Source organism: Arachis hypogaea, unplaced genomic scaffold (genome assembly GCF_003086295.3).
Source record: "Arachis hypogaea cultivar Tifrunner unplaced genomic scaffold, arahy.Tifrunner.gnm2.J5K5 arahy.Tifrunner.gnm2.scaffold_54, whole genome shotgun sequence".
Taxonomy (NCBI): Eukaryota; Viridiplantae; Streptophyta; class Magnoliopsida; order Fabales; family Fabaceae; genus Arachis; species Arachis hypogaea.
The window spans coordinates 12631-74856 of NW_027255483.1; the positions used below are offsets into that span (position 1 = coordinate 12631).

Here is a 62226-nt window from a genome sequence, read left to right on the forward strand (position 1 = left end):
TCCACGTTCACAATTCACATTTCCATATTTATTCACTTCTTCCTCTCTTCTTTGTTTTCTTTGAAGCACTTTGATGAATCATGATCGTCACGGATTCTATTGGTTCACTTTTAGGAGCATCATCATATGATTAATTAATATATATCACATCAACAAGCTAAGGTAGTTAGGGCATGCAATGAATTAAGATATTATAAGTTTTTAATGTATCTCATCACAATATGAATATATGATAAATATAAGTTGGAGTTCTTTCTTGCTACTATCATGAAATTACTCTTTTTGAAATTTTAATTTTTTGAATTTATCTAAAATTTGAATATACTTTCTTTTTTTATATATATATACTGAATTTTTTTAAGAATTAACAAAAATTAAATTCTAAATTTTTTTATTATTAAAATTCTAATATTATGTTATGAAATTATTTTTTTTCAAAAGGTTAAATGAATAAGAAAAGACATGCTTGAATAGTTAAATATTTAACAACGACTACGTGTAAAAACTTTTTAATTAATAAGCTAAATGATTTATGACTTTTTTTTATATAAATTAAACTCATTAAATTATATACATGTAAAGTGTTATATATTGCCATTAAAGAAATTAAAGATAATTTCAAATTCGTTTTTTACTACAACCATTCCTCTTGGTTAATTATTTCTAACAAGTACACTATAAAATTGTGGGAATAATTGAAGTCATAAAAACAAAAAAAGAAACACCTCCATGACCATGAACCAAATAGATAATTATTAGTTTTAAACTTTGCAAGGAATAATTGTTCTTGAACATGACATGTAGAGAATTATTGAAGGCAATGCATGCAAAAAGGTTTACACTAAACAGTTCTATAGGATGGTCGGTGGGCTCCAATTCCTGAATCAATAATTCCTCTTTAATTTCATACTCAATTCAAAATTGGAAGATTCAGTTTGTTTCACATTGGAAACTAGTTAAATTAAATTTAGCTGATCAAAGTGCAACTTAATTATCATCAAGAGTTACTTGATTTAAGATTCCTAATAAATAATAATCATTACTTCATCAGTTTCACTACAAATTAAACATATGTATCTGAGTAAGTGTGGATTCAAATAAAGAAGATAAAAGGGAACTCTTTACATAACAATTAATCACTTAATTAATTACATGTTTGAGTTTCCGTACACACACATATAAATATGAGTTTAACTAGGGTTAAGTAGTTAAAATCAATAATTTTTAAATTTTTTTATTTTAAATTCTAAATTTTAAGTCTTAACTTTAAATTCTCTAAAGTGAAGGTTAAAAATAATTTTATAATAAAAAATAATTATATTAACTAGGGATAAGTATTGTTTTGATCCCTCACGTTGAGGGTCGGAATTGAACCCGTCCCTGATCTAATTTTCGATTTAGAATCGTCCTTAACGTTTTTTTCGTATTAAAATCGTTCTTTTTATTTTTTTAACAAAAATACCCTCCCTTTTCCCCTCTCCCTCTCCCTCCCCCACCCCCAACCCCGGTCTCCCCCCCCCCTCCCCTCCCCTAGTCTCCTCTCGGTCTCCCCTTCCCCCCTCCCCCTCCTCCTCCCCTTCCGCCCTCCCGCCTCCCCCTCCCCTCCCCCCACCCCCGATCTCCCCTTCCCCCCTCCCCCTCCCCCTCCTCCTCCCCTTCCCGCCTCCCCCTCCCCTCCCCTCCCCCAACCCCACCCCCGCCCTGTCTCCCCTCCCCTGCCCACGCGTGTTTTATTTTTTTTTAATTTTATAATTTTTATTAAAGTAAGGGTAGTTTAAGAATAAAATTAAAAATTTTATTAAAATGACGATTTTAATATGAAAAAAACGTTAAAGACGATTCTAAATCGAAAATTAGATCAAGGACGAGTTCGATTCTGACCCTCAACGTGAGGGACTAAAACAATACTTATCCCTATTAACTAATTAAAATTTGGTAATATTATATAGTTATAGCTTAGGTTAAATATTTGAACTTTTCATTATACTTTGCCACAAACCCTATATATATTTGTAAACAAAGAAATAGTAAAACTATTTCCTACTAGAGTGAAATATAATGAGTTTAATAACGCAAATAAAAGGTTCAATTTGCTAATAGGATCCCTTATGTGAGATAATAATATATTGCAATTGTAATTTATTGCAAGTGGATGGTAAACATACATTGGCTTTTTCTAATTAGTCAATACCCTAATAAGTAATAACCCTTTCAAAACGGCAATAATAATATGGTTTTTGTCACCTATTGCTATAGGCCTATAAACTAAGAAGCTAAGGTAATGATATGATGCATTTTGATTGATGAACATAAACATCGATATCATTAAGAGTTTAATAGTTCTTCTTATCTATATTATATTATCTTCTATATAAATTCAATCTTTTTTTTTTAATTATTATTATTATGACAACTTGTCTTTACTTAAGTAAATTCCTTTACTAAGACTTTCACTGCCTTAGAATATTATTTTTGAAAGTATTGTTTCTCGAAATGTTGTTTATGTAGTGATGAGACAAATACATAATCAATACTTAGTAGAGTTAAGCTCCAATTTGGTTTCTATTATTAACAAGTTCCACTAATTTAGTAATTAATTTTTTAATTATTATAATTTAGTCTTTTAAATTTAAAAAAGTATATCAATATAGTTCTTCGTATATTTTTGTCACTAAAATTCAATGTCGTTAGTGACATACCTCAAACCTTGACTAAGGGACGAATTTATGTGTAGGGGTGTGACGATAATTATTTCATTGAACTTTCAAAAAACTAATAACAAGTATATATATGTGTAGAGAATTACCTCATTACAATAATTTATTTACCCCACACTTCAAAAAAAATTATGTATAAGAAATATTTATATTATTAAATATTAATACAATAATAAAAATTATTGTATTATATAAATTCAAAACAAATATTAATAATAACTAATAATAATCTAATTATTTAATTACCTAAAGTTAAACTTAACTTTTTAAATATAAATGAGATTATTAGTATTTAATATTTTTTTATAATATATATCATTTATTTAATTTTTATTGTTTTGTTTAATTTAATTTTGTTTATACATACATATAATATTATTTTCGTTAAAAAAATTATTATAATATTATAAAATATCAACTTTGCAATTAAATATCAAAAAATTATTTGATATTTTTTAATAGAAAAAAATATATTATTTTGTCTATACCTGCGTATAAAGATAATTATGATTGTTTAATTTGAATTTTTATTTTTCCCTAATTTTTTTTGTCTCTTTCGCATAACTTTAAAAAAAATTCAAACATCAAAATTAAAAATAGTTAAAATTCTAAATTAGTTCATTCCAGTTATATTCCTTATAAATTTTTTAGTATTGAGTTATAATTTTTTTGTATCATATAAAAAATAATCAATATAAATGTAATTTGACGGATATTAAATGCTTGAATAAGCACAAATATTAATAATAAATGTATTACTCATGCAATATTACCGAAATATTGAAATGAGAAAAATATTTTTAAATTAAATTACTATACTTTTAGATGTATTAATATTAATATATATTTTTTATTATTTTATTATATTATTTTGCCTCCACTTCTAAAATTTTCTGGATCCGTCACTTAGCCTTGTCGTCGTACGCATTTTGGCGCTAAAAGGTATTAATAAACGGCACTTAAAGGTTTGAACAATTTTGTCATAATCAAATTTCTTATCATACCTCTTAAACGACGTCATTTTATGTCTTCTTTAACACCAAAACACATATGATGTCGTTTTAATATGTCTAGTGTGTCAAAGTTTGAGCCACATCTCTACCAGCATTGAATTTCGGTGACAGAAAATATACAAAGAATTACATTAATGTACTTTTTTTAAATTTGGAGAATTAAATTGTAACAATTAAAAAATCAAGAACTAAATCAATACAACTCATTAATTTTAAGAACCAAATAAAACTTAACTCATATTCGGTGACCACAAATTCAAGCAAATATAGATTTTAATATATATATATATATATATATATATATATATATGGTGAGTTCTATGGTGTAGAAAGAAAAAAATTTCTACACCTATAGATATGTGTTGGTTCATTAGAGAATTTGACAAGTGTTTAAAGAAAGAGACAAAGTTTATACTCTTTGTAGGAATGATATAAAAAAATTCTCTTTTTTATATAGAATTTAAGTGAGTAATTATTTTCATTATGACTAATTATGTTGACATAATAATAGACCTCATCATAAATTGGATTTCTGTTTTATTATTGTTCGAAAAATAACGACTCAGTTTAAGTTATTAACCATTTAATCTAAATTTATTTTTTATTTACAAAATATATAGTAAATTATTTTATATAGCAATATTGTTTAAAAATAAAGGGTTGTATGATATCTAATAAAAAAAATATTTGTGTCATAAGTTTTATATTATTAAATTGTCTTAAAAGTATGTTTACCGTCACAAAATTAAAAAATTGTAAATAACAATATAATAAATAATATTTTTTATTGTTAACTTTTAATTTAATTAAACGTATTTAGTGAATTTAGATGCTAGCAAAAATTAGTGTAATTTATTTTATTTTAATAATAAAAAGATCATTAAGTATGTATTGCTCATAATATAAAAAAAAATAATTACAAATGGATATTGTTAGTATCACTAATTATGTAATATGTGAGTCATATTTCTGGAATACATTACAATTGTATTTTGGCTTACAATATAACACAATGAATATATTTTTTATTTGGAACTTATTTATTCCATTGATTTCTATAATTTTATGAAATTTTTAATTAAGTTTTTATATTTTTTTTTTAATTGAGTCTTTGCTCTAAAGTTTTTTTAATTGAGTCTCTATACGGTAAAAAAGGACCTAATTAAAAAAAAATTAATGCAAAAACTAAATTAAAAAAATATAAAGACTTAATTGAAAATTTTGTAAAATTATAGAAACCAACAAAATAATTAAATTTTTATTTGGATTTAACAAAGTTTACTATAATAGTAATAACAATAATAAATATGGATTAAAAATAAAAATAATAAGTTAGTTTATTAAAAGATTAAAATGATTCAAAGTTCAAACAAAATAAAATATATAAACTGAAGCCTTTTATTGTAGTTGTTAAAATCGATAAAAAAATAATTTTGTGGTGAGATTTATCATCTTACTAAATTTAATTTTAATTAGTATAATTAGTCAATCAAAATTTTGACCTAACCACTTGCAGAAAAAACAAGGCCCTTGTATTTTTCCTGCAAAGAGTACAGATTTTGTCCCCCTTTAAACACTTGTCAAGCTCTCCAACGAACCAATACATATCTATAAGTATAAAAAATTTTTTCTTTCTACACTGTAGAACTCACCTATATATATATATATATATATATATATATATATGCCTATGAATATGACCGTTGGATATATTTATATAGCTGAAGTTTATATTTATTTAATTTGATCTATGGATCGATCGGATCATTATATTTTAAATTTATATTTAAGTCTTTCTAAGTTTTTTCAGTCGCTAATCACTTAACTAATTGTCTTCTATATAATAACTACCAAACTAACGGGATGCTTTATTGATCTTATGCAACTAAAATATGAACTTAGGGTATGTTGATTATTATTGAAAGCTAAGGTTTATTTTTCTATTATATTATAAATAAAATAAAAGTATAAAATATCGTTTTTGTTTTTAATGTTTAGAATAAATTATATTTGTATTCTTAAAGTTTAAATCGTCTTATTTGTATCTTTAATATTTATAAAAATGATTTAATGTTATCTTGTCATTAATTATACTAACGAATTAGATTGTATTTTTTAATTATTCTTATTTGAATATATTTATTTTCAATTAGATTTTATTTGGATGTGTTTGATTTCATTAATATTATACTCTCTATTTATGTTCAGGTTTAATTATATTATATCTTTAAAAAAATAAATTATATAAATATTATAAGAATTAACTTTAATTTTTGATGAGCTATTATTTAAAATAAATTATTAGTTCTGTTTCAAATATTTATATTTTAATTTTAAGCAGAGACTTTTAAAATTCTAACTAAAACTCATGACGTATAATAAAGAATAATATTAAATTATTTTTATAAACATTAAAAATATAAATAAAACGAATTAAACATTAAAAATATAAATAAAATTTATTTTAAATATTGAGAACAAAAACGATATTTTATTCTAAAATAAATCTACCGTTATTTTTTTAAACGAATGAGATAAGATATTGATGATATAGTAGAATCAAGATTCCCTTTTAGCAGACAGGAGGACAAGTAGATTTTATTTCAATTAAAAGCATCATAGAAAAATAAAAGCACATGACTTTATGGTTTGGAATTATATGCTCTAATTATTTATGTGCAATCTCAGAAGAGAGAAAGAGACCTTGCCAGCGCATATTTATTGTTAACCAAGCTGAAGTAGTAGCACCAAAATCAATGTACCATAAAAAATAATTGGCTCATGAATAAAAATACAGTTACTCATTTGAACCATCATCGTACAAGTACAAAAGTCCTCACAAGATAAACAGTAAATATAACTATAGGATATGCACACAAAATTATTCTTCAAACAAACATTAAAACAAAAAATAGAGCATCTCAACGTACACTCATGCACACACTAGCTATTCTTATTTCAATAGTGATAATTTTTTATTTTTTATCTACAATCCTATATATACACATAATTAATAACTCGCTAACTAACTATTTACTAGTTACTATATTATTAGGTTTGTAACATGTTAAAATTTTTAATTTGTTATTTTTTTTCTCTCTCTAAAATCGTATTTGATATCTCAATTCTTAAAAAATTTTAATCGAACATTTTAATTTTTCATAAATTTTAATTATTAAATCAATCTGTATTAGACAAAATCAATACTCATGCTAAAATTAAATATATCAATTTCTATCATTATTTAATAATAACTTAATCGTCTTTAAAAAATTTTAAAATTGTTAATTCAGTTTATTCAAGTAAAATTTGTTGAGATTAAATTATTTGATTAAAAAAATTTATGAAACTATTATAGATATCATGCTCATCTAATTTAGTTTGAATGCCTCTTGACATGCTACCATGTGTTGAAAACGTACTATGATCATGACACGTGTCATTTAAATATATTTTATAATTACTTTAAATATTTTGTATAATTTAACAAAATATTTCATTAATTTTAATATTTTTGTCACCATAAAAATTTAGTTACAAAATCTAATATAACATAGGAATCTAATTAAAAAGAAAAAAAATAAAAAAATTTAATTAAAAATTTAATAAAATTATAAAAATCAACAAAATAATTAAACCAAATAATTAATACGGTACAATTCAAAATCCACAAACCATTTTTAAAATAGAAGAAATTTTGAGAGCTAATATTGTAATATTATAACTAATATTTAACATAAAAAAATCACTCAAAATTCTTAAAAATAAAAGTATCCAAAATTTAATTAAAAAAATTGCAAATTAAACTCAACAAAAGTTTATTTTTAATGAGCTTCATAATAGATTTGTTTAATAAGTTTTATTTTTTAATCAAAAATAAAGATATTCGAATCCACAATTTTTAAGATGAGTACGAAGAGACTATGTCATTTGAATTATAACTCATTGACTTAGTTTGCTAATACTACTCTTTAGAATATCAAAAACTAAAAAAAATGATACTTACAAAGCTGAGGTAAAAGCAAAATGAAGTTTCCTAATGGTTGAAAAACAATGGTTGTGAAAGAGAAGGAACGTGTAGGGTGTAGGAAGAGGGTGTAGGACACGACAAAGCCTCCTCGTTTGGCAGAAAGACAAAAGGGCCATGAGATGAGATGAGCCTTGTATGTTGTAATGTGGTGGCACATTTTGTCAGTAGCTACTACCCATCTTTGTTGGTCCTAAATTGTTTCCTCACACTCACGGACTTCACTAACCAAACACTTCCTTATATTTCATTACATACCAATTATTCACCCCTTAACTACCTTTCTTTTCTTTGACCAATTTGGATTGGTCTTGCTCACTCGTCCGCTTAAGCAGATGTTAGAAATTTAAATCCTATTTTATGCATGCAGCAATGTATTAGTCATAGAGTTCAGATCTGCAACGGATTAGCCTTAGACCTGTTGAACGGGTGGATACCGTGGACAAATAAAAAATAAACTACCTTATTCTTTAATCTCCTTTAATTTCTCTCACACCATTTTTGTAAAATCATATCATCACATTATTCCTCTATCTTCTCGTGAACACTTCCCTTTGTAACATCCTTTTCATTCATCTAGCTATATACTAAGTTTTAATATCATACCATATATTATCATAAATAAACCATGATGCTGTAGCTATAAGCTAAACTACCAAAGAACAAGAATAATGGCAAGTTTTCAGTTTCTGAGTTTGCTGATTGTTGTTTCAGTTTTGAGTTTTTGCTATGGAGACAGCAATGACATGAATAATGTTCAGCTGAATGATGATGTTCTTGGCCTAATTGTGTTCAAATCAGACCTCCATGACCCTTCTTCATCTCTTGCTTCATGGAATGAAGATGATTCAAGTGCTTGTTCATGGAACCGGGTTCAGTGCAATCCAGCAACAGGAAGAGTCACTGAGATCAATCTTGATGGGTTGGGATTATCTGGAAGAATTGGAAGAGGCCTTGAGAAGTTGCAGCATCTAATGGTATTGTCTCTTTCTCATAACAATTTCAATGGTAGCATTACTCCTTCACTTACACTTTCCAGCACCATTCAGAGTCTAAATCTAAGTCACAATGGCTTCTCTGGTCAAATACCAACTTCATTTCTTAATATGAGTTCAATTAGGTCTCTTGATCTTTCTCACAACTCATTCTCAGGACAAATCCCTCAAAGTTTCTTTGACAGTTGCAATTCCCTTCACTACTTTTCTTTGTCCAATAACATGTTTGAAGGACAAATTCCTAGCACAATCTCTAGATGTTCTTCATTGAATAGCATTGATCTTTCGAATAACCATTTCGCCGGTTATGTTGATTTTGCTGCTGTTTGGTCATTGACTAGGCTTAGGCAATTGGATCTTTCCAGCAATGCCTTATCAGGTTCTTTGCCTAATGGAATTTCTTCAATTCATAACTTGAAAGAGATCTTGTTAAGGAAAAACCAGTTTTCAGGTTCATTGCCTAATGATATTGGACTCTGTCTTCATTTGAATAAGCTTGATTTGAGTGATAATCAATTCAATGGAGTTTTACCAGAGTCATTGAACAGGCTTAAATCTCTGAGCTATTTAAGTACATCGAAGAATATTTTCGACGGCGAGCTTCCTCAATGGATTGGTACCATGACTAGTCTTGAACACTTGGATCTTTCCAACAATCAGTTCATGGGAACTATTCCGGATTCCATTGGAGAATTGAGATCATTGGCATATCTGAGTGTTGCGAATAACAAACTTGAAGGGAACATTCCGGCTTCATTAGTTTCTTGCACAGAGTTATCAGTGATCAAGCTTAGAGGGAATGGTTTCAATGGAAGCATACCAGAGGGCTTGTTTGGCCTTGGATTGGAGGAAATAGATTTTTCTCATAATCATTTAACAGGTCCAATCCCAGCAGGGACAAGCAGGCTATTGGAAAGTCTCATCAAATTGGATCTCTCAGAGAATAATCTTCAGGGGAATATCCCTGCTGAAATGGGGCTACTTTCAAAGCTTAGATACTTGAATTTGTCTTGGAATGATCTTCATTCTCATATGCCTCCAGAGTTTGGTCTGCTTCAGAATCTAACAGTCTTGGATCTTCGAAACAGCGCCTTGATCGGCTCAGTTCCATCCGATATATGTGATTCGGGTAACTTGGCTGTTCTTCAACTTGATGGAAATTCATTGGAGGGGTCTATTCCAGAGCAGATTGGAAATTGTTCATCTCTTTATATGCTGTATGCCTCCTGTTTCTCAACCTCTATTATCATTTCTTAATCATGTTTATGTCAGAACTTATTTAAACTTTTTTTAAAGATACTAATTCCTCTCTATCTTTTTATGCAGGAGTTTGTGTCACAATAATTTAAGTGGTTCAATCCCAAAGTCCATGTCAAGGCTAAGCAAGCTCAAGATTCTGAGATTGGAGTTCAATGAACTGAGTGGAGAGATACCAATGGAGCTTGGAATGCTCCAAAACCTTCTTGCTGTGAACATATCATACAACAAGCTCACAGGTAGGCTTCCAACAGGAAGCATATTTCAGAACTTGGACAAGAGTTCCTTGGAAGGAAACTATGGTCTTTGTTCACCATTGCTGAAAGGTCCATGTATGATGAATGTACCAAAGCCACTAGTTCTTGATCCAAATGCTTACAACAACCAAATAGGATCTCCTAGGCAAAGAAATGAATCATCTATGGCTACTGGCCTAAGTCATCACCACAGATTCCTTAGTGTTTCGGCCATTGTCGCGATTGCAGCTTCATTTGTGATCATATTAGGAGTTATTGCTATTAGCCTACTCAATGTTTCTGTAAGGAGAAGGTTAAAATTTGTGGACAATGCCTTGGAAAGCATGTGTTCGAGTTCTTCAAGATCCGGAAGTCCAGCCACAGGGAAGCTAATTCTGCTTGATTCGCAGTCCAGCTCGCCGGATTGGATCAGCAATCCGGAATCCTTGCTCAACAAGGCATCAGAGATTGGTGAAGGAGTGTTTGGAACAGTGTACAAAGTTCCATTGGGATCACATGGAAGAATTGTTGCAATCAAGAAACTCATAACCTCAAACATAATCCAATATCCTGAAGATTTCGACAGAGAAGTTAGGATCCTTGGAAAAGCAAGGCATCCAAATTTGATTGCATTGAAAGGTTATTATTGGACACCTCAAATTCAGCTTCTAGTAACTGAGTATGCATCAAATGGTAGCCTCCAATCCAAGCTTCATGAGAGAATCTCTTCAATTCCTCCACTTTCTTGGGCTAATAGGTTCAAGATCTTGCTTGGAACAGCAAAGGGTCTTGCACATTTGCACCAGTCATTCCGGCCACCCATAATTCACTACAACATAAAGCCAAGCAACATCCTTCTTGACGAAAACTTCAATCCGAAGATATCGGATTTCGGGTTGGCAAGGCTTCTAACAAAGCTTGACAAGCATGTTATGAGCAACAGGTTCCAGAGTGCATTAGGCTATGTTGCACCAGAGTTAGCATGCCAGAGCTTAAGGGTGAATGAGAAATGTGATGTGTATGGTTTTGGAGTGATGATTCTTGAGCTTGTGACAGGTAGAAGGCCAGTGGAGTATGGTGAGGACAATGTGCTAATACTCAATGATCATGTTAGAGTTCTTCTTGAGCAAGGGAATGTGTTGGAGTGTGTTGATCCATGCATGAATGAGTATCCAGAAGATGAAGTTTTGCCAGTTTTAAAGCTTGCAATGGTTTGCACTTCTCAGATACCTTCTAGCAGGCCTTCTATGGCAGAAGTTGTTCAAATTCTTCAAGTCATTAAGACTCCAGTTCCTCAAAGGATGGAAGTTTTCTGATAATGTGAGAAATTCTTCAAGTCATTAAGGCATTCGAATTAGGGAATCACACTCTATCTTGTAGTACAAACAAAATGAGTCTATGTTTAACTATCTTCAAGTACAGAAAAGCTTTCTTGTTGTTAAGCTTTCTTCTCTCTTTTTCTTTCCCTTCATTATCTGTATTGCTATTTAACTTTGATGAAGAATTTGGTTTGTTTAGACTGTTCATTCAAGTATAAGGTGCTTTTTCCATGCATATGGAATCACTATTGTATAAAATCTGCAATTCTTATCTCTCATTTTCTGTTCTACTTTGTTTCTATTGGCAGTGAGAAAATAGTTAGTTGTTATCTGAACTTTTATCTTATATTAAGCTAAAAAAATTAGCCATGCACATTATAAATAGAGGTTATAAATATATACATAGGAAAGCATAAATCAATTAATCATAGGCATGGAATATGGCTACACAAGATTCCATCATTGTTGTTGTTGTTGTTCTATAATTGGAAAGTGAATATGATGGAATGAGATATGTCATTCATCAAAGTAAGGACACAAAAAAAGACAAAAGTAAAAGGTTAAAAGCCTTTCTGGTTTGGTATTTTTCAAGGATTCCTTTTTCTTTCTCATCCAAATTAAAGGGGTACTTACTTTGACCCGACCAAAGAAAAGTTATTTTTCTTATTTTTTTTATTAAGAATTTTCATAGATGAGTCTAATGATACTTTAGATTAAGGCTTGGTAAAGTTTTTATTTTTTAGAATTAGTTTGTAAAAATTAGCTTTTAAAAGATAACTTTTTAAAAAGTATTGCATTTATGTTTGATAAATTAAATTAAAAATGATTTTCAATAAACAAAAGTAACAACAATTAATAAATAGCTTTTAAAATTAAAAAGTATGACATAAATTTAAGCGTTAAATTTAAAAATTAGTTAATACATGAGGTTATATTAGATTTTTAATTTTTGAATCAATTTTGAAAAGCTCAACCTCATGTGATTTCAAAAGTATTCCGATCTTTTAAAAACTAGAAACACAAGTATATAGTCTTTTTTATTTACCAAACTTAAAATGAAGAGTTTGTACTTTTAAAAAATACAAACACCTCTTCAAAAAATTTTATCAAACCAAATTTAAATTCTTTAACTTAATAAAACAGCCACTGTAATTATTTTTCTGATAAAAACTCTGAATTTAAAGATGAGTAGAACAAACTCTTCAAAAAATTTTATCAAACCAAATTTAAATTCTTTAACTTAATAAAACAGCCATTGTAATTATTTTTCTGATAAAAACTCTGAATTTAAAGATGAGTACAACAAACTCATAAGTAGATTGTCACGATCAATTAAATAATAGATGCATAATTGTAAATTCATTTTCATTCGTATGATAAGCTAATAAGTAATAACTAATTCTATATTTTTATAGATAAAGTTTTACGTTCATTTGATGTCGCATATTTTATTGTTTTACAGTTTAATAGATTCATTTACATTATGTTTGGATCAATAGAAATGAGAAGGAAAGAAAATGCACGGAGGAAAAATTGATGGAAAATGAAGTTTCCTCTTATTGGATGAGCATAAAAAATAGATGGAAAAGGAAAAAATGGCTTGGGACCCACATTTAAGTTTTCTTTCCAAACCTGCGAAAAAAACCACCGAAAGTTCTAAAATAAGATAAAATTATTAATATGTCCATTATTAAAATGCAAAGTAAAATTTATAACATTTAATTGAAAATAAAAAAGGATCAATTTAAAAAAATATTATTGTTAACAATAATAATACATTAAAATTTTAAAATACAATTAAGATCACTTTTTTATTAAAAAAATAATTTAAATACTTTAATATATTATAATTTACATATAATATAAATAAGGATATTAATATAATTTTAGTTGGTTATAATTTTTTCTTTTTTTATTTTTTCTTTTATTTAAATAAAAAAATTTTTTTACTTTTTTTTCATTCATTTTTTTTTATCCAAATAATATAAAAAAAATCAATTTTTTCTTTTATTTTTTTTTCTCTCATTTTCTTTTCTTCCATTTTCTTTCTTCACCTTTTCTATTTTGCATCCAAACAAAATGTTAGTGAAATTTTCTTTTCCTTTTAATTTGAAAAGTACACTATGTGGTTGTGTTTCCAATTTCAACCTCCCGTCACAGCAGCAAAAGATGTGAATAAAAAGTGCATGCTCTCAAGAAAAGATTTTTTTTTACCGTTGAACCATGTCAATGTAACTACCGGACACCAGCCATGACTTGGCAGAAATTAATAATACTGTATAACACTCCGGATAAATATCAGTTAAAATGAGCAAAAATTTTGGTTATACAAAATAAACAAAAAATTTGGTTATATAAAAAGAATATTTTGGTTGAATATACTTTTCACCAACTTTAAAATGATGAATATTAAGAGATATACAAATTAAAATTTTGAAAAAGATTTTGGCTACTTAATAAAAAAATTGCAATTGATTTTTTTGTACCAATTATTTTATGTTTTATCAATGAATTTCTCCTTATTTTGTTTGTGTAAAAAATTATTTTCTTTTTCATTTAATATAAATTAAAAAAAAATAATAAAAATAACAAATCTAATGAAATTAGAAATTAGACTTATTTTAGTATGATTTATATATATCAGTGCTATTTTTTATACCAAAACATGAAATAGAATTCCAATTCTTAAAAAAAATTATTCTAAGGGTTAATCAATGTAAAATACATTATTTTAAAAAAATGGTAGGAAATAAAAAAATTTACATAAATATTAAAAAATATCAATTTATATCACACACATCTAAAGAATGAAAATAACATTAATATATGCAAACATATAAATAGAATTTAAATAAATAAAAAAATAAAAAAATAATTTTTTATAAACAAATTAATGGTATAAAATAAAATATAATTGACAAGACATAATATTTATATGACATGATTGTTGAAATAATAAATAAAAATTACATTACTTCATTATATATATATATCATACCAATGGATTGAATATATAAAAAAACTACATACAAATTTCAATCGATTGTGTTACCACATCAATCGATTGAATAAGAAAATCCCATATTACTGTGTGAAATTCAATCGATTGAATTATAAAAAAAATACGATTATATATAGGGGTGGCAAAGCGGGACGTCCTGCCCCAACCCGTCCCGTCCCGCGCAACTAATATGGGTTCAAAATGCTAGCCCGCTCTGCTTTATGGCGGATTGGCGGGCTAGCCCGCTTGACTTTTTTTTTTGAAAATAAAATTTATTAAAATTAACCAAAAAATAATAATTAAAAAATCAAATACAAATAAAAAATAATTAAATTATAATATAATTTTTTCACTATATTTTTTAAAATTTTTAACTTCAATAAAATTGTTCAAAATAATATTTATCAATAGAATCATCTTTATTTTAAAAAATAAGTCACATAATTTAAGCAAATATACGAAATTGTAAAATAAAATAAATAAAGTTAATAACTAAAAGAAGAATAAAAATAAAAAAAATATTTGAAAATTCTATAATTATTAATTTTATAATAGTAATCACTCTTTTATTTAATAAAAATAAGAAATAAAAATCTTCGGCCCGGCGGACCGCCCGTCCCGCCAAAATCCACCAATTTGGCGGTGCGGATTAGCAGATTTTTTTTAATTTGACGGGCTCCAAATCTTAGCCCCGACTCATTTTTTTTAGCGGATTTAACGAATCAGAACCCGACAGATTCAACCCGTTTTACCATTCCTAATTATATACTGTGCGAAAATCCCATATCCCTTTAGTTTTTCATTAGGCTTCTTGAACCAAACGTCTTGCTATTCCCTATGTCATGAAAAAATGTTTGGTTTTTAAAAAATATTTTTATTTTTCTTTAATTGATCAAAATTTCATATAAATACTATATTCTATATATAAATTTATATGAAAGAAAAAAAAAAAAAGCATTGCCGTCCTTTTACTACTGCCTACAATGGCAGCACCTTCGTCATTAATTAAGCATTTCCAAAATTCTTGGGATGGAAGGATTACAAATCGATCATGATCAATGCCCTGACCCTGAACATTTCTATCAGCAATGTTAGGTATGGAACTCAGGACATTCTGAGTAATTGGTCCAGAAAATTCGTATTTCTTTTAGAATTCAGCAGGAGTAACAATGGTATTCCTTTTTAAATAACTAACTCCATAATTTTGTATAACTATATAACAAAAAAAATTAAAATATTAATTAATCATAAAAATAACGAGTCAATAATTACTATCTAGTATTTTTATTATGTTTAAACTATGATTCATAGCACCATGGTTATAAATGTATGAATCAGGATGGTAAGATTTACCTATGTAAATGTTTGATTTTTGATAAAAACAACTTTCCCATATCATGATATGTTTACTACTGCTTCTGCTATTAGATATGATTCAAACTCTATTTCTCTTCTTATTGGTGTTGTATCAAATAATCTACTTGTTGATCGAAAAATATTTTTGATAAGAGTGAATTGATTCGGAATGAGTCAGATGTGGTCTCTCGAAAAAATATACGCATGAATATGAGGTTGGAAGTAATTGACGATGATTTAGATTTCTATTGTTTTGTTAATCGAGTAGGCCTGATCAAATAGGAGATTGGATTCGAGAAATTGAGTAAGATCTTCCATGAGCTGGTCGAATAGTCATAGAAGTGGGAGAGTTAGTGGCTTCTTCTATTACACGAAGAAATCATGGGGAATATCTACAATCACGCGGCGGAAACGGTTACCAAGAAACTTTAACTCAGGAAACACTCAAGCACACTCATATCCTCAATCGAATTATTTTTCTGTAGGGTTCCTTCCACGTTCTTTATTCTTTCAATTTACTTTTCTGTAAAATTTAACATTTCAAGTAACTTTATTTTCCAAGTGTTTTCTATTTTCATTGTTCAATTTATCTTTCTGCATTTTAATCTTTTATGTTGAAATTCTTTGATCCAATTGAAGGTATTTTATTGTTTTCTTTTAAATTTCAATACAAATTTCTTTATTGTCTGTACATTTATTCTTCAAAAACCTTCATGTTTAAGTTTCATTTGTCAATTTACAAACTTTTTTTATATTTTCGACGCTTTGATACACTTTTAGAAAACTAGTACTCGCACAGAGGAGTAGATTTAGCTTCCAAATCACTAAATATCGAACCACCATCGATTTGCTAAAAATCAACAAAACACTACCTCTAACTCCTACTCACATTCATTATCAAGTTCTTGGTGCTCTTAGTGATAATATGCCTATTAATGACGATGAAAATTCTCACACTCATTCTAATGCCTCTACTAATAGTGTTACAAGTGAACAGTGCAGGTCTTCCTCAAACAACATAAATCAAACCTCCCCAAATGTTGTTTGCAAGCAATACTAATTCTACAATAGCTGATACTTTCCCATGAACAAATTACATCTCTTCCACCTAATCAAATTTCTAGTTCTGGCTTAGAAATTACTTGACCACCCTGCCCACCCACTACAACGAATACACATGCAATGGTGACAAGATCCAAAACATGAAGTTAAAAACCAAGATTTTTTCTTACTACCAACACTATTGATTTGACATTACAGGTTCCTAGAAATGTAACCTAAGCCCTCAGCTCCAGTCGTTGGAAGTCAGCCATGGATTTAGAATATCAAGCACTCTTAAAATGCAATACATGGGAGCCTTGTTGAACCACCACCAACAGCCACAATTATTGGATGTAAGTGGGTTTATGCAATTAAGAAAAACCCAAAAAGAGAAATTTGAAGATACAAGGCTCGCCTTGTAGCTAAGGGATTTCACCAAATAGAGGGTGTGGACTATGAACAAGTGTTCAGTCCTGTGATTCGTCCCTCTACAGTTAGAGTGGTTCTAAAGATTGCTACAAGTCAAGGTTGGGTGCTATGCCAATTTGACTTTAATAATGTCTTTTTGAATGGCATTTTACATGAACAAGTTTACATGCAATAATCACAAGGCTATGAGAGCTCTAATCCGAAACTGGTTTGTAAACTTAATAGAGCTTTGTATGGTCTTAAACAAGCACCCGTGCTTGGTATTTCACTCTCAAAAATACATTGAAATAGTTCGGGTTAGATTGCACAAAGTCAGACACATCATTATTTGTAAAATTAACTTCAACATCTGTTATTTATCTAATGGCTTATGTTGATGATATAGTGGTTACAGGTGGTGACCCGAAAGAGGTTGAAGCTCTTATTAGTAGCCTGAATCAGAATTTTCCTTTGAAGGATCTTGGGAAACTCAGTTAGATTAGTGTAGCTAATATCTCTTCTCTGGTTTATGTATAAAAGCACTGCACTACTTGTATCTAATATACAAAAATTATAACGCTCAGTTTCTGATATTTAGTTTCTCTCTTATCATTGTTCAGTCTCTTTTTCTCTTGCTATATCACAAATCACAATACTGAATAATGATTGAAAGGTAATTTAAGAGCAATAAAGACTAAAATAAAATAAAATACCTTGGTGCTCCCTTTCACGCACCAATCACCATCACCATCACGATCACGTTTAACCAATATATCATCCAGTTGGTAGTTAGAGTTCTCTTTCAAGAAGTCCTGTCTCAGAAGGACATTTGTTTAGGTAATGAGCAAAGTTTAATTGTTCGGATTCGAAAGAGGCCTTTCTTCCAATGAGACCGTAGCTATCTCCAACCGTGGCTAATCTCAAATTGCCTTCCAGTATCAAAAACATTAGCAAGGTTGCGAGAATCGGACCGGTCAAAGAACCGGTGTGGTCACTGGTTCAATGATTTACTGGTTCGATCGGAGTTCAACCGGGATTCAATCGGTTTAATTAAATATTAAATAAAATTATTAAAAAATCTAAAAATAATTTTAAATAATAAATTATTATAAATATATAAATTTAATAATTTCTAACTTAATAAAATTTAAAATTTCACATAATAAAGAGCAAAACTTCAAGAAGAAAGCTATGTAGAGTCAGCACCTAAGCATAAATATGCAGCATATACATATAGTATTCTTCCATACATTTTTTGAAACAGAAGAAATTTCATTCAGGATAAAGGAAAGACATCTAACATAGCCAAGTTCTGAACATGGCTTGGGGCATCTTCCATCCACATGCAATTTGGAGTGGTAAGAGCTAAGGTTGCTAATTCATGAGCTACTCTATTCTCTTCTCTCTTAACATGACTAAATTCCACAAATCTAAAATTTCTAATAAGTGAAATGGCATCAGTAATAAAAGTTCCAAAACAAGAATTAAAACACCTTCTCTGTTTGAGGGCACCCATTACTTCTATATTGTCACTTTCAAGAATCACCTTTAAAAAACAACAGTCTTTTGCAAAATTCAACCCCCCAAAATGCTGCATATGCTTCTGCTTCATGTGCTTCAAGGGGATAAGGTATTGCCTGGGTTGCTGATGCCTCCATTATGATTCCCATCTCATTCCTAATTACAACACCAACTCCTCCATTAATATCGTGTGACTCATTATGTATTCTTCCATACATTAGTCTTTGAAACAAGACTAAAAATGCACAAGTACAAGCATAAAAATCAAAACCATGTAAATAACATGACACTTATGTTTAAATTGTTAATAACCACAACACCAGTAGCAGTTTAAATACAACACCAAGAACAACACAGCAAGATTATTAACAAAAAAATACAGATTATTGTGTAATATAAATTATTAACAATTAATCAATAACACAGCAAAAAAAATAATTATTAACACCATAACAAGAACACAGTAACAGCCAAAAACACAGCAAAGAGGATTGCAACAGCACACCATTCCATACCATAACACAGCAAGAACACAGCAAAGAGGAGAGGACTCACCTACCAGAATCTTCAGCGAGCACGGAAGAGCAGAGGGAGGCGACCACGGCAGAGCAGAGGGAGCTGGAGAAATTGCGGCGAGCAAGGCAGAGCAGAGGGAGGGGACCACGGCAGAAGTTCAATAAAAAGCCTTTTGAATTGAAGTTCAACATCTTCAGTATCTTGTGGCTGTGGGTTACTTTGTGATTGTTCCATCTGTAACAATCGGAAAATCAAATTCATGAAGCAGCAAATAAAAATCAGAAGTAGCAAACAAAAATCATGAAGCAATCAAAAACAAATTCACTGATGAACAAATAACCTCAGCAAATAAATCAAAAAATTTATTCAACATAGGAAGTTACGAACAGAAGCCAGAAAAATTTATTCAACATTTCAACAAATTTATTCAACATACAAAAAATTGAAGAACAAATTTATTCAAAATTCGAACGGAAGCCAGAAACCCAGAACTTACCGCAAGTGAAGAACGAACAGAAGCCAGAAAAATAGCACGAACAGAAGGCAGAAACCCAGAAACCCAGAAGCCAAAAACCCAGAACCCGCAACGGTGCTTCACGACCAGCGACCAAAACCCAAAAACCCAGAAGACAGAAACCCAGAACCCGCAACGGTGCTTCACGACCCGCGACCAAAACCCAGAAACCCAGCAGCCGCAACAGTGCGCGACGACCCGCGATGGTGGGAGTGTTCTTCACGGCGTTCGTCGGTTGTCCGTCGTTTGCAGATTGTCCAGCCTCGAGCTTAGGGTTGGGAGTGGAGTGTTGAGTGTTCTTCGAAGATTAGGGATTGATTTAGGGTAAACTGATTGTCACGATTCAAAATGAGTCATAACCGGCGCTTAAGAAAATAATCCTATAGCAAGCCTAACATACTCAAATATAAATTGAATAAGCAAGTTACAAATATTTTACAAGTTCTAAAATAAATAGTTATATACTTTTTAACAAAAAAAAAATTAAAATAACTAAGAATGGTTGGATCCTGCTTGTGACATATGGAGCATATACTTCTAGGAATTCGACAAAGAATAGGTACTCATTGCAGACCGTTACTCTTGAATAGAAAGTCTCACATAGTCAAATATTTGCTCCTGAAAAATATTTTTTAAAAAAAGGGTGAGTTTTGCAACTCAGTGACCAGACAATACATCTATAATCGATATGAGACCATATAAACATTATTATTAAAATAATTTTTTGTTAGAAAATAATAGTTGATAATAATAAGTGAATCAATAAGGGAGTTCTCATACAGAAATCAAATCAAATAATCCACACTTGGACGGCTCCACCTCTAAGGGTAGCCCTTTCCTCCCGTGTGTCCTAACAGAATAACAGATCTAACGTGTGGCCTACACGTTAGGCTAGCAACACCCCTGCTAGCTGGAGTCTGAGTTAGATACATCTAAGTTAACGTCATAACCGCCGTTAACTACGGTTTTCTAATACGAGTCTCCCAAACCAATTCAAAACATATAATTTCAAATATAACAAATCTTTGATCTTTCAAATATATAAGGTATCGAATCAAATCAAATCGTATTATACTTTCTCATCAGAATCCTTTCCAATTATACTTTTTCAAAAATAACACCTTTCAAATATATTTCACATTCTTTAAACTAAGTGAATACCAACAAATATTTCAAGCTTCAAAAACAGATATTCAAGTAAATTCAAACATTTTAGAATAATACAAAACTTCATAAAAAATATATATGGTCTCAAAAACAGATATTCAAGTAAGATCAAACAATTTAAAATAATGCAAAACTTCATCAAAAATATATATAGTCTCATGTATAGTTCCGAAAGTATAAACTTCAAAAACGAATTATTTAATTCAAAAAAATCAATTATTCTAATCCATTTAAAATCATTTAAGGCAATTATAGTGAGTATAATTCAAAAGTCATAATTGATTTATATCAAAATAATTATAGATGCACAATCAAATAATTATAAATATAAAGTCTACTCACAATGTGGTCCCAAAGGACCAAAGATACCAAACCCGGAGTGCCAAATTCAAGATGAGGAGGATTGAAGTAGAATAAAACAAATGAGCGCTAAATTTGGACCGGAGTAGCGACAAGATGGAGCTGGCGATAATCCTGGAAATCTAAAACAGGCAAAACTAAAATCGAATTAAAACAAGGACAAGACAGATTAAATGGTGGCATAATAGGACATGAAAGCTAGAGCAGAATCAAGGAAAGAGGCTGGAATGGGATAATGACTTCAGCTCCAGTAGCACCAACAACTCCGGCGGCAACGACGATGGCTTGGTTCAGGTACATCCGAACGGCGACAGGAACAGCGCAGCAGCGGAGGGTCCCTCCTCGGCATTTCTCTCTCTGGAAACTCCTCTCTCTTGAAGCTCCAAATTTGCAACTACGACAATGACAGCGAGGCTAGCTTCGACGGCGGCAGCTAGGCGTTTCTTGGCGACAGAGGTGCGGCGGCCATGGCAGCAGCAGCAGTGGAGTTCCAACGGTGGTGGAACCTCCCTGCAACCCTTTCTCTCTCCACACGTGTTCTATTTCTCCCCCCGGCGACAGATCTGGCGGCGCGAAACGGAGGCACGAACGGCGGCAATGGTGGCTAGGCTTGACGGCGACGACCCTTCCCGCGATGACTCTGGGTAGAACGGCACGTCTTCCCTCTGTTTGCGAACCTCCATGGACGGCGATGATGAAGACCTCGACAATGACGACAGCGACGCGGGCTCCATAGGACGGTGACACCTCCTTCTCCCCGCGCGGCTCTCTCTCTCCCTCGGTTCTGGCCTTCCTCGCGACGACACGATGGCGAAGACGGTGGCAGTGACGCCCACCAGCGCCACCTCCCTTCCTTCCTCTTCTCTTCCCTCTCCGGTTCTCCCCCTCTTCTCTTTTTCCTTTCTGTTCATTTGTTCTGCTGTTGGGTAAGGGTGGCTAGGGTTCTGGTGAATGTGTGAAGGAGTGTGTTGTGTCCAAATTAGGGTTAGGATTTTGGTTTGAAAAAAAAGAAATAAGGGTAGTTTAGGGATTTTACACTGATGCTTCTACCCGGGTTGCTCAGCGCTTCAGCCTGTTTTTCTTTTTTTTCTTTTTTTTTTTATAAAATAGCCAAACGATGTCGTTTCAATAGTAGGAGGAAAAATCGGTATTTGAAAAAACCGGGCAGATTTGCCCGGTTCGCCGGTTAACCACCAATTCGTCTGATTCCACCGGTTTTTTGCAATGCAGTTTTACATGTGGACCGGACCGGCTAAGTGATCGGTTTTCGATTAACTCGGTTGAACCGGCTGGTCCGGTCCAGTTTTCAGAACATTGAACATTAGGAAAGATGATCCCACTACTGCAAGCTTGGGGTCTGTTATTGCCTCATCTTCAATAGAATTCAGAAATATGAATCGGTGATCGAACCAGTCAGATTACTGGGTCACTGATTCAACCAGTGGGTTACTGGTTGAACCGTTTGACTCGGTCCTATATAAATAAAAATAAAAAAAGTCAAAAGTTTAAAATTAAAATTTAAAATACATATTTTTACTAACATTTTAAAAATATCAAGTTATTTTAAAACAATATAGAGCATGAACAATAAATTGTTTGTTATTTTTACTCTATCATAAATATTTTTATTTTATTTTTATATTAAAATAACTATTATTTTTAAATTTTAATAATTTATTAATTATTTTATATCTATTATACTATTATATACTACAAGTATTTATTAAAAAATAATATTAATAGATATTATATAATTATAAAAAATAAGTGAGTTTATAATTATTGTTAAATAAAAATATAATTAATTTAAAAATGAGTGAATTTATAATTAAAATTAAAATAAATTAAATAAAAATAAACAATTTGATAAAAGATATCTATATGTATTATAATTTGTATAAATTTTAAAAGAAAACATAGTGGCCTGATGGTTATGCAGTCTATTTTCACTCCCAAACAGGAACATGAATTAACTTCTATCTACTTTAACTGCTTCAAAAGAAAAACAATAAAGAAACAAAGAAAGAAAGACTTACAAACGAATCGATCAACAAGATTATCAAGCAAAAACTTGGAAGCTCTAGAGCCATCAAATCTGTTACCTAAATTATTTCTTTATTAATAATAGATTTACTATTGTAATTTTTTTTTATGAGAGTACATAAAGAGTACATAGTATATAAAGTGTAATAACTCAACAAATATTTTTTAAGGGGATTTTTTATTCTCTTTAACAATGAGAAGAATTTTTTTTAATAATTTTATATTATTGTATGAAAACATAGTATTTTTTTTAACCAAAGATAAGAAGACTCGAAACCGCGACCTATAAATCAAGGGAGCTTATGAGCAAGCTTCTTATGAGGAAGATGAATTGGTCGATGATCATGATCCAAAACTGTGGAGCAGAGAGAGTTGAGGCATTGTGCAGGAATAGTACCTTGGGCAGTGGCAAGGCGCAACGATGCCATGCTTCAAAGTCAGATTGAAATATCATCTCATGCATTGATCATTGGAATCTACGATGGATTTTGTTACTTAGATTATTTCTTTATCAATAATAAGTTTACTATTGTAATTATTATTTTGTGAGAGTACATAAAGAGTACATTGTATATAAGGTGTAATAACTCAACAAATATTTTTTAAGAGGATTTTTCATTGAGAAAAACTTATTATGGCATAATTTTCTACTGTTAAACCCGTGCGATGCACGGCCTTATATTTAAAGTTGATAAGTTAAATTAAAAATAATATTTTATAACCATATATTTTTTAAATTTAGTATAACACTATCATCGTTGTTATATAATAAACGTGTTAAATATGTTGTTTTATCTTTATTCAAAGTAAAATATAAATAGAAGAGTTTGAAGTTTATAATATTCTTGAACCATAAGGAGGGAGACATGAAAAAAATAAGAACATATATAACTGTAATAATAGCATGTTAATTTTACACTAAATTTTATATCAAAAAGCTAATAAAAATTTATCGATCGATAACCTAGTATATTGCTAACTTCATTAGAAAAGCACTAACTTCGTTAGAAAAGCAATTGGCATAGGATGTTGTGCTCTTTGTTACACATTTCATTTCAAATCTGAAAAAAGAGTTATAGATAAATTAGTTATATCTATAGTAAATATTTGTACAAAAGTATAAATCATAACATGCTATTAAAATAAAAATAATATTATTCTTACCTAAATATTATTAAAAATCTCTTTGAACACGACATTTGTTGTTGATGACTTTGGATTGCCGTCTTCGTCTAGAATTAAAACCCTGAGGCCACTGCGACTCTTAACTCTTGATAAAGCAACATAAAGTTGTCCATGGGTGAACACTGATTTTGACAAATAAAGCCCTACATGTGATAATGATTGACCCTGACTCTTGTTAATGGTCATTGCAAAGCATACTGTTAATGGAAATTGTCTCCGTTGGAACTTAAATAGCAATCCTGAATCTAAAGGGATCAAGTTCATTCTTGGAATGTACACTTTATCTCCAATATTTCTACCGATCACTACTATCGCTCCAATTATGTTGCTGCCAAGTTCGTTAACTATTAATCTTGTCCCATTGCATAAACATGAAGTCTGGTCTATGTTTCGCAGTAGCATTACAGCGACTCCTGGCTTCAAAGTCAACTTGTGATTGGGTAGTCCCGAATATTTGATGTCATTTAGGAACTCTAGTGTAAACAACTCTTGTTGTACATGTTCATTCTCATCAGCTTGACATGTTGTGTCAGAGCTCAAATACTCCTTTTCCATCCCTGGAAAGATTGTCAAGACAAAATCATTTACCTTCTCGACACTCTCAAGCGTGGGTGCCAGAATTGCCCTACTCTAAAAATATCTGTAATCTAACATGTTTTGTAACAAATTTGGATATGCAAAGTCTACCAAATGAGAGAGAGGGTCATCAGTAGTTGTAATCAATAGATCATCTGAAATTTCAACTTCTGATTCATCACCAACAACAGAGCCAATATTTTCATTTCCAACATCAAGTATCCAATTAGCAAATCTCTTCATTTCACCTTCATCTTGATCCGAAGAAGACATTAGAAGCCTCATATTCGTATGCAGTTTTAGAACATTACAAAATGACCACAGATGGGATGAGTTAATAGCAGATGCCAATATATCGCGTCTACTTTCTTTCGGAATCACCGGAAGTATCTGTCTGAAATCACCTCCTAGAACAACAACCTTACCACCAAATGGTTGATGTGTCTTATGTTGATCGGTAACTGACATAAGATCCCTGAGCGTCCGATCAAGTGCTTCAAAGCACATTTTATTGAGCATTGGAGCTTCATCCCATATTATTAAGCTACTTTGGATGAGCAGCTCAACCTTCAAACTGCCATGCTTGATGTTGCAAGTAGATTCATCAGTAATTATAATGGGTATTGAAAATCTAGAATGAGCCGTTCTGCCACCAGGTAGGAGTAAAGAAGCAATTCCACTGGATGCGACATTTAAAACAATTTTTCCTCTAGACCGAATAGTAGAAGAAAGTCCATTCCAAATAAATGTCTTACCACACCCACCATGCCCATAAATGAAGTAAAAACCACCAGAGTCTGTAATAACAGCATTGAGTATCTCATCAAATACTAACCTTTGCTCATGAGTCATCTTTTGTTCCGTATATAAGTTTGTATGAGTCAATTCATTTGTGTCATATGCTAACTCCTCCTCTATTAGCTTATTCTGAAAAAGGCGAACATCAGACATCTCAGGATATGGCATTGATTGATAGTCTCTTAAAGATCTCGCATTGAATTATAAAGTTAGAATTTTGTTAACTGTTTAGAAAGGTTGCACAACATATGAGTTTATTAGGATAGTTAATAGAATTACATATCCTAACTTTCAAGATGCTTTTTATTCATTGGGACTACTGTATGACGATAGAAAATTCATTATAGATATTTGGTCGTCAATTGAGAAAACTATTTGTGATATTATTAATATTTAATAGTGTTAGCAAACTAAATTCTATTTACAATGCAACTTGGGCATTATTAGCTGACGGGATACTATATAAGAGGAGAAAAATATTGAAAAACCAAAGTATTTTATTATGTGGTAAATCATTATCACATGTAGGATTTTTACTTGCCAAAATCAGTATTCACCTATGGACAACTTTTTAGGTTGCTTTGTCAAGAGTTAAGAGTCGTAATGGCTTGAATATTCTAATTCTAGGCTAAGATAGCAATCCAAAGTCATCAACAACAAATATCATGTTCAAAGAAGTTTTTAATAATATTTAGGTAAGAAAAATAGTATTTTTATTTTAATAACATGTTATGATTTACACTTTTGTACGAATATTTGTCGTAAATTTAACTAATTTATCTATAACTATACTTTCAGACTTGAAATGAAATTTGTAATATAGAGCACAATATCATATGGCAATTGTTTATCTAATGATGTTAGTAAAATATTATATTGTCGATAAACTTTTGTTAGTTTTTTTATATAAAGTTTAGTGCACAATTGATATGCTACCAATACAGTTATATAATTATTATCTTTTCAGGTCTCTTTTTTTATGGTTCAAGAATATTATAGATTTCAAACTGTTTTATTTGTATTTTATTTTAAATAAATATAAAATAACATATTCAATACACTTATTATATAATGACAATGTATTATACTAAAGTTAAAAAATTTATAATTATAAAATACTATTTTTAATTTATCATATCAAATTAAAATATAAGTTCGTACATCGCACATGTTAAGAAGTCACTTAATTAGGAATTAGTATTAGAATTTTAAATTTCAAAATTTTAAATAGAGTTTTTTAATTAGCTAGTGCAAAATTTAAATTTTTAAATAAAATTTTCTAATTTAACGTTCCTTGTTAATTAGGAATATAGTAATTTATTAATTTAAAAATGATTTTTATTGATTTTGTCATAAATAGTATGAATTCTATTATTTGTCGATAAAAATAAATAAAATTAAATACAATCTAAAAATTAATAACCTTATAAATTACGTAAATTTAGAAAAAATATTTAAAAAAAGAGAAAAAATGAAAGTATTTCTATTGTACAGAAACAATATAAAAGATAACAATGTAAATTGAGTAAAAAAAAATTTATAAATGTGGCAAGTAAAAAAATTTAAATTTAAAAATCAAAACGGTTAAGAAGTCCCTTAATTATGAATTAGTATTAGAATTTCAAATTTCAAAATTTTAAATAGAGTTTTCTAATTAGCTAGTACAAATTTTAAATTTTTAAATATTTTTTTAAATTAATTTAATTTTATTGGAACAACATTAGAAATAGAATTAAGTATAGAAGAATGTCAAATTAAAATTTTCTTTTAAATAGTATAAATAACCTCACATTTTAATAAGACTGGTAATTCTATTTACTTTAATATAATCTTTTGTAATTAGCATAATAGCTTATAAATTATATAAAGTTTTAAAAAATATTCTCAAACCTAATTGCTTACTTAAAAATTCAAAAAAAATATTTGAATTTAAATTTAAAATTTTAAACATAATACTTTAATTAAAAATTATAATTAGATTTTTTTTAAATAAGTACATATTAAAAATTAATAACTAACTTAATTGTATCAACAATAATTCATATGAGAAATTTATAACTTTATGACATTAAATACTAAATTAGAAATTAATAGAATATCAATGGTATGAATTGAATTAAAAATAAAACCAAAAGTAATAACCAAATAACTTCAATTTGGGATAAATAAGCATAAACTCAATATCTGTCATAGGACATATAGTGAAAAACTACCTGAATCAAGGAGATATCGCAAATATAAGGCTACGGTTGTACCGGAAAAGATCAAAGGATGCGAGACTCTACAATTTACCATCTTCTAACAAGGTTGCAGCTCTAATAGTAGGAGATTTTGATTCTGGAGATGCAGGGTGTGATATTATAGTTCAATTAAAGTCCGGACATCTGCAAAGGATTCATGAGACACACACCGCATTTATTCCTCTTCAGTACCCTATGATGTTTCCTTACGGTGAAGATGGCTACCAAGAAGACATTCCTTTGCGAGAATCTCATAGGGCTGATGAAAATAGAAAGAGATAGCGTGTCAGTTTAAGGGAGTTCATAGCATTTAGAATACAAGAGAGAAAGGTCGAGTATGCAACCATTGTCAATGGTGGAAGATTATTTCAGCAGTTCTTGGTTGATTGCTTTTCTATTATTGAAGTACAAAGGTTGAGCTACTATCGAAACAACCAAACCAAGGTAAGGAGTGATATATACAAAGGGATTCAAGATGCAGTTGTTAGGGGTGAGACACGTGCTTCTAAAGCAGGTAAACGTATCATCCTACCTGCGTCCTTCACTGGTGGCATGAGATACATGTTTAATAATTGTCAAGATGCTATGGCAATTTGTAAGAAATATGGATATCCAGACCTCTTCATCACAATGATATGTAACTCGAGTTGGCAAGAGATTGGCAGGGTTAATAATCCAAGGAACTTAAAGGTTGAAGACCGGCTGGATATATCGTATAGAGTGTTCAAAATTAAGCTTGACATGATAATATCGGATCTTAAGCAAGGAATTCCATTTGGAGTGCTAGATGCAGGTATTGCTCATCATCCAACCTTATTTTTAGAGAAATATTCCTTTAGATTGTTATAAAATAAATGGCAAAATATTTTCTTACTTAACATATTGTTGATTTTTTATTATCACCCTTAATTTATCAAAGCACATACATAAAATAGATAGTTTAAATATAACATATAATTTTTTTGTCTTTTTGGTATAAGGGATGTATACGGTGGAATTTCAAAAAAGAGGTCCAGACAGGGTAGCAGTTGGAGTTACAAAGGAAGCTTCCAGTGGAGAGGATGCTCAGGTTATTGATGAGATCAAACAATTTTATGATTGCAGACATTTGTCTGCATGTGAGGTGTGTGGAGAACCTTAGCGTATGATATTCATCAAAGGTGGCCTTCAGTAATGAGATTAACATTTCATTTGTCTGGAGAGCAAAATATCATCTTTAAAGATGATGACGATCTTGAAGAAATCGTGGAAGAAGAGGAAGGAAAATGTACGATGTTCTTAGCATGGATGGAGGCCAATAAAAAATTTGAAGCAGATCAAACTTTGACGTATGCTGAGTTTCCAAATCAATTTGTTTATGATAGAGAATCAAGGGAATGGCATCCACACAAAAGAGGGTATTCTATCGGGAGGTTAAATTATGTTCCACCGGGTACAGGTGATATTTATTATTATATGAGAATTTTGTTAGCTGTTCAGAGAGGTTGCACACCATATGAGTCTATTAGGACAATTAATGGAATTACATATTCTAGCTTCCAAGATGCTTGCTATTCCATGGGACTACTGTGCGATGATAGGGAATTCATTGCAGCTATTAATGAGGTAGCTGAACTTGCATCTGGTCATTAATTGAGAAAACTATTTGCGATGCTACTGATATTTAATAGCATTAGCAACCCAGAGCGTGTTTGGAATGCAACTTGGACATTATTAGCCGATGGAATACTATATGAGAGGAGAAAAGCTTTGAAAAACCAAGGTATTTTACTATATCTTTTTTTATATCAAGATTGTATTCTCTTATTATCTTTATTTTTATTAATAATATTAATAATTTTATTTTAGAATTACTTATTAAATATTTCATAAAACCACCCTGTGCTTTTGCTAGGACTAAACATGACTGATGACGAATTGAAAAACCTCTGCCTTATTGAGATTGAGAAGATACTCAATAGCAATGCGAGATCTTTAAGAGACTATTAATCAATGCCATATCCTGAGATGTCTGATGTTCGCCTTTTTCAGAATAAGCTAATAGAGGAGGAGTTAGCATATGACACAAATGAGTTGACTCATACAAACTTATATACGGAACAAAAATGAGTTGACTCATACAAATGCTGAAAGATACATCTATGTGGCAGACGGCAATATAGTTGCAGTCGAAGCTATAGGAACCTTTAGATTATGTTCCACGAGTGGATTTTACTTGGATTTGTTAGAGACATTTTATGTACTGTCATTTAGATGGAATTTGGTTTCTGTTTCTCGTTTGGACAAATCAGGTTATTTTGTTCGTTCGGAGACAATAAAGTCAGTCTCTTCTATAATTCGAATAATATTTGCTCTGGTCATTTGGTGGATAATCTATATAGGCTTGACTTAAATTCCTATAATAATGAAATACTGGAAACAGGTACAAAACGAAAACTAAATGAGAATTCGGCATCATTATGGCACAAACGCCTAGATCACATCTCTAAGCTGAGAATTCAGAGACTCATGTCGGATGAAATTCTTGGACCCCTAAATTTGGCAGACTTTGAAGTCTGCATTGAGTGCATAAAGGGGAAAAGGACAAACGAAAGGAAATTAGGTGCCGAGAGAGCTAAAGATGTCTTAGAACTGATACATACCGATATATGTGGCCCATTTCCTACTATCTCTTGGAATGGACAACGGTACTTTATTACGTTCATTGATGATTACTCTCGTTATGGGTATCTATATTTAATTCATGAAAAGTCTCAAGCCTTGGATGTTTTCAAGTCTTTCAAAGCTGAAGTTGAACTTCAATTTGGAAAGAAAATTAAAGTTGTCAAATCTGATCGTGGTGGTGAATACTACGGAAGATATGACGGTTCAGGTGAGCAACGTCCCTGGCCTTTTGCTCTTTTCCTAGAGGAGTGTGGTATTGTTCCGCAATACACCATGTCAAGCAAACCTAGCATGAATGGTGTTGCAAAGCGAAGGAACCGAACTCTTAAAGACATGGTGAGAAGTATGATTAGTCATTCTTCCTTGCCTAAATCACTCTGGGGAGAAGCCTTAAAGACAGCAGTATACATCCTTAATAGGGTGCCAATCAAAGCAGTTAACAAAACCCCATATGAAATTTGGACTCGGAAAAGGCCCAGTATAAAGCATTTGCATATTTGGGGATGTCCAGCTGAGGCGCGAACTTATAGGCTGCATGAAAGAAAATTGGACTCAAGAACAATTAGTTGCTACTTTGTTGGTTACGATAAGCGTTCACGGGGGTACAAGTTTTACAATCCTGCATCAAGGTCTATTTTTTGAGACGGGAAATGCGAGATTTCTTGAGGATGTTGAGTTTGGGGGGGAAGAAAATATTAGAAATGTTGCTTTTGATTAGGATTCTATAACTGACAATGATCAAGTCCTTGTGCCTATTGTTCAAGATACAGTTATAGTACAAGAGCAAAATGAGAATCCTACTGTAGATTCAGTTACAGTACAAGAGAACAATGAGAATATTTTTGTTGCTTAAGATACTGCTACAGTACCGAAAAATAATGAGAATCCTTCTCAATCCCAACCCATACAGCAAGCTCAACAACCTCAAGAAGTACCATTAAGAGCGTGTTTTTCTTTTTTCTTTTTAATAAATACAAAACGACGTCGTTTTAGTCTTTTTTAATGGTAAGGATGAACGGAAATTACTTTAGGGACTACTATGAGTCCCGAAGAACAATTTCGAGGACGAATTTGAGTAATTATTAACTTTAAGGATCATTTTGAGGCTCGAGTGCAAGTTCAGGGACTACTTTAAGACCTATCTCGATGTTACATTGTAATACATAGAAGATAATACTCGATTAATGAGAACCTACCGCTATGATTCGTGTAATTTGTCTTAATTGTTTAAGCATAACATGTAATTACAAACTATACGTAACGAATGTTGGACCAAGTGGGAGAATGTTAGAATTTTTATTCTAATTGTGGTCCAATTTGTTAATATAAAAATTAGTTTGGATGATGTTGTAATTATTAATTAATTATATTGGCAGCTGGTCATCAAAGAACACGACTGTTCATAAACTTTATAAAGTTTAGGTCCCCAATTCTGATTACACAATAACTAACAAACACACTTTGATTCCATATGAGTTTGTGATTGAAGAATTGAAAGTTTTCAAATTAAATCAAAGAATTTATTGGCAATGGCTGGAGGTACGCAAATTACTGATTTTATAAAATATCTAACAATTGCTTCTTCTATTTCTTATCAGTTGGTAACTTGATATTGATATTTGCATGAGAAAGTATTAGGAACCAATACTAATTGTGTACAATGTGTACAATTAAATGCTTTTAAGTTAATTTTTGAAAACAATATTTTAGAAAATTGGAATAAACTATAAAATATATATATAAGCAATATTTTTAATGCATTAAATATTTATTTATTAAAAATTATTTAACTTAAAAAAATAATGTCAGCCACCCTGGAGTGGAATTAAGGAATAAGAAATTGGTAGCAAATGGAATATGAGATTTTTATAGGCCGAAAACAATTATAATTATATCATCATATAAAAAAATAATTATATCATAGATATTTTAGTAATTTTTTCTTTAAAATCTTTTTTTTCTTATATTAACAAATGTAATTATCTGTGTCATGTACGTGATAAGATTGAAATTATAATTTTAAGTTATTTTATTAAAATTAATTTGAATTATAATAATTTAATTAATAAAAAAATAATGAGTTATGTATTGTTTATTTTTTTTAAATCTAGTATTAATTATATTAACTCTAAAATAGTTATTAACCAATTATAATAATCTACTTTTATTAATAAATCAGACATATATATTGAATGTAACTATAAATAATTTAGTAATACTTAAATTCACTAACAAATTTTTATATATTAATTTACCCTAAAGTAAGAACATATTATTTTGGGTATACAAAACTAAATTATTTTTATATAATAAAAGTAAGCAACCTCTTTTGCGATTCATTATTATGAGGTGATAAGGTGAAGGGAGCAGTAGTGAGTCACTTAATTATTATCCTTAATTCAATTTCGTAGTTACTTAAGCTCCTGTGCTGTATTGCTTCCAAACAGGCAAACACATTTTTCTACATGTGTAGAACGGTTTTATCTTTCTAACACTATAGTAAAACCCTAATTTTTATTTTATTTTTTTAGATAATTATATTTTCACCCAACAAAGTAAAACATAGAAATTAGCATTAAATAACAAACAGAAAGCAATAGAATATAATGATTTTAGCTTCTTTAAAGATACTTCAAAATGAACCCGATCAGCTATTATTCATTAATTCATGATTATTCTCCTTCCAACTTTTCATTATTGTTCTTCTATTTCTCTAGAATAAATCAAATCAAATAAACATTATGCCAAATTTCTTATCAAAATAATTAAGGAGCAGGACTAAACCATATGTTCTCAAATGAGAGCGGTAAAGAAGAATTAATTGGAAAATGACTTATAGTTCTATCAGCCAGAAAGAAGACTCCAATATCATGATCTGGAAATTTTAGTCGACCTGTCTTAGTAATTGGACTTATCTTAGTATTTGCATGGCAGAAAAAGATGCAATTGCCTCCCTTAAATTTATGGTGTGAGAGTCTGAGAGCCGTAGCAGACACAAGACTCACCCTTGTGTAATCCCAGAACAAGAAACGATCACCAATATCAAAAACCTCACACCATCTAAGAATGCTTCTATCCAACTTAAAAACACGAAATTTTCTTGTACGAACTGACCTATAACAGCTACAGGAACTTGATCCACTAATATAATGAATAACTAATAACAACTCCCCAGTGCTAGTGTCCATTGCCAACTGATGGTCCGGTTTGAATGATAAATCACCGAGAATATATGTTTCACCAGCAATATTGGGCCTAAATACAGGAAAAAAATTACCACTTACGGTATTGAGCATGAATAATCGTTCAACGACATGATCATCACTATGATTATCTCCCAGGGTAAACACGAACACAACACTTGTTCTATGTTTTATGGAAAAAGCATACAGTTTATTATCATCATGAACTGCAATATCACTAAAGGATTCAGTGGTTTCAATGGATTCAATCCATGAGCCTTGCTTGAATTTGATAAAAGCTAGCCTTTGCTTTATTTGTTCTGGTTTGATGGACTCTCCCCATTCTCGATTGCAAAACATACACAACAAAACAACAAGGAACTCCTCTGAACCCGGTGGTGCAGAATTGAATGCAAAACGAACTTGATAATAATGCGGGCGACCCGAAAACAAGAACAGCTTTGGAAGCTTGAATCTGGCACGAGAAAACGGGTTGAAGAAGGAAAGCTCAGAGAAAGTTTGGTCTTTGTCGCTGACATGATGAAATATATTGAACATCAACCACCCTTGCACCGAGTAAACCCTAGTAATATCATCAGGTCTGATTACTTGGGGCCATATTTCAGTTAGCACAGTGGAATCATCCTTACTCCATGGGGCGGACAAGCTTCCAAGGTAGGTGGTGTCGTCTGGTTTAACAAACCACCCGGATGGAAATTCAGATGGTGAAAGAGATAGCATCAATGGAAGCTGAGATGAAAATATGGAGTCCGCGGCCTTTCGCCAAGAGCGGCATGTGGCACGACAATTCATTAGATTATCCATTAAAGATAGTCTTTGGAAAATTAGTTCCAAAACTTCCAGAGGTAAATCCATCCAACCGTCACTACTTGTATCCTACATAAAATAATTAGCATGTTAAATCATCTTGTAATCGCTAGCTCAAACTAAAACTCTGATGAGTCACTAACTAAACTGTTGATTGTGCCAGAATACACCAAAAAGAGGAAGAGGAATGTTAGGGCCAGCAATTTTGGTGTTTTGTAACAATCAATTGGCCATCAATAGTGTTTTTAATGGTGTGAGATTACATCTAATGGTGAGAGATCGCTCACTTTTATTTTAATGGTTAAGTGCTGGCCAGAAAAAAACACAAAAGTTGCTGGCTCGTTACTCTTTTCCAAAGAGAAAATCAAATGGGAGAAAGAGGACAAATTTCCTTCATCTAGTGTCAAAGTATCATTTTAAAATCGGAACAAAAAGGCAAGAAATATTAGTAATAAAACATTTTATTTCCCTTAACAAGTATATGCATGTACAAAAAAAAAGATCAGGGATCAACCACTTTACGTATGCAGCTAAAACCAGTAAAGCAATTTTGGGTGTTTAGCTTTACCTTTCACAAACACAGAATGAGATTAAGAAAGGAATGGAATGCCGAGAGCGATGCAAACGGAGCAAACTAAAACCGCACAAGAGAATACCCATCTATTAATATATATAATTTATTAGAAAAAAATAATAAAAATGCTATTTATACAACACAAATTAATCTTTGATCAGCTTTTAATATTATTTAATTATTTTTTTAAAAAAATATATCACTATTTTTTAGATACATATTTGTAATTAAATTTAATTTAAATTTTAAAAATTTAAAATTTTCTAATTTCCTATTGACCTATTCATTTGATAGTTAGTTATTGTTTCTTTCCTTCTTTTACGTAATTTCATATAACACGGTTTCTTATACTTTTTTTTGTTACATTCTGAAATGTGATAAATTAATAACATCACCCTCTCGTTTTAGAACTCAACCAGAACGCTGATAGTGTCCCTCTTCTTCTTTCTTTATTTTTATTATTATTATTATTATTATTATTATTATTATTATTATTGTTTGTCCTATTATTTATGTGATTGTATCTGTATATTATTTGTCCCATTATTAAGGAGAAATAGATTTTTTCCATTTTTTTATGGGATAGAATAAAGTATGATCTCTCACCCTTAATTCTATAAGTGAGATCAGAAATTAATAAGAAAGAGAACAATGAATAATAAAATCAAACATTGGACACTATCCAATTTTTTTTCTCACTGAGTATCCACTCGACCACTCCCTTATTAAGGCTATTTCTTGTGATTCCATTCTGAAAATGAAAGGTTCAATAACCAATGTTCTATTAACAGTTCAACATACTAATTCTCCTAAAATATTGAATATTTTTTTGTTACATCTAATACATGGAATATATGTCCACAATTTAAGTTCGTAGAGCACAACATTGAGGATTAATTACAAGCTATGTCCATGACACAAGTAGATATTATTTTTTAATTATAATACATCGAAAAATATAACATGTCTAAAAATATAATGATGTATATAAATTATTTTTAAAACACATCTAAAATTTAAAAGTTTAAGTAAGAATATGTAGATAGTATGTTCATAAAAATTATTTTTTTTTTAATTATAACACATCTAAAAATATGATGTTATATATAAATTATTTTTAAAACACATCTAAAATTATAAATTCTAGCATTTAAATATAAACACTAAAAATACGATTAACCTTTTGATATTTGATTTAATAAAATGCATCTAATATTTATTATTTTATCATTAGTTATATTTATTCATTACTTATTTAGACATTAACGTTTTTAAAATTATTAAAATCAATAATTAATTTAAATTTTTTATATCTTATGAATAAAAATATATCTAACATGTATTATCGTAGCATTAGTTGGAATTTTTATTATTTATTTGAGTATTAGTATTTATTCATTTTAATTTTTTTACTGATGTTATTATTTGGTGTTTTAGCTCATGTTTAAAATTAGTTTATTTCGTAAATTTATTACGCATACAAAATAATACAGTCGTACTCAAAATATTTTTAGAACACATTCAAAAATCTATCAAATAAATATAATTAGATGGTTTAAGATTTATTTTAGAATTTTAAAATCAAAATTTTGAATTTTGAATAATTTAATTTTTAGACGTATATTTAAATTATAATATATTAATAATTAAATATATTAAATCTGAAACAGAAATTTAAAATTTAAATTTTAAATTTCAGTTTTATTTAGTTTGTATTTTAAATGTGTATTTTAATTTTAAAAAGACACTAAATTTATTCATAATTTTTAATTGTGTTTGTTTTACTTTTTTGAAATTATTGTAATAAAAGACTGAATATTATACCATTTTTAAAGGATACCTAGTTTGTACTATTAATATACACACGTGCGCTTCAATAACGCAAACATATCATTCTTCATCTTTGCATTCCTTCTTCTTCGCTTTCCTCCTTCTTAGTCTTTGCATTCCTCCTCCTTCTTCTTCTTCTTCACCTGCCTCCTTCTTCTTCTTTGCCTTCCTTCCTCTTCTTCGCGTATTCTTTCTCAATCGTCATTTTTTGATTGTTGTTGTTGTTGCTGAGATTTTTCTTTTTCTCTTTTTAATTGAGGTTCATTTGGATTCAGAAATGAATTCGATGTATTTTTGTTGATGATTGAGTCTTTTGGACTACTTGTTTAAAATTAAACTAATTTCGGTTCATTTGTAAATTAATTGAGGTTCACTTAATACTGCTGATAATATAAGTATTGACCAAATTTTTTATTTCTTAAGTAATTTCGGTTCATTTCTTAGTTTAATTGAGGTTCATTTGGATCCAAAAATAAATTGTATGTGTTTTTATTGATGATTGAGTCTTTTTTATTGGTTATTCAAAACTGAAGTAATTTTGGTTCATTTGTATGTTAATTGAGGTTCACCTGATGCTGCTGATAAGTATTGACCAAATTTTTTATTTTTTAAGTAATTTCAGTTCATTTCTTAATAGTATTCCCTTATTTCGTGATAATATGAGTGCTATACATATTTCAAAAAATCCTGTGTTACACTCAAGAACTAAGCACATTGAAGTAAGATATCATTTCATTAGAGAACATGTGCAAAAGAAAACTATTAATATTCAATTTGTAAAATCTAAAGAACAATTGGCTGACATTTTCACTAAGCCATTGTGTCAAGAAAGATTTTGCAAGCTGAGAACTGAACTGGGAATGACTACGTTTGAGTTTGTTGATTGATTGATGTTTTTCTGGTCTCTGTTATTTTGTCTCGTGGGTAGTAGGGAGATAAAATTGGACAAATGATGAATTCTTCAAAAGAAGGCCTATACAAAGCCCAGATTAATTTTTGAATTGAAACATGAAAATTTGTGTCTTAGAACCCAAAGCGCAGTACCCACCATTGGGCCTATGTAAGACAAATCTGGTTCACATGATAGGGTTCATTATTTTAAATCATAAATTTCTTTTATTTTTAAAATTTTTATGAGCAATCACTTCATTCCATTCCAAGTCATGTCAGTTTTAAACTTTTATCATTCCTCACGACTTGTCTTTTCAGTTTTCATGGTTTTAAATATTCAAATTATTTTTTGAAAACCATTTTCATTAATGATTTTGCTTTAAAAGAGAAGGTTTGTTCATTGCATTAATGACCCCCTTTACTCTTAATCTCTCTCTCCCACTTCCCACCTTCGGCGCACCCTTTATCTTCCCTTCTCCATTCTTTTCTCTCAAATATGAGGAAGAAGATTGCTACAAGAAGCACCGGAGCATACATTCCTTCCAAAAATCCTCCTCATTCCAAGTAACCACAGTTACACACACATACACATTCACTCACACTCCTCTTTTTTTCATTCTTCACTATCATCCGAATCCATGGCAAGGAAGGTTGTTCACCAAAAGGGGTCTTCGGCTCAAAAAGAGACAGCATCTTCCCATGGTAAAAGTGCAAAGGAAGAGGAAGCCCCACCGTCACCTCCTCCTTGCCGCTCAGCTCCTCACCCCACTGGCCGTTCTGCTCCTAGTCATCATCCTTCTCGAGGTCCAAAACGCTCTATTCTTCAAAATACAAGGGAGCCCCTAATCTCGAGTCTCTGGACTTCAAATAGAAATATGGTAAAACTCATTCTCACTTTGACCCTTACTGTTTTGTATCCTGTGCGGCCTATGAGTTTCATACACAAGTCCTTGCAATCCGTAATCTCTGTTCTTCCTTTGTTATTGATCTCGATGCATTATCTGACAAAGGGATTGATTTTAAAACAAACTTTAATTGGTTTTATGTGCATTCGCTTGTAAAAATCTGACTCTGTTTTTTAAAGATTTCATGTCTTGAAAATTCTTCATCATCTCTTAAGAATTTTTTAGAGCTTGTATATAGGTATTGTTTCTATGAATATTTTGGTACAAACAGGATAATCAAAGCACATATTGCGGGGGAGCATATTGAACATAACAAAGGGGGAGAAATATGCGAATCTTCAAAGGAAAGTATTCTATCCTAATGTTTTCAATTCATTATAATAATGTTTGTCATCAAGGGGGAGATTGTTGAGTTTAAAAAACTAATATTAAATTAATATGATGAACAAATATTATTAAAAGTATTATTAAGTGATTAATAAATTGTTTCCAATTGTTTGTTTGATGAATTTGGTTTGTGTGTAGGAAAGAAAATTATTTTTTCTCGCCCAGTTATTACAAGCATAGTTTGACCATTAAACAAGTTTAGCCTAATACAAATTTATTTTAAATCATGTGGCTAAACTTTAGAAGGGTAGTAAAACCAATTGGCCCAAGAAATAAATGTAAAGCCCAAGTCAACACTACTTTTGGTCCAAACATATCCTTAATCCAAAATAAAAGAAAAGAAGGAAATGGACCCAGCATTCTTCGGTTACCTACTCTTTTGGTTCAAGTAACACATTTTCCAAGTTTCAACTCAATTTAATTTTATTGAGACTTCCACCAAAAGCTATTCTCTCTTCTCTCTCCTCTTTGTTGCTTTGGTCAAATCATTCATTCATCAAAGAAGAAGAAAGAAGGAAATGGAATGCTCAGAGGTTAGATTATGGATGATGGGAAAAACATTTTTGCCAAATCAAAGCAAAGTAAAGAAGGCTACAATCCAGTAGCTAGACCTCTCGGTCAAGCACCACAAAAAGTTTCTTTTCCCTTTGTGCTTCACCAAGGATCAAAGAAAAAAGCTTCAAGGTCTCAAGCATGGAAAAAGCAACAATGGAGAACGTGAAGCCATCTTGGGTCAGAAGCAAATCAACGCTCAGAATTAAAACTTGGGGTCAAAGTCAAGTTCAATGGTCAAGATTGAAGAAGCTTGAAGAAAAAGGATGAGAGAAAAGAGGTGAGCATGCATGCAATAGCCTCGGTCCTCTCCCTCCTCTCTGTTGAGCCGTTGCTACTCTGATGTTGAAGAAGAAGAAAGTGTGAGAGTTGAACTTGTTTCAACCTTGGAAGCTTCACCCTTCTATATTAAGGGTGAACGGCCAAGGGTTGAAGGCAAGGAGAATAAGTGAAAAATACAGAATTCACTCTCATAGCTACCCAAACTTTAGAGTTCTTTTCCTTCATGTAGTTTATTTTGTATTTTCTTTTTCGCTACCCAAACTTTAGAGTTCTTTTCCTTCATGTAGTTTATTTTGTATTTTCTTTTTCTCAGTGTGGATCTATCTGAGTCTCATTGTGTGAAGTTTGTAAGAAAAAGTTAACGAGAGGTAAAAGGCAGTGAGTTAAAACAATGAGAAAAAACCATAAGATGTTTCAGAGATTCTTTGTACATCTTTATGTTTTGTGTCATAATTCTATAGAGATCCCGTTTCAAGTTGAGTTAGTACTTTGCCGTTTCAAGTTGAGTTAGTACTTTGCTGTTGAAAGTTAGGTTTGAGTCCTATTCAAATTCAAATTGGGTTTAAAATCTAGATTTGTCCCTAATAGGATTGAATAGATCCTAAGAAAATATTGATGTTTGTAAACTTGAAAAAGAGATATTAAAATTCCATTATAGTTGTGATGGAAATTAGATATAAGCTACATTACACCTAATAGCTGAACCAAAATATATCTAGGTGCTATTTCTTCTTTCCCTCTACTTTTCTGTTTCTGTTCTCAGGAGACAAAAATGACAAGACAAAAGTAAAAATATCTCCTAAGTTCCCTTGAGAAAGAAAAAGTAATATTCAGCAGAAAAAATAGCTAAAATTCAACCCCCTTCTTTTAGCACCATGATAATCAAACTTGATGTTGCATTCAGTAATCGAGCGCACATTATAGATCAAGGATCCTAAAAATAATAAAATATAGAAAATTAACATATCTGCTTACAATTGGATGGGTTCTCATAGCAATAAATAAACACAAAACGATTACATTCCCCTTAAAACATGATCTTCTCTAATATACTATCGAATAAGCCACAAAAATCTCATCCTATATGGAAAAGAAATTGGATCGAAGCACACATAAGAATAAACTACAAAATTTTTGCCTTTCATTCCTCATGCAAAGCCTTCATCAAATAGAGTCTGTTAAAACTCTGCCCTGACACCCTGCAAAACATGCAAACAAAGATATAATAATGTAAAAAAACATAAACATTAAAACAACTATAGTGAATTTGCTTCACATAAATTTGAAAAACTAATCAAGTTCCATGGTTGTCTTTAAAAAATAGTGTTAACATACCCATTGATTTGGTTGCAGTAGTTTGAAATTTGATTAGTAATGAGGAAGCTCTCCAACCGTGATGGTTCAGGGAGTGGCTTGAAGATGGGGTTTGAAGGATCTTCCTCAGGCAAAGGGTCCTCTCCAGCAGCTTTACGTGACATGTTCTCCACCCTATAATGCAACAACAAAATTTTATACTGAACCAACAGTCAAAACATGGATAAAGTAAACTATTACAACTGCCAAAGAACATTTAAGTTGTCCATATGCCTTAAACACCAATATAAATACAAAACAAATCACACCTTCTCTTCTGAAGCCAAGCTTGCTGTTGAGCCTGCTGACGCGACAAGCTCCTATAGTAGAATTGGAACTGAAACAGAATACACTTCAGTCAAATCTATTTTTCAAACCTAAAATAAAGAATCGTGCTGAATAAGAACCTAGAATCACCTTTTGTTGTTCTAGGGACAAGTCATCCATGCATTCAATCAAAAATTCCATGTTCCTCTCCATTAATGAACTGGTTGACAATTGAAGACGATCATAATCACACTGCAATGGAAAAACAGCAGTTGATAACATAAACTAAACTTTTAAAATAACCAAAATAACCTCTTAAGAAGATCATAGTTATTACCTGGGTAACCGGAGAATCAGGTTCCAGTTCTGTCATAAAAGCACTTATAAGGGCAGAATTTGAAACTTTGATCTGAGATACAAAAATATAGTAAACAAGATCAGCTTAAATATCAATTGGCTAATAAAAATAAAATCCAAACATTACAATGAAGCTCATGCAAACATTACAGTAAGGCCGAGAGAGCTTACAGGTATTTCCTCAAAGATATCCACCCATGATAAGTTCTTCTCCCTCAACCTATTTCAGAAGAATGATGATAAATAAGAACTTACATATAACTATTTATATAGAATAACAATTATTGAAGTCAATTCATACTTTTCTCCAGTGAAATTGTTGCTGCGATAGAGTTCCATGAATGCATCAGAAAGCTTCAAGGCCTTAAGGGCTAGGACACCTTGATCAGCCCTTGATGGATCATATATTATGCAAACACAGCGTCTAATATTCTCCTGAAAACAGTTTGAAGGAGTATGCTCATTAGCTACACCTCAGTTGATTAAGAGTTGAATAGTTTGGACTGGTTTGTAAAAGTTCACAAAGTTTACACCAAATAGCAAATTCTGTGGGCATTGCACATCCTTAATAGCGTAGAACTATAACTTGTACTCCAAGAAACCCAATCATAAGTGATATTATGCCAAAAGAATAAATTATTCATGAACCATTACCTGGTAATTCATGAAGGTTTCAATCAGTTCCACAGTCTGAAATGAGCCAAGCAATGTAGATTGGTACCTAAATTCATGGAGTTATCTTGTGTTATATTAATCATTATAGAATACAGAACAGTTTAGCACTATGGCTAAAGTTCTTAAGGACACTTTATTATAATATAGGAATTTGTAATTTCTACTTTTGTCTTCCTTGCAACGTATATCAGTTTTCGACGGATATAAAATTTATTTAAGTTTTAGCTTACTAGTTGCTCTTTTCTAGTCAAATGTGAAGTGGTATTTTTCATCATACATACCATCCAACGGTATTGTTGTCAACATTCACCTCCCTCAGGCACCTCATCATCTCAAGCTGGTAATTTGCACCATCAGCTTCAATTTCTTCATCCTCCTCCCTCATCTACAAGTTATAGTAACCAAATTAGGCATTTTATAATTGCAAGAGGAGAATGGTATTGATAAGAGAATTTGAAAAGAAGACAAAATAAAAAGTGTAACATACCGGAAAGGGAAAGCAGTTAGTAACTTCAAGAACACTGCCAACATCCAGCCCAAGAAGCTGTCCAGTGACTAGAGAAGGTGAGTGGTCCTTACAATGCTTAATTATCTTCAGGATAACCTGTTCAACAGAATTTCAAAAAAATCACTTCAAAAAGATAGACAAATAAACTAATTGAAGATTTTCTCAGAAAAGGAGACCCTGCCTCAAACTTTCCACCCATGTATGATCCAATTTTAAAAATAGGAAAGGGGTACATTAAACATTACACACAACACGCAACATAAAATATGATACCTATAACTATCAATGTCACCAAGTTAAATGTTGCAGTTTCCAAATTCCATGTCATAGATGGAAGTTAAAATGCATCACGTTAGTAGAAAACTAAATGCGAAAATAAAACAGTGACCCAGAATATCAAATAACGGAAGCTTCCAAAGCCCCATGTAAAGGTAATCTATCTCGTCATTCCTGAACATGCTGATGGAGAATCTAGCATATGAGCCTGTGAATTAGATTGAGCAATTAAAGTGATAAAATTGGTAAGAACTCTTACCAGCCCTTCCATCTGGACGACTCTGAGAGGCGGAGCAGCCTCCTCGGTAGCAGCCACTTGGAGGAACGACCTAGCCATAGCTACAAAACACAAATTACCAATGATGAGTTCAGTGAATCAGTAATAATGTGAATTAAAAAAAAAAAAAGAAAATTGAGAATGTTTACTGTTAGCCATGTTTGTGAAGGTGAAATTCAGCACGACGCGCACACGAATCGGAAGGAGGAGATTCCGGTGGTTCGAGGTGGCGGAGGAATCTCTTGGCGTTCAGCGTTTGGGAGTTGGGAGATCGAAGAAAACCCTAAACGCCGGAGCAAAGAGAAGAGAAGAGACGAGTGAGACGAGGTTTTTGTTTTTCCTCTGTATTGGGCTCAAATACTTCAGCTACAATTTTATTGGGTACTAGTAAGCCCAAATAAGCCCAAATAAAAAGATAAAAGATAAGATTAACATCATCCTCAAAAGCTAAAAATAAACCGAAAACTTTATGACCAAAAAAAAAAAAGAGTTAAAACTTAAAACTCACCTCGTGCTGGGTTTTGACTTTTGACTTTTGACTTTTGATCCATCTTTAGCAGGAGAATGTTCAGTGTTCCTGCATTGTGATAATACGGTGTCGTCAAAGCTGCGTTCTTTATTCTAACCGTTGATTTGTTTATGAAGGGTTCAGATTATCCGTTCCCTTAGAGGACTGCAAAATGCAAGTAAAATATTATGTTGACTCTCCAAGACCAATAAATAATGCAAAAAACAAAAATCGAAAGCAATCATGAAAGCTAGCAATACTATTCTATAATCATTTGCCAATATCAATTTCTATTTCTATTCTCTTAATTATATTATATCTTTTGTTGAGTACTCTTGAATATTGCAACTAAAAGCTTGCAAAGACTGTTATCATGGCAGGTTCATCATCACATTTCAAGTATGACGTTTTTCTGAGCTTTAGAGGCTACACAAGACTCAGATTCATAGACACTCTCTATCATGCTTTGATCAATAAAAGAATAGTGACGTTCAGAGACAGCGAGGAACTGAGGATAGGCGAGGAGCTGGAAGGTGCTCTTCTAGAAGCAATTGAAAGATCAAGGATGTCAATTCTTGTACTCTGTGATGAGTATCCAACTTCCAAGTGGTGCCTTGATGAACTCGTCAAGATCATGGAGTGTTCAGAGAATGGAAGGAAGCGACCGGTGTTACCAGTTTACTACTATGTGGAAAAATCAGATGTGCAGTACCAGCTCAATGAATATGCAAAAGCCATGGCTGCTCATAAAGAAAAAGGAAGATACAATCACAAGTTGGAAGCATGGAAGTCAGCTTTGTCTCAAGTAGGCAAGATTTATGGTCAACGCTGTAATCAGAATACGTGAGTACTGACTAGTTACTTTAAAGCTTTTTAAATATTTTTAACGATTTGGGACATATATATGTTTTGATCTTTGTTGGTTCCATTGTAGGATGTGATTCTCTTGTTTATTAGTAGTTTATATATTTGTATAGAAGAAGAGAAAATTAAAATACAAAGAAAATGTGTATGTATGTTGTTTGCAGACCATGGGGTAAGACTATTGACAAGATTCTTGAAGAGGTCTCAAAAAGACTTCCTCCCTTGCCTCTTTATGTTGATCGCCCACTTGGATTTGAATCTGAACTTGAAGAGGCAAAATCACTTCTAGAGATTGATTCTCATGCTACCAGTTTTATGGTGGGAATTCATGGAGATGGTGAACTAAGCAAATTTGTTGCAGAGCTTTATAACAAGATCAGGCCTCACTTTGTAGCTGGAAGTTTTCTTTCTAATGTCAGTGAGAAAACAAATGAAAACAGTGGTGGCCTAGAAGATCTACAAAAGACTCTTCTTTCTGAGATGGGAGAGGAGGTAAAGACTAAGATTGGAAGCACATTCAAAGGATCCTCTGAAATAAGACAAAGACTAGGCCAGAAAAGAGTTGTTCTAGTTTTGGATGATGTTGATAGAATCCAACAACTGAATTCATTAGCAGGAAGGATTGATTGGTTTGGTCCTGGTAGTAGGATCATTATAACAACAAGATATGACAATCTGCTACGCGAGCATGAGTTAAATATTGGTGTTGAGATTAGGAGACATTGCATTGTTGGTAGACAGGTTGAGGAAGATGATGCAGACAAAGGAGATATAGTGGGATTCATGGATGACTTCAGCTTTGTAATTGAGCAGCTTTATGATGCAAACAATAATGTCGTCTCCATCATTGGCATGGGTGGGTCGGGTAAGACTACTCTTGCTCAAAAGATCTATAAGAACAAAGAGGTCAAGGATTTCTTTCCTTGCCGCGGATGGAGTCGTGTTTCCAAAGATTACAAGCCAAGGGAAGTATTGTTGAGGCTCCTCCACTCTTTGATGAAGTCCACATCTACATATGAAAATTTAGAAATGGAGGATCTAAAGAAGATAGTGAGCAATTACCTGAAAGGGAGAAAGTACTTGATAGTACTTGATGATATGTGGGAACCTGAAGTATGGGACGATCTAAGAGCAGCCTTTCCAGAAAGCAATGGCAGCAAAATTTTAATAACTAGTCGTAATGAAGAGGTGGCAAATTATACAAGCTCAAGACCCTACAAACTTCCACTCCTTGATAAAAGAGAAAGCTGGGAACTGTTTTGCAAGAAAGTGTTTCCGGGTAAAGAGTGCCCTTTTGATCTAGAACCTCTTGGTAGATCAATTGTTGAAAGTTGTGGAGGTTTGCCACTTGCTATTGTTGCCATTGCTGGGGTTGTTGCCAAGAAGAAAAGGTCAGAAAGAGAATGGCAGAGAGTTAAGGAGTGCATCCACTGGCATCTCACCAGGGACATGACCAAAGTCATGGATGTACTAAAACTTAGCTATGACAGCTTGTCTGAAGAACTGAAGCCATGCTTTCGATATCTTGGTATCTACCCTGAAGATTTTAAGATTCCTACTACAGAACTAATCCAATTATGGATGGCTGAAGGTTTCATGCAAGAAAGTGGATTACCAAATTCACCAGAACCAGAAGTTGTTGGTGAGGAATACTTAAAAGAGCTAGTGGATCGTAACATGGTACTTGTGTCAAGACAGAGGAGTGATGGGGGTGTGAAAGAATGCCTAATCCATGATCTCTTCCGTGACCTCTGCATAATATTGAGCAAAGCTGATAACTTTTTCGAGGTTTGCACTGGGTCCAATATCCATACTCTAAGCAACCCTCATAGATTGTCCTTGTTGTGCAGTGAAGTGTCTTACATGTCCTCAATCAAAACTAATCAATCAAGCACTCGTTCTTTGTTCTTCTTTGCCGGAGAGGATTCTTCACATGATTCTTTAAAATACTTCCAATCAGTTCAAGTGCTACATTTGGGAGGACAAGCATGGTTTCTACGCATACCCAGTAATTTTCAGGCTATGATCTTCCTAAAGTACTTGAAAATAACAATAACTACTTTAACTAGTGAAGTAACAGAAGCTCCTGAGTGTATATGGAGCCTTTCGAATTTAGAAACGATGGATACAAGAGGTTGGCAAACATCTTGCATTCCAAAAGAATTTTGGAAGCTCAAGCGATTAAGACATGTCTATATATTATCCTCAGATGGTGCAAGTCTACCAACAGAGGAGAATGGAGACGATAGCAGAACAAAAACAATAATGTGGAATCTTCAGATTCTCTGTGGAGTGGATTTTGATACACCAACAGCATTCCTATTCAGGGAGGGAAGATTTTCCAACTTGAAAAAGTTGACTTTATGGTTAAATCCTGAAAGGGAGAAACATAGTTTGTGGCATGAATTATTGTTCAGTTTGCAGCATCTGATCAGTCTTCATAAGCTGAAACTAAACTGCTGTCCTTCAAATCTTTCAATACATGCAAAATGGTTTCCTTTGAATCTTGCAAAGATTACCTTGAGAGCGTTTGGTAAGATGGACTGCAGTTCCATGAAGGCTCTAGGACAGTTTCCCAACCTCAAAGTTTTGAAACTATTAGGAGGTACCATTCCAGACCCTCTTGATTGTGTCACTGGGGATTTCCCTAAACTTCAAGTGTTCAAAATGATGCAAGTCCCAGTCCAAAGTTGGACTTTAGAGAAAGGTGCAATGCCTCGCCTTCGATATCTGTTAATATGGGACTGTATTGGATTGTGTCAGCTTCCAGAACAACTCTGGTCCTTGACAACCTTAGCGAAAGTGCGTGTCACTGATCCCTCTGAGGAATTGAGAAACAGCTTGCAAGATGTTAAGGTAAATCATAACTGTGATCTCAAACTATCACATTCCATTGGCATTGGGCTCAGGAGGAGAATGTTAAAAGACACGTTGAAAATGAGTGACACAAATTCATAATATAATAGCTTATTTTGGTGTGTAAATAATAATTAATAAAAAAAAATATTAAACTCTAAAATCTAAATGAATTAGTATTTTTTATTTTATTTTTATTTAATTTCAAATAAAAAATAATAATGACTTATTCTATTAATATTTATGATAATAAATAAAATTATTGTTATATAAATAATTTAATATGAAGTAGTTTAATTTTGTGATTATGACTACAATATTCTTATAATAACTTTGTATCTATTCATGAGTTTAAATTTTGTACTATGAAAAATAAGAACAAAATTGACACATATTTTATGATTAAATGATGAGAAACATTAGAGAATTATTAAATATTTTTAGTAATTAATTATTAATATTTGAAAATATAAAAATATAAATTAAAAATATATTATTAAATTATTAAACTAAAAAAATTAAATTAATAACAAAAAATAATAATAAAAATAATAAATTTGAATAATCTTTCTAGTATTCTCTTAAATGTGAGATATAAAACATGGAGTAAACACCCAATCCGGTCCCTGTCCATATCAAATTAGGACAACGCCATCCTTCACCAAAAAAGTAACCCACGCCGGTCTCTGTCTATGCATAAAATAACTCATCGCGCCCCCTCTCATGTATTCCTGTCCATGGACAGGGACCGGCGTGGGTTACTTTTTTGGTGAGGGATCACGTTGTCCTAATTTAAAATGGACAGGGACCGGGTTGGGTATTTACTAAAAAAAAATTAAAATTAGTAGTGTCAGAAAATATTACAAATTTTTTATTTTTTATTAAGATATAATTAGTTAAAATATGACACTTCTATATGTTGAATATATTTTAAATATAATACTTCTCGATATTCATCCGATACAGTAAATCAGTAAAGTGTTCGCATGTCATAATTGATATAACATGGAAAAATATGTATTAAAATATTGAATCATTTGTTATATTGACACATTGTGTTTAATACAAATAAGGCAACATAAGAGAAGATTGACGGAAAAGAATGACACAAAAGTAAAAAAATTGATAATACACAATAAAATTAGTGAATATTACCTTGGTCATAAGATATTTCACGTTGGCTATGTGAAAAGATTTTAGTAAAAAGAATTGGTAAAATATCTATTATACCCTTAGTAATGAACTAGTATTCGAAATTCCTATTAACTTCTTTATTTTTTCACTGACGAGCAGCCACGAAGCAAAGTTAGGTTCTATACTTTTCAAAGAAAACAAAATCTAATATAAGAGAATAATAAATTTGTCAATAATAAAAAATTTAATTTTTCATAACAAAAAAAGTATTTTTTATGAATATTAAACTTATTTTTATATGGTGATTAATTTTTTGTGTATGTTAAGATAATATAATTGTATAAAATAAGTTCTATATCTATATTATTAAAATCTTTTAACTTTTTGAATTTATTGAAAAATTAATATATTTAGGTGAATTTTTTCTAATATATTAATTTTAATAAATTGAATAAGAATTAATTTAAAAATGAAAGAATATCATAGCTTAATTTTTTTCTATAAGAAAAAATTTGGATATTTTTGTTGAAAATTGGCCCTTTATTGAAAAAATTTGGATATTGCTGTAGGTGGAACAGGTCTAATATATAAGGTGGATCATAAGTCATAACTAAAACACAAAATACGTATTGAACACTATATGTATGCCATGCTTGGACGAATCTTTGACGACGCTGTAGTAACATTCCTTGCGTATCCAATTGTCAAATATCAATTTAGACAAAACACCATTTTTATTTCTATACTTACTAAAAATAATTTCTAAAATATCAACTGTCGTAAAATTTTAAAAATTAGTCAACTAGTCTTTATATAATTTTTTTATAATATTAAATTTGCAATATTTTTTTACACTACTACTTTTAATATTTTTTTTAGTAAACACCCAACCCGGTCCATGTCCATTTTAAATTAGGACAACGCGATCCCTCACCAAAAAACTAACCCACGCCGGTCCCTGTCCATGGACGGAAATACATGAGAGGGGGTGCGATGAGTTATTTTATGCATAGACAGGGACCGGCATGGGTTACTTTTTTGGTGAGGGATCGCGTTGTCCTAATTTAATATGGACAGGGACCGAATTGGGTGTTTACTCTAAAACATGTATATATAGTGTGAAAGATATATCATTCATTCATCATCATATATAATAAGAGTGAGCACGGATCGATTTGGTTTGGGTTTATGGTAAAATTAGAATTGAATCGATCAAAATATAATTGGTTCGGTTTGATTCGAATTTATGTTTTTTTATATATGTATCCGAATTAAACCAAACCTATTAAGAACGAATTGATTCGGTTTGGATAATTGGGTACTTGATGACTTTGGAATTTATAAAAAAAAAAACATATTTGTATCTTAAAAATTCAACAAGTACAATAAACATATAACATCAATAGAAATAATCTAAACATATTAAAAACTAAATATATTAAAAACTAAATTCACTAAAATCAAAACATATTAATAATGAATAATCATTTTCTAATGAAAAAGACATATATATAATTTTTAGTTAATTAATATATGATCGAATTTGTGAGTTGGTTCAAATTCTACACCCTAAAACTAATACCTAAACTAATTACTAACAAAAGTCGTCGATTTAATTTGGATTAAATGTGACCATTAATTTCAAAACTAATTTAATTAGTTTAGTTCAAATTTAGACGGATAATATATATAGTACTGCAATATATTTAGACGGATAATCGAATACCCAATAGTGTTCACCCCTAATATATACTAGGGTATAATATACAGTAATTAGTATAAAATTTGCCGGTGGGTGAAAGCAATAATTGTCAAGACTAAGGTCTTTTTATAACAAATATATATCATTCATTCATCATTATCATATATATAAAATACTGCAACTAGCAAATAATATAGTAATTACTATAATAAATTGCCGGTAGGTGAAAGCAACAGTCATCATGAAAAAATCAATGAGTAATAGTTTAAATGACATAATCTCTCCATACTCAATTAAGAAGTTGCGAGTTCGAGTCTCATATCTTTATCTTTGGTAAAAAAAAATAGTCATCATGAAAAAAACCATGTGATTTTTTAAAAAAAAGCAAACCTTATCTAATAAAATAAAAAACATGTCAAATATCCAAAATGATTGTGGAACACTAGAACTATTTGATTTATACTTTAACATATTATAAATGGATAATTTCCCTAAATGGATTTATAATGCTTAGTTAAGGATTCAGATTGCCAACTAACGAAGAAATATATATTATGTTCAATGTGATGAACATTATTTAATAATCTATATCTTAAGAAAATAGACATCTATTTATATCGATCATATAAAAATTAATGCTAATATATAATAGAATGAACTTATGCCATATTGCCTTTTATATTTATGTCATATCGATAATTTTATATATAGACGACAATTTTATAATTTTACAATATAAAAAATAATTAAATTTCTATATAGTATTACCATGTCATTTATCCTCATTTATCATCAATATAGATATAAAATTTAAAATAATTTTGATATGCCACTAAAACATGAAAGAGATTCTTAATCAATTAAATTATATATATAACTATTTAATTGAATTAAAAAATAATAGTTAAATCTAATTATTATTTACATTAAAATAGTATAATTTTTTTAAATAATTATATTGAATTATATACAAATTACTATGTTGGGTTTGGCTGAAATGATTATCAAACATTATTAAAATATTAAGTGTTCAAATTATTTTCAATTAGTTGTTTGATGTTGTTGTTAGTGTGCAGGAAGAAAAAATTAATTTTTATAATAGGCCAAAAGCCAAACAAACCCAAGACGAACATTGAATTAACTTAGAGTTGTGCAGAAATTAATAATGGCTGAAACCTTAGAATTAAAGAAAAGAAATTCTAAGCTCAAATCAAAAGTCCATAAACCAAAGTTGATAAAAATGGAACCCAAGGTTTACAAAGCATGTTTCAGTTGGGTTTACAAAGCATGTTTCAGTTATCTACTTATTTGGTTACTGGAACTTAAATTTCAATTCAATTAATTATATTCTTTAGTAACTGAAACTCTAAATTCAATTCAATTTAATTTGTATTGATAGCTTTCACCGAAAGCTTTCTTGCTTCCTCTCTTCTCTCTCTTGCTTCATTCAAATCAATCATTCAAAGAAGAAGAAAGAAGAAAAATGGAAGACACAGAAAAAAACCTATGAAAAAAGTTAAGAAAGATTTTTTTCACAAAAGAAAAATCTATGAAGAAGGGCCAACAAATTTCTTTGCCATGGAAGGAAAGAAAGGCCTCGGTTCATGAAGCAAATCCATCTTGGCAAAGGCACAGCAAAAGTTCATTTCCATTTTTGTGCTACAAAGAAGACATAAGCCTCAGAGTCTCAAGATAGAAGAAGCAAAAATAGAAACGTAAAGCCATCTTGGATCAGATGCTCATCAACGCTCAGAATCAATTCTTGGGGCCAAAGTCAAGATAAATGACCAAGATTAGAGAAGATGGAAGAAAAATGATGAGAGAGAGAAGAAGTGATCTTGCATGCATCAGTCTCGATCTTCTCAATCTCCTCTGGTGAAGCCACCGCTACTCTGATGTTGGAGAAGAAAGATGCTGTGAGGGTGCAACTGGCTTCAACTTTGGAAGCTCCACTCTTCTATATTAAGGGTGAACAGTCAAGGGTTGAGATAAGGAGAGTAAGTAAAAAAGCACAGAATTCTCATAGCTACCCAAAAGCTACCTGAGTTCTTCTCTTTCAATAGTGTTTATTTTATTTTCTTTTTCTTAGTTTTATCTGTCTAAATCTCATGGTGAAAAAGGCAAACATGATGAGGTTTGTAAGAAAAAATTAATGAAAGAAAAAAGATAGTGATCAAAATTAGAGAAAAAGTCATAGATGTCTCAGAATTTCTTTGAACATCTATTGTTGTGTGTCATGATTATGTGGAGATTTTCTTGCAAGTTGAGTTAGCACTTTGCTGTTGAAAGCTTGGTTTGAGTCCAAGTCAAATTCAGATTAGGGTTAGAATATGGAATTGTCTCAGATAGGATTGGGTAGATCCTAGAGAAGAATTGGTGTTTGTAATCTTGAAAAAGATAGTGAAATTCCATCATTGTTGTGATGGAGACTGGATGTAGACTATATTACACCTAGTAGCTGAACCAGGATATATCTGGTGTCAATTCTTTTTCTCTGCTTTTTTTCTGTTTCTAGTTCTTGATGTGTGAGCATCTTGTCTATTTTTCCTAGTGAATTTGCATCTAATTTGTTGAGTTTAATTAAGAATTAATTATATTTTAGCCACTATGGATGCTATTTGAGTTTTGTGCAATTTTATTTATTTTAGGTAGCATTCGGATGGATTTGATGAAGTTTCTGCAGAGAAAGAGAAGAAATTAAACCAAGGAGATGATCAGCGAATACCGACGCGGATGCATGGCTCACACGACCGCGCGGAATAGAGGAAATCGCAATGACGCGAACGCGTGGACTGGAATCTGCACAAATAACGCGAACGCATGGACGACGCGGACGCGTCACATGAGCGATCTGCAGAATTGACAGAAAACGCTGGGGGCGATTTCTGGGCTATTTTGACCCAGTTTCCAGCCCAGAAAACACAGATTAGAAGCTGCAGCATGGACAATTCAAGTGATCCCCATCCATCCTTTGAAGATTTGATTATTTAAATTAATTCAAATTTAAATTCAAATTTTAATTCTAAGAAAAGATATTATTTTAATTTTTAGTTTTAGATATTAGATTTCAAATTAATTAGGATTAGTTATAAAAAGGGGAGACTTCTCTCCTAGTAGAACATACCATTAGGGGATTCCATTAGGGAATTCTATACAAATTTACATTCTACATTCCATGAGCAACTAATCCTCCATTGTTAAGGTTAGGAGCTCTGTCTATCTCTATGGATTAATTTTATTGCTTTTTCTATTTTAATTTATGTATGGATTTATAATTTAAGAATTATTTTCGCTCTTTATCTTATGAATTTGGGTGGAACGGAAGTATGACTCTCTTTCTATTTGAGTTCTTGTAAAACTTGGAAAAGCTCTTTACTTGAACAACAGCTTGAAAACATATTCTCCTAAATTTTAATTATCTGAATTTAACAGGATACGTGACATATAATCCTTTTACTTCTTGGATAATTAGAGTTTTTGTGGCATATAAACTAGAAATTGATCATCACCCTCTAATTGGAATTAATTGACCAAGGAATTGGCTGTTGATGAATTTTAGAGGAGACTATGAAGGTCTAAGGAATTAGGGTCTAGTCACATATAGTTTGCCATAAATTAAATCCTACATAATTAAAATAGTTAGTAAGAAAAGTTAATCCGAAAAAATAGATAACTCTGAAGTCTTAACTGCCTTCTCCATATTTTATTCCCAAAGTAATTGTTTCCCTGTCTTCTATTTAATGCTCTTTAAATATTCAAACACTCTTTTTAGTTTGTCTAACTAATCCTATCAAACGTTATTGTTGCTTAATCCATCAATCCTCGTGGAATCAACCCTTACTCACGTAAGGTATTACTTGGTACGACCCGGTATACTTGCCGGTAAGTAAGTGTGGTTGTAAATACCGCACCAGTTCTCAGGAGACAAAATGAAAAATATCTCTCAATTTGTTACGAGACAAAACTAAAAATGTCTTTTGAAGGTTGTAGAAGGCTTAGAGAAGGGGGGTTGAATCTATGACCTTCTTTTAGTTTAATGAATTAACCCATTTGAAATGAACTAACAGCCTGAATCTGTTTGAACTAAGCAGCGGAAAATTTATGAGACAATTTCATTTTGTCTCATGAATATCAGAAAACAAGGCAGAGCAGAGAAGAGAAAAGCTAACAGCACCATGTATCCTGGTTCGGTTGCCTTATGCTATGCAACCTATGTCCAGTTTCCTTCACAACAATGGAGGAATTTTCACTATAGTTAAAAGTATTACATACACCAATTTCACAAGATTGACACAATCCTTTCACACTCAAGTTCTAACCTAACTTGACATTGGTTATGCTAATACCTAACTCTTCACTCTTAGTGCTCACCCAACTAAGAAAGGGATACCTCACTGGTACTGGATACAAGACACAAACTTACCAAAAGAAATATGAAATTAACTCTAGACTTTTCTCTCAATTGTATCACTCAGTCTCTTTCCACTCATTGGCTTTTACTTGAACTCTCTCATTATGCCTTTTCACTCAAGAAATTACAGAAAGATAAACATTGAAAAGTAAATTACAATCTGTAAAACATGAAGGAGATTGACTCTTCAACAGCCTCTTTGCTATGTGATAAACCAGATTTGATAGCCTCTGATTCAATTCTTCATACTGGTGGAATGCACCTTGATTAGGAAACACTGTCCAGTTAGATGAACTTCTTCAAAGGCCTATTCTCAGAACATACACCTCAAGAATGCTGGTTATCTCTCCTTGATTCTGAATGAAGAAAATTTTTTTTTTTTATCTCATTGCATGTTGCTAGGTTGCTCTCTCTAGGTCAACTTCTTGAGTTTTGTGCTTCACCAACCCACCATCTCACTTTTTCCCATTAAACCTCAAAATAGAAACTTTGGTTCTGACCTTCTCTTGTTGATCGAAAGCCGTAGGAAAGCAGAAACAAATATCTTCAATGGTAAGCCCAGATCTTGGCCATTGAGAAACTACTTAGTCCCCAAGACACACTTGTGACCGTAGATGCACAACAGTGAGGATCAGAAATCATCTTTCCCATGTATCCCATTTCGGACTTGGCAGAGAGTTGGGAAGAAGAGAAGATAGTAGTATGCATGTAATAGGAAATGGTTTACCTTTAACCTTTACCTAAGCTTGATTTGGTTTGACCATGTTAATTTGACATCAATCTTTCTTGCCTAACCTTCTCTTTCTTTCTTTTTCTGTGAACAACTTATGGAAGAAGCTCTCTCTTACTTCTCTGCTATCTGACCAAGAGAAAAAGTGTACGTTGCTTTTTCTTGGTGAAAGCACAAGGGAGTGTGATGAATCCATATTTGATGATATATTTTGGCTATAATTGGATGGATTTCATCACATAAACACACACTTATTCACCAAAATAGCATACATTTGTATTTGATCCCTAAATTGAACTTAAATGTGAAAACATGTTCTTTTGTGCTTATTTTGACTAATTCTATTCTATTTACCTTCCATTCGATACCTTGATGTTATTTGTGAGTGATTTCAGATGAATAAGGTAGAAATGGAAGAGGAGCATGCAATTGGGAGAAAGCATGACGAAAACAAAGGAGGAGAGCTTAGCCATGCGTGCGTGTGCACAACAACCTGTGCGTACGCACAAGAACCCAAGCAGAGCGAATCCAGAGCATCGCGAAGTGTGCGTGTACACAACCCTCTGTGCGTACGCACAAGTGCATATTCGGCGAAGTGTGCGGACGCACACATCTGTGCGTCTGCACAGGTACCAGTGCGTGCCTTCATTAAAAATACACGTGCACTCGCGTTTTGGGGCTCTTTTTGGTCCATTTCTAAAGGCTTGAGGCTGAGATCAAAGGCTATATGAAGGGGGAATGAAGGCATACGAAGGCATTAGGATTTAGATTTTATTTTTCATAGTTTTACATAGTAGGAGTAGGAGTAGGAGTAGTGTAGATTAGGAATTTCTCTCTTAGATTTAATTAGGGTTTGTAGCATTTTATACTTCAAGTTTATTTTTTTATTATAGCAATTGCATTGTAAGTATTCCTTTAATTTCTCTTTTAATTACTACACTTGTTCTACACATACTTCTATTTGACTTTCCTTTGTCAATATATGCTTGGTTTTGCAATTTTGAGTTCTTGTTCATGAATTTGATGTTTGATGCTTATTTTATGTTTATTGAGTTACTTTTATTGATTGTGATCATTTATGGTTCATAGCTTTCATGATTTTCCAATTTTGCCATATTTTATGTTTATGCCCTCTATGTATTCGATGAAATGCCAATTTTGATTATGGAGTAGATTTTCACCCCTTGACTTGGGGAAATGAGTTTATGGATTACTAGAGCTATAATGTCCAATATTTAGTGGTAATTCTTGGGGAGTTAGTTGATTCTTGTTTCCATTAAAGCTAGCCTTTTATCAACTAGTTGGTAAGTTGGTTAGGACTTATAGATTAAGGTCAATTATGCTTGTTTGACTTACTCCTCGTTATTAGGGGTTAACTAAGCGAGATTAACTCATGATAATTACTATAGTCGTGGTTATGGCAAGGAAGGGCTTCCATAATTCATCCCAAGTCAAGATTTCATTTATATTTTGAACCATTTTTCAATCATTTTATAGTTTTACTTGTTTATATTACATGTATAGTTCTTTTGTTCTTTCATTACTTTATTAGTTGAAACTTGCCTTGTTCTTTTATCTCTTTATTTCTTTATTGCTTGCTTATCATTGAAAACCCTTTGCTTTTCACAACAAAAATTGTGTGCACTCTTTGGCATTAGTTCCTAGGGAGAACGACCCAGGACTTAAAACTCCCGGTTATTTTGTGTTGATTGTGACATCTTTAGGATTATAATTTGATTGATGATCAATAGTTGGGTTTGGACTATACTTGCAACGTCAATCATATTTTTCGTGCGAAAATCTAAACCCATGCTTTTGGTCACTTATCAGAGTGTTTGAATGAGAGAGGTAATCGGGTTTGGATCGGGTTTGATTTGCTAGGCCCATCTGACTCCTTGCTTTGTTTTTCTTTGGGCTTTCATTGCTTTGTAGCCCACCAGCTTTGTTTTTGATTTTATTCAGTTTGAGCTGCTTTGGTGTATTAATTTTAGCCTGCATCACTAAATCAAAACAATCAAAACCAATTGGGTAATTAACCCAATAATTTAATGTTTGTCATCATCAATTATATTAGTTAATTTCTTAACTCAACATCTTTCAACCTGTTACGAGACAAAAGTGAAAATATCTCCTGAAGTTTATTGAAAAAGTAAAAGTAATACTCTCCGAAAAAAGAAGTTAAGATTCAACCCCCTTCTTTTAACCACTTATTACCATCATACTAAATGAATCTTTTGTAGAATTTGTTTTTTATTTTACAAATTAACCTTTAAATTTAATATTAATTTATCTATTATCTAATATTCTAATGCATTCTTAAATAATATAATATTTTAAATCAAGTATATAATATAATTAAGAGAAAGTCTAGGAGATAATATTTTTATTAAAATTTGGTCAGCACTTAACCAATAAAAGAAAAGTGAGTAATCCTATATTATTGGATGAAATCTCATGCCATTAAAAATATAAATAATAATTAATTGATAACTACAAATCACAAAATTTACTGGCTCTTGACACTCTTCATTAATTAATTTAATTTTCTTTGATATCATGCAGAGATGTTAATAGAGAATGAATCCTCTCAATTTTTTTAACAATTGAGAGAATAAAATGTGATCTCCCACCATTAATTTTATAAGTGAGATAAAAAATAAATATAAAAAAATAATAAAAAATTAGAGATCGTACTTTACACTTTTATTTTTTTTTAACAATTGAGAGGATGTTCCATAGCAAATGTGGTTTAATAAAATTAGAGTGTATAAAAGCAAATAAAATATGTATTCTAATACCGTCCAAGTCAATCCACCAGATAAGCAACTTCTTCCTAGGAAATAAATAACGCACCAAACAGCAACCGAGAAAGCATTTATGGAAGCTAGCAATACTATTTAAAATCATTTATTCGACCACGACGAAGAAATTCAATTTATTTGTCGATTCAAAAGCTGTAAATGAGATAATGACAATGATGTAAGTTCAACTTGCAATTAAAATAAAAATAATGATATATAATTAATTTTTTATTTAAGGTTTACTTATTAAAAATTTGGTTTCTTGTATTTTTCAAAATAAATATATAGAATCAGAAGATACAAAGAAGCTTGGCTCGGCTTGTTTGTAGTGACTTCACATAATGTCCATTTCTGTGTCTATTTGTTGACTCTTGAATCTTGATCGTCGTTGCAATTGAAACCTTCCAAATACCACTGTTACCATGGCAAGTTCATCATCAGATCAAGGTCCAACACCATTATCATATTTCAAGTATGATGTTTTTCTCACTTTAGAGGTTTCACAAGGTTCGATTTCACCGACACGCTCTATCATGCTTTGATCAAAGCAAGAATCGAGACCTTCAGGGATAGCGAGGGCTCAGAATAGGGGAGGAGCTGCACGGTTCTCTTGTGGAAGCAATTGAAAGATCAAGGATGTCAGTTCTTGTACTCTGTGATATGTATCCAACTCCAGGTGGCCCCTTGATGAACTCGTCAAGATCATGGAGTGTTCGGAGAACGGAAAAACGCGACCAGTGTTACCAATCTATTTCCATGTGCAAAGATCAGATGTGCAGTATGAGAAGAATAGTTATAGAACAGCCATGATTGATCAAGAAAAAGGAAGATACAAGCACAGGGTGGAAGCATGGAGGTCTGCCTTGTCTGCAGTTGGCAGCATATATGGACAAAACATCAGTCGACTTACGTGAGTAGTTACTTTATTTTAAAATTTAAACAGGTTTCCTCCAAAATCTAGCCAAATAATAAACGTCAATCATGTATAATCAACCATCATGTAAAAATATATTGACTCTAGATATGATATAACTTCATTAATTTTCCTAAGAGTCTGATTAGGAGGACTTTTTGTAAAATTAAGTATTTTGATTCTTAAGAGACTAATTTTGACAAACTCGAGAGTTTATCCAAGTTTTTAATGTATGTAGGATATAGCATTAACTTTCATCCTATACATGGTATGTTCATCTAGATAAAGAATTGGACATATGCGGATATATTTTAGTATGTTTTGATCTTCTTTGCTTCATTTTCTATATGTAAGTAGTTTTCTATAAAAGAAGACAAATTAGAATGCAAAAAAATGTGTATGTATGTTGTTTGCAGTCCATGGGGTACGGCTATGAGAAGATTGTTGAAGAGGTCACAAAAAGACTTCCCCCCTTGCCTCTGCATATTGATCGTCCACTTGGATGTGATCTGAACTTAAACTGGTGGAATTACTTTTAGAGATTGGTTCTCATGCTCCTTGTTTGATGCTGGGAATCATGGAGATGGTGATGAAATAAGCAAATTTGTTGCGGAGTTGTATAACAAGATTAGCCTCACTTTGTAATTGCAAGTTTTCTTTCTAATATCAGTGAGAAAACAAATGAAAGTGGTGGTGGCTAGAACATCTACAAGAAACTCTTCTTTCTGAGATGGGAGAGGTGGTCAAGACTAAATCGGAAGCACATTCAAAGGATCCTCTGAAATAAAACGAAGACTGGGCCAGAAAAGAGTTCTTCTAGTTTTGGATGATGTTGACAGTATACCAACAACTGAATTCACTAGCGGGAGGAACTGATTGGTTTGGTCCCGGTAGTAGGATCATCATAACAACAAGATATGAAGATGTGCTAGATGATCATGTGTCAAATAATGGTGTTGAGGTTAAGAAATATTACTTCACCCAAGAAGTAGTTCTACTACGAAGGAAGAAAATATAGTGGGATTGGAGAAAGATTTGAAATTGTAATTAATCAACTCAAGGAAGCAAACTCTCCTGGTAATGTTGTTTCCATTGTTGGCATGGGTGGGTTAGGAAAGACTACCCTTGCTCGAAAGATTTTCGATAGCAATGAGGTGAAGAAGCTATTCTCTTGCCGAGCATGGGCAACTGTTTCCAAAGATTTCAGAGGAAAGGAAGTTTTAGAGCCTTCTCAACTTAACATCCAAATCTAAACATAAAGATTCAAGTAGTGAAGAGGAGCTAAAGGAGAAGGTGAGGAAATATTTAATGGAAAAAAAGACAGTATCTTGACGATGTTGACACTAAAAGCATGGGTGCTCAAGGGGTTTCCCAAAAAAAAATGGAAGCATGATACTACTAACTACCCGCGACGTCGGGGGCCACTTTCAGAGTCAAAAAGCTCATCACAGCTTCCTTTGGATAAAAAGAAAGTTGGAAATGTTTCAATGAGGATTCCAGCAAATAATGTCCTCGGACTAAACATTGGTACCAATTGCCAAAGTTGCAATGGTTTCCATTGGCTATCAAACATAGCGGGGATTGTGCGAAGAAGAGATCAGAAGATGCATGGGAAAATCAAAACCTGCTCCTACTGGTCTGTTCTGAAGACAAGGAGTAGAAGATGATGAGATATTGAACTAGCACGAATCGTCTGAGAAAGCATGAGATATAGAGATTCGGGTGAGAGATTTAATCGAAGTATGGATAGCAGAAAGGTTGATAGAGCCAATCCAGAGTGGAAGATCAAAAGTAGCAGCAGAACCTGAAGATATTGGTGAGCAATACTTGAAGGAACTAGTGGATCGTAACTTGGTACAAGTGGCCAGTAGGAGGAGTGACGGGAAAGGCGTCAAAACTTGTAAGATCCACGATCTCATTCGGGAATTGTGTATTTCAGTGAGTAACAGCCCTGATAACGGTAACAATAATGCTCGTAGGTTGTCCTTTCCAAGGGATATAGGATCCTATGCATGTTCAGTAACATGTGATCAATCATGCACTTATTCCTTGTTCATTTATGGAGATGTCAAGGGTGGTCACATCATATTCCAGAAGACTGTCGAGTTAATGTGCTATATTTTGAAGGATGGATTGATGATCTAAGTCAACTAACTAATGAAGAATGTTGAGAATTTGAAGGAGTTGAAAAGTGTCAAGTTCTTGAAAA

General features: G+C 31.6%; 4 protein-coding genes and 1 long non-coding RNA gene across 5 annotated transcripts; 3 read left to right on the forward strand and 2 right to left on the reverse strand.

The window, feature by feature from the left end:
• Positions 1 to 7807: 7807 nt before the first annotated feature.
• Positions 7808 to 11842, forward strand: LOC114927211 (probably inactive leucine-rich repeat receptor-like protein kinase At3g28040). Its single transcript, XM_029296854.2, has 2 exons — positions 7808 to 9969; positions 10079 to 11842. Exons 1-2 carry the CDS (start codon positions 8429 to 8431, stop codon positions 11559 to 11561), a joined length of 3024 nt encoding a protein of 1007 aa, XP_029152687.1. The 5' UTR covers positions 7808 to 8428; the 3' UTR covers positions 11562 to 11842.
• A 6736-nt stretch (positions 11843 to 18578) lies between these two features.
• On the reverse strand, positions 18579 to 20238 carry LOC114927212 (uncharacterized). Its single transcript, XR_003817593.2, has 3 exons — positions 19904 to 20238; positions 19447 to 19641; positions 18579 to 19047 (listed from the first exon to the last, which is right to left on the reverse strand). It is a non-coding gene; the product is annotated as an uncharacterized lncRNA (long non-coding RNA).
• A 21026-nt stretch (positions 20239 to 41264) lies between these two features.
• LOC114927213 (eukaryotic translation initiation factor 3 subunit H) lies at positions 41265 to 44453 on the reverse strand. The gene is made up of 12 exons (XM_029296855.2): positions 44248 to 44453; positions 44081 to 44160; positions 43525 to 43641; positions 43319 to 43422; positions 43017 to 43083; positions 42664 to 42797; positions 42534 to 42582; positions 42343 to 42414; positions 42156 to 42257; positions 42008 to 42075; positions 41721 to 41873; positions 41265 to 41584 (listed from the first exon to the last, which is right to left on the reverse strand). The coding sequence occupies exons 1-12, from the start codon at positions 44255 to 44257 to the stop codon at positions 41527 to 41529; spliced, it is 1014 nt and encodes a 337-aa protein (XP_029152688.1). The 5' UTR covers positions 44258 to 44453; the 3' UTR covers positions 41265 to 41526.
• Positions 44454 to 44904: 451 nt separating this feature from the next.
• On the forward strand, positions 44905 to 48495 carry LOC112798097 (toMV resistance protein Tm-2(2)-like). The gene is made up of 2 exons (XM_025841269.3): positions 44905 to 45449; positions 45635 to 48495. The coding sequence occupies exons 1-2, from the start codon at positions 44980 to 44982 to the stop codon at positions 48426 to 48428; spliced, it is 3264 nt and encodes a 1087-aa protein (XP_025697054.2). The 5' UTR covers positions 44905 to 44979; the 3' UTR covers positions 48429 to 48495.
• Positions 48496 to 59526: 11031 nt separating this feature from the next.
• On the forward strand, positions 59527 to 60662 carry LOC114927209 (disease resistance protein RLM3-like). The gene is made up of 3 exons (XM_029296852.1): positions 59527 to 59576; positions 59781 to 60014; positions 60557 to 60662. Exons 1-3 carry the CDS (start codon positions 59527 to 59529, stop codon positions 60660 to 60662), a joined length of 390 nt encoding a protein of 129 aa, XP_029152685.1.
• The last annotated feature ends 1564 nt before the right edge of the window (positions 60663 to 62226 follow it).

Excerpts from the sequence above, each read along its gene's own strand:
- LOC114927211 (XM_029296854.2), top strand. The coding sequence starts at position 8,429 with ATGGCAAGTTTTCAGTTTCTGAGTTTGCTGATTGTTGTTTCAGTTTTG. Across the intron at positions 9,970-10,078 it reads TGTTCATCTCTTTATATGCT|GAGTTTGTGTCACAATAATT; the intron begins GTATGCCTCCTG and ends CTTTTTATGCAG.
- LOC114927213 (XM_029296855.2), bottom strand. Across the intron at positions 43,642-44,080 it reads TCGTCCAGATGGAAGGGCTG|GTTATCCTGAAGATAATTAA; the intron begins GTAAGAGTTCTT and ends TCTGTTGAACAG. Across the intron at positions 42,076-42,155 it reads TGTCCCTAGAACAACAAAAG|TTCCAATTCTACTATAGGAG; the intron begins GTGATTCTAGGT and ends ATTCTGTTTCAG.
- LOC112798097 (XM_025841269.3), top strand. The coding sequence starts at position 44,980 with ATGGCAGGTTCATCATCACATTTCAAGTATGACGTTTTTCTGAGCTTT. Across the intron at positions 45,450-45,634 it reads CAACGCTGTAATCAGAATAC|ACCATGGGGTAAGACTATTG; the intron begins GTGAGTACTGAC and ends TGTTGTTTGCAG.
- LOC114927209 (XM_029296852.1), top strand. The coding sequence starts at position 59,527 with ATGGCAAGTTCATCATCAGATCAAGGTCCAACACCATTATCATATTTC. Across the intron at positions 59,577-59,780 it reads ACACCATTATCATATTTCAA|GTGGCCCCTTGATGAACTCG; the intron begins GTATGATGTTTT and ends ATCCAACTCCAG. Across the intron at positions 60,015-60,556 it reads CAAAACATCAGTCGACTTAC|AGATTGGTTCTCATGCTCCT; the intron begins GTGAGTAGTTAC and ends AATTACTTTTAG.